This window comes from Triticum urartu, chromosome 5 (genome assembly GCF_003073215.2).
Source record: "Triticum urartu cultivar G1812 chromosome 5, Tu2.1, whole genome shotgun sequence".
NCBI classification, from domain to species: domain Eukaryota; kingdom Viridiplantae; phylum Streptophyta; class Magnoliopsida; order Poales; family Poaceae; genus Triticum; species Triticum urartu.
Window position 1 is genome coordinate 335,466,231 of NC_053026.1, and position 72,089 is coordinate 335,538,319.

The 72,089-nt window shown below is 44.1% G+C and overlaps 2 protein-coding genes across 2 annotated transcripts; both read right to left on the reverse strand.

The window, feature by feature from the left end:
• Positions 1 to 12,755: 12,755 nt before the first annotated feature.
• Positions 12,756 to 15,710, reverse strand: LOC125508892 (GDSL esterase/lipase At2g04570-like). The gene is made up of 2 exons (XM_048673689.1): positions 15,015 to 15,710; positions 12,756 to 13,715 (listed from the first exon to the last, which is right to left on the reverse strand). The coding sequence occupies exons 1-2, from the start codon at positions 15,402 to 15,404 to the stop codon at positions 13,011 to 13,013; spliced, it is 1,095 nt and encodes a 364-aa protein (XP_048529646.1). The 5' UTR covers positions 15,405 to 15,710; the 3' UTR covers positions 12,756 to 13,010.
• A 138-nt stretch (positions 15,711 to 15,848) lies between these two features.
• LOC125508891 (auxin transport protein BIG-like) lies at positions 15,849 to 39,212 on the reverse strand. Its single transcript, XM_048673687.1, has 14 exons — positions 38,829 to 39,212; positions 34,946 to 35,052; positions 34,547 to 34,712; positions 28,396 to 34,445; positions 27,641 to 28,255; positions 27,359 to 27,539; positions 25,437 to 25,671; positions 20,791 to 25,329; positions 20,502 to 20,724; positions 19,992 to 20,390; positions 19,336 to 19,479; positions 18,177 to 19,202; positions 17,441 to 17,944; positions 15,849 to 16,820 (listed from the first exon to the last, which is right to left on the reverse strand). Exons 1-14 carry the CDS (start codon positions 39,043 to 39,045, stop codon positions 16,014 to 16,016), a joined length of 15,213 nt encoding a protein of 5,070 aa, XP_048529644.1. The 5' UTR covers positions 39,046 to 39,212; the 3' UTR covers positions 15,849 to 16,013.
• Positions 39,213 to 72,089: the final 32,877 nt, after the last annotated feature.

Genomic DNA, 72,089 nt, shown 5'->3' on the forward strand with positions numbered 1-72,089 from the left:
TGGTCAAGTAGTCTAATCACCCCCCTCTAGACATACTTTCGATCCTACAAGTGGTATCAGAGCCTTGGTCTCCATTTGCTTTGATCTCCATAGCTTTTGGTGGTCATAGCCTTGGTTTCACAACCTAGGAGAGTATGGCGTCTATCGAGGGAAATTATCACCGTAGAGTCCTTACTTTGATGGTACTAATTTTGCTAGTTGGAAGCATAAAATTAAAATGCATATTCTTGGACATAACCCCGCCGTTTGGGCTATTGTGTGTGTTGGTTTGCAAGGTGACTTCTTTGATGGGAAAGAACCAAACCGTGAAGCTACCGTGGATGAGTTGAAGATGTTGCAATACAATGCTCAAGCTTGTCATATTCTCTTCAACGGATTGTGCCCCGAAGAATTCAACAAAATCATCCGCCTTGAGAATGGAAAGGAAATTTGGGACACTTTGATTGATATGCACGAAGGTACCGAGTCCGTCAAGGAATCCAAGTTGGATGTGCTTCAAAGCCAACTTGACAAGTTCAAGATGAAGGATGGTGAAGGTGTCGCTGAAATGTACTCTAGGCTTGCTCTCATCACAAATGAGATTGCCGGCTTAGGAAGTGAAGAGATGACCGATAAATTCATCATCAAGAAGATTCTAAGAGCCTTGGATGGAAAATATGATACCGTGTGCACATTGATCCAAATGATGCCCAATTACAAAGATCTCAAGCCAACGGAGGTGATTGGAAGGATTGTTGCTCATGAGATGTCACTTAAGGATAAAAAGGAACTTCACAACAAATCAAGTGGTGCCTACAAAGCCTCATGTGAAGCCCCTACATCATCAAGTGAGAAACAAGACTTCAATGAAGAATTGAGCTTAATGGTGAAGAACTTCAACAAGTTCTACAAGAGTAGAAGCAAAGATAGAAGCTCCAAGTTAAGGTCCTACAATGACAAAAGATCTTCTAGTCGAGAGCGAAACTGTTACAATTGTGGAAGACCCGGACACTATTCCAATGAGTGTACGGCTCCCTACAAGAGAAGAGAAGATTCTCCAAAAAGACGAAGCAAAGGATCACCACCAAGAGAGAGAAGGAGTAGAGATGATCATTATGAACGAAGATACTCACGGAGAAGCAAGGATTCGGAAAGGAAGGAAAAATCATCAAGGAGCTACACAAGACGAAGACATCAAGCTCATGTTGGTGAATGGGTATCCGGCTCCGACTCCGACAGCCACTCCGAGAGAAGTTATCACTCCGACTCCGAAGAAACTCAAGATGAAGGTGTTGCCAGTCTAGCACTTGTGTCATCCAACTCCTACGACATATTTGACTCACCAAATGAAGGAATTAGAAGATGCTTCATGGCCAAAGGTCCTAAGGTAACACACCCTGAGTATGTTGATTTCAATAGTGATGAAGATGACTTGTTAGGTGATGACTTGCTTGATGACAACTCTAGTGATGAATACTATGATGAAAGACCATTTAATCATGCTAATCAAGATAAAACGAATGACAATGATAAGGAGAAGATTGAGGCTCTAACTAAAGAACTAAAAACTCTTAAGTTAGCTCATGACACTATCTTCGAAGATCATCGAGAACTTTTAAGAGCTCATGAGAAGTTACGCTTTGAAAAGCTCAATCTTGAGCAAGAGCATGAGTTCTTAAAGGCAATCAATGATGATCTCCGCAAGAAAAGTTCTTCTTACATTGCCAAGCGTTTACTCTTATCCACTTACATGCCTCAAGTCAAGTCTAGCAACAAGAAATATTCTTCCTCTAGTAGTAACAATGATCATGCTAAATCCAATATTGTTGCTTCTAGTAGTTCTCTTGATTCCACTAATGATTCTCTTAGCCAAGTTACACTTGAGCAAGAAAATAGCTTATTGAAGGGAATTATAGAGAAAGGAGTGTACAAAAGCCTTGCCGGGAGTAAGCAATTCGAGGAAACTGTGCGCAAGCAAGGAATGCACCGGAAGAATCAAGGTGTTGGTTTTGAACGAAAATTCAATGCCAATGGAGTTGAATGGGAAGAAGATTAATACCCCAAGACGAAGTTTGTCCCTCAACAAGAGAAGTATACTTCTTTCAAGGGGACACAAGCTCAAGATGATCTTCCACCACAAGACTACGAGCAAAAAGGCAAGGACAAGCTTCAAGAGGAAATTGATGCATTTGAAGAAGCTCCAAAGACCTTAGTCAAGTGGATTCCCAAGACTACTTCAAATTCCACTTCATCAAGTACGACTACAACTCCAAGGATTCCCATCAAGATGATGTGGATCCAAAAGAAGAAGAACTAGAGAGTTCTTGAGGGTGACTCCGCCAACATACTTCACTCATATCATTTTGGCAAGAACAAGTGCAATCAACTTCCACATCTTGCACTAGTTCAAGGAGTCACAAACCCTCTTGTTGGTAAGACAAGGGACAAGGTAACCTAAAAAGCTTTCATGGACATCATCTTTTGCGTGCATCACTCTATGTCTATGGATATCCTTGTTTGTTCCTTGTGGGACTAACCCATGTAGGTATTGAAAGTGCAATTCACTCAAAAGGATAGCTCCAAGAGATCTACATCAACATTGAGCATCCACATCTTCAATATCTACATGAAGTCATCATCGAAAAAACCCAAGGTTAGTTCATCCCTCTTAGGGGGGATATCACATCTAGGGGGAGCTTTACTCTAAGACTTGAGCTAAAGCAACTCTAAAGATGTGAACAAAACAATGCTTCATGTAAAAGTGGTAACCCCACTTGAGCCTAAACGATGAGTATGACCTACGATCAAGTGTTCTCACTTGACTCCTAAGTCAATATACTCATATATAGATGACCTAGTCATCGCAAATTGCTTGATAGATGCTAGAATTGGTTGTGCATGCTTTGCCACATATTTCATTTGCTATCTTGTTGTGTGAGCATGCTGATTGCATATTTTACCCATTCAAGGACATCCACTTGTTGCTTTGATTGGTTGCCTTTTTCTTCTTTTGCCAAGTGGATGGACAAGAATGCCTAAGAACCTCCTCTAGCTATATATGCTTTTCTCGTCTCAAACTCTATTCATGCTGCATCACAAAATTTGATCAAGTCAAATTCGAACCACTCTGTGTGAGGAGCGCTCGGAGTCCCCGATTCGTCATAGACTTAAACTTCCAAAACCTCTTTATGAATCTCGGTCTGACCGATACTCCATTCGGTCCTACCGAGTTCATTAAGTTGATCTAGGTTTTCGATCTCGGTGCAACCGATTTGAACTTTTCGGTCACACCGAGTTGCAATAACTGCACACAGTTTTGCATCTCGGTGCCACCGAGTTGTTCCACTCGGTCACACCGACAGGGTCGGGCTATATATAGTGACGGGCAGAATTTTGGAAATTTCTCTGAAACCTCCTCGCCCGCGCGATAGCCTGCTCTGCCCCCGAGGTCTCCGGATCGTCTCCTCACCGCCAGCAGCCTCCAGTCGCTAGTCTTCGCCGCCGTCAACGGATTTCTTCCCCGCCGTTGCCGCCGTAGCAAGTCCACGCCGAACTAGGGTATGGACTTGATCATTGTGCTATTCCTCAATCTGATTCCTAGCACATTGTGATCATCATGTATCTTGCCACGTTTGATAAACTTCTATCCAGTCAAAACGCTCATAGATTAGGTTTAATTCGAAAATTTTAGGGTTAGGTTTCTGCCGAAACCATCTCGGACCCACCGAGTTGAAAAACTCGGTCCCACCGATCTGGCTTTTGCCATTGCACAAGTTAAACTCGGTCTGACCGAGAATAACTTATCGGTGCGACCGATTTTGGAATTCTGTGAAACCCTAGCAGTCTCGGTGCCACCGAACTATGACTTGGTCTGACCGAGTTCACCAGTTCTGGTGCCAAAACTGCTTCGGTGTCACCGAGTTTGAAAATCGGTAGATCCGAGATGCTTTCTGTGGAAAACTAAAACTAAGTTTTTGAATTATTCTTTTGCAAAAATCTCTGCTTTTTGTGATGCTCATCCACTCTATCTCTTCTATAATCTATTCACAGGGTCAGCAGTCAGTTTGCAACATGTCTGATCAAAGTGACAGCCAGAACCTCTCAGAGCAGCAAGTTGTGATGAGTGAGGGCACTAGCCCCTCAAGTTCTTCTGATGATGGCAGCAGGAGCACACCCAGCAATCTGCCTAAGGCTGCCACACGTCAAAGGAAGAAGAGAACGTATGATTCTGAGGATGAAGACTATGTGGCAGAGGAAGAGGCCACTTCCAAAAGGGTTGAGCCAGCTCAAGGCTCAAAGCCAGGCCTGAAAATCAAGAGGCCAGCAGGGAGGCAGCCCATGTCAAAGGCTAGAGCCTCAACTGAGAAGCCTGCACCTGCTCCCATTGAGCCCATTGCTGCTGAGGGCAAAAAGAGGAAAGAGAGAGTAAAGAAGACTGTAGCCAAAGTGCTTGGGAGAGCCTCCATCATGGTAGAAGAGGAGGAGGAAGAAGAGGTTGCTGCACCAGCACCCAAGGCAGCCAAACTTATGGGAGATGCCATAAGGTCAGGGGGAGCTGCATCCAAGCCCAAGGAAGCTCCTAAGGCTGCATCTAAGCCTAAGACAACTCCAAAGAGAAACACAAGGAGTATACCTGCTGCAGAAAAGAACAAGGCCCCAATGCCTGAAGCTATTGAAGAAGAGGAAGAGAGTGTCCTTCGGAAGCTCAAGCCCAAGATCCCAGACCACAACGATGCTCATCCTGTGGCTGAGGACATGAAGCTCAGGAGAGACTCAGGGCTCAGGAAATGGAGAGAAGCAGATTCGTATGCTTCTAGGAGAAGGACTGCCGTGGATTACAGGTTTCATACAAAGGAGCAACAAGACTTTTATGAGACTGTTTTGCTTGACAAGAAGCCAATCGTTTGTGACATGAGATGGGTCGACTGGACATACATCAAGGAGAATGAAGAGCACTACCCAGGAGTTCAGGACAGCTTCAGAGCGTGTGGAGTAGAGGACTTTGTTGGGCAGAAGCTCACAAAGTGGAACGAGGAACTCATCATGCAGTTCTACTCCACAGCACACTTTTATCTGGATGGAAGGATTACTTGGATGTCTAAGGGTACAAGGTACCAATCTACAGTGGCTGAGTGGGCACAGATCATCAATGCCCCAGAAGAGCAAGATGAGGACTTGGATATCTATGCCAAGAAGAAGATGGACCATAACTCCATGTCCAACATGTACAAGGAAATCCCCAATGAAGCTCTTGACACATTCAAGTTTGGCTCAGTGCACTATCTGCTCTCAGGATTGCCTACAATAAATTGGATACTAAGGCACACTTTACTGCCCAAGTCTGGAGATCACAAGATGATCAGAGGCCACGCGATCAACCTGCTTCATGTTTTTGACGTGCCTCAGAAGTTCAAGGTGATGAGCCTCATAGTGGAAACCATTAAGAGGACAGCTGCAGATCAAAAGAGGAGCTGTGGATATGCCCCTCAGATTCAGGAGCTCATCAACTCCAAGATGGGCACGGGCATATATTTGTTGGATAAGGAACACCTGCCCATCCGTCCAGATTTTGAGAACAATGAAGTTGTGATGACAGAGAATGAGCCATCGTCTGCACAAGCATATGCAAAGAAGGAGAAGGCGAAGAAGGAAAAAGCTGCAAGGATGCCTACTCAAGAGGAGGCATCTGACTATTTCTTGAAGACCAAGCAAGAGCAGCTCAGTTACTTGATTGCATCCTCACTGAGAATTGAGCAAAGTCTAGCCAACCTCACTAAAAATCAGCAAAGCCTAGAGAGGATCATGGAACAGAAGTTCTATGACTTGGATGTCAAGGTAACAGAAGTCCAGTCTGTAGTGGAGCAGCTCCAGGAGGACATGAATGAGAGGAGAGGCAGGACCACAACTCATGCTTTTTCTAGAGTGCCACGAAGCCCGAGGTCGCCTGCACTGCCAGTTGCTGACACCAGAGCTACTACTTCAGCACCAGCCACAGCCTCAGCTCCAGCGTCTACCTCAGCTCCAACTCCAGCGACTACTTCAGCATCTACAGAAGCCTTCGTTCTTGGAGTGATCCGGACTCCACCACCACCTGAAGATCAAGCCTGAGCGACGACTTAGCGCTATGCATTTTCTAGGAACTTTTTGGTAACTTGTTGCCAAAGGGGGAGAAGATGTATAGATCATAGGCTTCGAGAGAGAGTGTGTTGCTTTTCTCTCTTGCTTTATTTGGTGGTTTTTCGAAACCTTTTTGCTTTTTGAGTGCTTGATACTATGTCATTATTTGTGAGACATCGATGATCATGTGTTTGATCATAATCTACACTTAATGTTTGCTTAATGTTTGCTTAAATATTATCATGCTATCTATCGTTTGTGATCATTCACTATTCTTGGTGATGAGTGCATGTATTTCAATCTTATCATTTTTGAGCGCTCCACCAAGATGTATGTGACATGGAAAAGTAACCCATGATTCTAACTCGTTGTGCATTTGTAGTCCAAAGCAAATTTTAAATATGCACAAATTTAGGGGGAGCTCTTACTTATCACATACTTCTCAAAGCGACGATATACTTCATGCTTATTATCATTTGTCGAAGCTTTGATCTATATGTTGTCATCAATTACCAAAAAGGGGGAGATTGAAAGTGCAACTATCCCTAGGTGGTTTTGGTAATTCATAACAACATATAGCTCATTGAGCTAATGCTATTCCAAGATGATTATTTCAGGAAAGCTCAATGATTGGCATGGCATGGATGTGAAAGTGGAACCCTCAAAATGCTAAGGACAAAGGATTGGCTCAAGCTCAAAAGCTCAAGACTCTTCATTTTATATTTTAGTGATCCAAGATCACATTGAGTCCATAGGAAAAGCCAATACTATCAAGGAGGGATGAGGTGTTGCTTAATGAGCCTCTTGCTTCATGTGCTTAATGATATGCTCCAAAACCCTCAACTACTTTCCCATATCCACATATGACCTAAACTCTAAGCCAAACTCGGTCCTACCGATTCTTCCTATCCGGCGCCACCGAGTTTCAATTGTCATTAGCCACTGCCAAACCCTAGCAATTCGGTCCTACCGATAAGGATCTCGGTCACCGAGATGGGGTTGCAAACTCTCTGTTTCCCTTTCGTAACTTTTCGGTCCCACCGAAAGAGCGAATCGGTCCCACCGAGATTGCAATGTAAACTCAGTGTTTCCCCTTTGTAACTTTTCGGTCTCACCGAGTTCCACTCGGTCTCACCGAAAGAGCAAATCGGTCCCACCGAGTTTGCCTGACCAACTCTCTGGTTAGCTAATTACCAAATTCGGTCTCACGAGTTTGTGTAATCGGTCTCACCGAGATTACGTTATGCCCAAACCCTAACCATATCGGTCCTACCGAGTTGCATGTCAGTCCCACCGAAAATCTCTAACGGTCACTAGGTTTACATTTTCGGTCCGACCGAGTTTATTGATTCGGTCCCACCGAGATTGGAAAACTGTGTAACGGTTGGATTTTGTGTGGAGGCTATATATACCCCTCCACCTCCTTCTCATTCAGTGAGAGAGCCATCAGAACACACACATTTCCAACTTATTGTTCTGAGAGAGAACCACCTACTCATGTGTTGAGACCAAGACATTCCATTCCTACCATATGAATCTTGATCTCTAGCCTTCCCAAGTTGCTTTCCACTCAAATCTTCTTTCCACCAAATCCAAATCATATGAGAGAGAGTTGAGTGTTGGGGAGACTATCATTTGAAGCACAAGAGCAAGGAGTTCATTACCTACACACCATTTGTTACTTCTTGGAGAGTGGTGTCTCCTAGATTGGCTAGGTGTCACTTGGGAGCCTCCGACAAGATTGTGGAGTTGAACCAAGGAGTTTGTAAGGGCAAGGAGATCGCCTACTTCGTGAAGATCTACCGCTAGTGAGGCAAGTCCTTCGTGGGCGATGGCCATGGTGGGATAGACAAGGTTGCTTCTTCGTGGACCCTTTGTGGGTGGTTGCTTCTTCGTGGACCCTTCGTGGGTGGAGCCCTCCGCTCGACTCGCGCAACCGTTGCCCTTGGGTGGAGCCCTGTGTGGACTCGCGCAACCGTTACCCTTCGTGGGTTGAAGTCTCCATCAACGTGGATGTAGGATAGCACCACCTATCCGAACCACGGGAAAAACATCCGTGTCTCCAATTGCGTTTGAATTCTCCAAACCCTTCCCTTTATATTCTTGCAAGTTTCATGCTTTACTTTCCGCTGCCAATATACTCTTTGCATGCTTGCTTGAATTATGTGATGATTGCTTGACTTGTCCTAAAATAGCTAAAATCTGCCAAGAACTAAAATTGGGAAAAGGTTAAGTTTTTATTTGGTCAAGTAGTCTAATCACCCCCCTCTAGACATACTTTCGATCCTACATATGGCCCGAAGGGGCGACGCGGCGGCGACGCACGAGTCGATGCAGTCGCGAGGAGAACCACGGGGTGGCGGCCCGACGGCGCGACGCAGCGGCAGCTCGATGCTCGATCGGCAGAGAGGTGTGCGGTACTCGGGACGATCTTCACGGGACCTGCGGAGGCGCGCGTAACCGACGGGCCAGGTCGGTCGCGTGGTGTTGATGAGGCGGATCGCGGCGGCGAGTGGGTGATCAAGCCGATCGCGCGCGAGGTCGGGATGCCGCTCGGTGGAGGCGGGGTGGTGGCGGAGTCCGAGATGAAGCCGGCGACGCCGGACGGCATGGCGACTATGATTAGCCGCCGCATGGCGCAAGGCCGCTGGTTCGGGATGATGCAGGAGTCCCGGTCAGAGTAGAGCGGTGACAGCCGGCGTAGATCGACGGGCGAGCCAGCGCGTGAACGGCGGCGGTGAAGGGCCACCGCATGACGCGAGGCCGCCAGGTTGGGGTGACCGGCGGGCAAACGCGCGGACGACGCGCGAGGCCGTCGGGTCGGGGCGACGGGCGAGCAGAGACGCGGACGATGCGCGAGGTCGTCGGGTCGGGGCGACCGGCTGACAGACGCGCGAGGCCGTCGGGTCGGTGAAGAAGCCGATCGATCGCGTCGGTGTTGGAGTAGAGGCGGGGCGAGCCAGCGCGCGAACGGCGGCGGTGAAGGGCCACCGCATGATGCGAGGCCGCCGGGTCGGGGCGATCGGCTGGCAGACGCGCGGACGACGCACGAGGCCGTCGGGTCGGGGCGACGGGCGGACAGACGCGCAAGGCCGTCGGGTTGGGGCGACAGGCAGGCAGACGCGCAGACGATGTGCAAGGCCGCAGGGTCAGGGCGACCGGCGGGCAGACGCGCGGGGCCGGGTCGGTGAAGAAGCCGGCCGATTGCGTAGGTGTTAAACTAGAGGCGCATGGTGTTGGCGGTGGCGATGGGTGACGCAAACCGATCAAGATTTGATCGAAAAATATAAAAAAACCGCCGATCAAGATGACTGGTGGGAGAGAGAAAACCCCGGAGGACAGTGAATATACACGATGAACATGTTCTTATACACAGTGAATATTTTTTCCAATGCATGGTGAACATTTTTCTTCAATATGGAAAACTTTTTTTAACATGATAATTTTATTTGGAAAGTGAACAAAATTAGAATTTCAAATTTTTATTGGTTCTAGCATCGAGTAACCCGACCAACTCAGGCACCCGTCGGTTCTGGCATTTTATTACGTTTTCATTTTACTCATTCAATGCATGCCATGGTTGATGCATTTCCTCTTGACTAGCACCCTCCTAGTCTTCTTTATATACTAGAGCTCCACCAACTAGACGCTAGAGCAAACCCCTAAAACACGGGGCAGACGTGAAAACCCCTAAAACACAGGGTAGACGTGACGCAACGTGCGTTTGGTGTCCGAATTCATTCTTGCATGGGAAACTACCATTTGATGTCATTACGTGCATGGCAACAAATACACCCTGTTCGACCGTGACCGTTCGGGTCTGCCGATAGTGCAAGTCTTGAAGCACTTTTTTCACCTACACCAAATGTACCTAAAATTTTCCCACATAATGGCATCACCTTGGCCAACATGCATAGCAAGTTTCATTCATTTATGGCATTCTATGCATTTTCTATGGTTTTCCAGGTGAAAAAACCCTAAAATACAGGCCTGGCATGCGGAACATGTTTGTTGTCAGAATTTATTCATTTTTGTGTGGGACCAGAGCTGCTCCAATGTTGTGTCGGGCCCCAATTTCGCGTATCCATTGGCGGTGATGTGCCACTCCTTCGGCAGCCGTGTCGGCGATGGAATGAGTAGTCCGAAGCGGCTCAACTCTGCATGCGGCCACGAGAGAGTTGACGGCCAAGATCGACCGTCTCGCTGTCAGATCCAAAGCTCGCCATCGAGAAGAGTAAGGGCGACGGGGGTCTGAGCACGTTGTTTCTTGACATCCTTGAAATGGCCCCAATTTTTTTTCATGGTCATGTATGACCAATTCAAGGCACCATACCAAGTTGTTTGGATTTTCGACATGTTTTGCATTTTCTAGAGTTTTTCGGTGAAAGAGACCGATAAATGACCAGACGTGTCGCAACTTGCATACGGTGTCAAAAATCGTTCAGACCTGGCACTGATGCCTACCATGGGAAATGTCCACATTCCAAAGTTGGGGTCAGTTGAAGGATGTCCAAAATTAGACCATGTTCAACAAAGGGTGTCCGATAGGCCAGAAGGCTCCGCCTGAGAGCCTTTTTTTCTCGACATCCTTAAAATAAATTCATCAATTTGAAAAAAGAATCATGAATTTAAGAAAATGAAAGAGAAGAAGAAACAAATAAAAATAGAAAGAATAAAACTGAAAAAAGGCCAAACAAAAGAAAAAAAATAACAGACCGAGAAGATGCACAACAAAAAGAATGAAAAAAGTAATTAGACACAACAAGTTAGTTGTCCTAATTGGTTAAAGTTGGTGAAGTAATCCAAGAGGTCCATAATTTGATTCCTACTTTGTGTATCTTTTTTTGAAGGTTAAAAAAGAAAAGAAAAATGGACCAGACCCAGGACAGAGGGGTGTGTGCGCCAGTTTGTGTGACGCTACTCCCTGTAGAGCGGGTGCGCCTAGTCACCACTTGCTGCACTAGTTAGCGGATGCAGCACTCACACACCACCTTTTATGGTCCGGCCCAACTACATGAGCGATCAGTTGTCACTCGTCAAGAGCATACGCCTGATCGCTTCTTTGTGGTTTGACCAAAAAAACTTCTTTATGGTTGACCTAGACAAAAGGTTGACCATTAACATTAAAAATAGTTCATCTTTTTGGAAAAGTTCATGGATTTGAAAATTTTAGTAGATTTGCAAAATGTTCACAAATTAAAAATACCATCAATTAAAAAATGACGGATTTTGGAAAAAATCATAGATTTGAAAAAAGTTAATTTTTTAAAAAAAAAGTTGACAAATTTAAAAAAAAAAGTTCAACGATTTTGCAAAAAAGTTTAACAATTTTTTAAAAAGTCCATCGATTTTCAAGAAGGAAAAATCATCAACTTTGAAAAATTCAATCATTTTGAAAAAGGTTCATCAATTCAGAAAAAAAAAGGCTCATCGATTTTGAATAAAGTTCAACGACTTTAAAAAAAAGCTCATTGATTTGTTTTAAAAAATAAAACTAAAGAGGTTTGCACACTGCAAAAGAAAAAGAAGAAGAAAATGGAACAGAAAAAAGAAAAAAAGGAACATAAAAACGGAACAAAAGCATTTGAAAAGAAAGAGAAAAATGGAAACAAGAAAAAGGGGAAAAAGAAAAAAAAGAGGAAAGACGACGGAAGAAAAGAACGAGAATGATGCCATAAATATAACAGTTGTTGGTGGCTGCTTGGTTATTGCGTCTACATCTGTACTAGGACTAGGAAGTCCCTCGTTCGAGTCCTTCCAGCCTTTAAAATTGTACTACTGTATAAGAATGAAGGAAGGAACAAATATATACCTCTGAATTGATGAACTGGGCATCCTTCCTTTCACGATCGAACAGAAAGACACATTTGTAATCAACCTCATGTCCTCCTCCCTGGCAATAACTCTGCCATAAACCTCGACTTGGTATGTGTGCTCAGGGCCAGCTTTAACAAACCTCAAGGAGATGACATTGATGGATGAACCCGCCATATCAGCCGCATCAGATTCATATGGTGGCCCAAGTGGAACTTTTGCTGTAAATTAATAAAGATCAAAGAAACAAATCAGAACAAACAAGAGCATGAACGCTTCCGGTTATAATAGCTAGAGCTAGAAGGAAGTCTACGGTTGTGACTTGTTAAGATGGAAGTATATATCATGGTCGAAGCTGGCCAGGTGGAAGCTGCAGAAGCGGCTGGGGACAAGAGCTTTCCTCTTAGGATCGCAAATCAAGAGTGCCTTAACTTTTTCCTTGTGCATATCAGCCAGCTTACACCGGTCAGTGCCACGCACCAGCTCAACGAACGTGGGCTGCTTATCGATTTGCTGCTGGGTCTGGCTGAAATTGCTAGCAACCATCGCCGCAGAGAGAAGATTTCTGGGCTGCATCTAGAAAGCCCGGTTGCCCGCTACACTGTTTCGTTCGATCGTGTGTTGGCACGGTCCCGACGCCGAGTACTTTCCAACGACAACAACTACCGACAACGACGTACCAACTCACTGACTGAACTCGACGAGGTGCTTGTGCGTCCAGGTGCACCGTAGTACAAAGCTGGCCACCTGATCCCTAATTGATCCTTTGCTGGACGTGAAGAGTACCAGTTATGCTGCACTAGCACTTCTAGCAGGACAGCAACACGCAGCACTCGGTTATTTGAATAGCCAGCAGGCTTGCGTCGAGCCGGTGTTCTTCTTTATTGCTTTTCAACTCGCGGTTTGGTTTACAGGGGACTTGCACGGGTACAAATGGCAGCTAGCCTGCCTAGTTACATGATGAATCGGTATAGGGTTTACTTCCAACATCGTGGTGCAGTTGTTGGTCACTAGACTTTTTACTTGTTTCTTTTACATGTATGGAATCTGCTTCCATCATTCTTGGAGCTGTGTATCTGACGTCCGAATTCGGAGAAGCGTCAGCGGAAGCGGTGCGAGCGCGGGTGGGACGTGGCATTCAGGATGGCGCCGGCTATCATCCTGTACGCCCTCTCCGACGGATGGACGGCGTCAAAGAAGACGTATTTGCCGGCGTCGTCGCACGCCAGCGCGCTCTCCAAGCTCCACAGCGCGCCCCCCGTCTCCACATACCCCGTGCCACTGCCGCAGCATCCTTGGGCCGAGTTCTCAAACCCATACTCCCACGGCCTGGCGATCATGGCCGACAGGAGGCCGTACTGGTCGACGTACGCCACCCGCGCCCCGGGCAGCTCCCGGCCGAGCCTGCCCAGCATCCCCTCGAGCCTGCGGTTGAAGCTGACGGCCGCCATGTTGTACGCACCGTTGCAGTCCCCGGGGCTGTGGAGGTTGACGGCCCTCTCCAGCGGCAGGCACCCCAGCGGCGGCAGGCCGGCGAAGGTGACCGCGCGCGCGCCGAGCCCGTGCACGGCCCGCACGGCCGCCTCCGCGGCGCCGACGAGGTACGCCTCGTACTCCGGCGGGGTGAAGCTGTAGCCCCTCACGGGGAACACCAGGTAGTTCTGCAGGAAGTCGCTGGCGCCGATGCTGAAGATGTAGAGGGCGCCGGCGATGATGCGGCGCGCCGCCGCCTCGCCTCTCGCCCGCCTCAGCCGCTCCGTGTACTGCCTGAAGTGGTCGATCTGCTCGCCCAGGGTCATCGCCGACTGCGTCCATCCAATTCAACTTAGTTTTTTTATTTTAAAAAAAGTCCATTTTACTACCCTGAACAAAATTGGTGGTAACCCTGATCTTTATTTCGGTTCTTTTTACCCCTGAACAATCTCATACCGGACAAAATCAGTCCCTGGGTGATTTAATGATTGCTGATGTGGCAATGGTCAATGGGCGATTTTGACCTGCAGGCGAGTCTCCCTTGTCACGCTGGGTTGAGGCAGAGGAGCTCCTCCCGAGCCTCCTATCGCAGCTGCCTCCATCCCGAGCACCGTGCGCGACCCCACCGCATCTGGATGACGCCGGCGACCGTCACAGTTCCAAGCTACTGCCCTGACGCCCTGCTTCTCCTTTCTCCCTTCTCTTCCCTCTCCCTTCCCGCACAACTGAACTCACTGAGATCCACCTGCCCCCCGGCATCCATGGCCGTGCCGTCCGCCGCGCCCACCCCGCGTTCCCCTCGCCCGGACTCATCCGCGGCGGCCAACGCGTCTGCCAACGACGCCCGTCTCTGGACTTCGGCGACCCGGCCTCCCTCGCCGCCCTCCACGACCTCACCGACGTCGGCGCCGCAACCCGCCTGCTCCACGAGTGCGTCGCCTACCAGCGCGCCCTCGACGCCCGCCTCAACGCGCTCCCCGCCCACCGCCCCGACCTCGACCGTGCGGCCGCCTCCCTGCTCCGCTCTGCCCCGCCGTTTCTCCCGCTCGCCGCCTCCGACGCCACCGCGCTCAGGGAGTTATCCTCCTCCACCGCCGCGCTCACCGAGGTCCTCTCCTCCCGCATCCGCCACCTCGATGCGGCGCACTCGCGCGCCGAGTCCGCCCTGGCCCGTGTCGAGGCCACACTCGACTGTTCCCGCGCGCTCGACACTGCGCGCCGCGCCCTGGCAGCCAACGACCTCGCGGCCGCCGCCACCGCAGCCCATGAGTTCCTGACCATCGACGCGCGGTTCCCCACTGACGACAACCTCCGCTTGAGTCACTGCCAAGCGGGTCCCATTTCCTAATTAACCATGGCCTAATTTCCTGTTTCACTTAAGTTAATCCTCGTGGCCTCACCCGCAGGTCAAAACCACCATTGACCAGCGCTACATCAGCTGCATGTTGAGACAAACCATCCAAGGGGGTCTTTTGTCCGGTTTGGGATTGTTCAGGGGGTGAAGGGAACCGAAATAAAGATCAGGGGGTAATGTGAACCACCAACTTTGTTCAGGGTAGTAAAATGGACTTTTTTTTCTTTTATTTTTTATTTTTTGAGCTGAGAACAACTGGAGTAGTATGCATGGTTACCGGGATTTGCGCGGTTATGTTGTCCAGCCCGGAGCCTGCGGAGGCGAAGCTGACGCCCGAGGCGAGATGGTGGATGGTGTGGGACGGGTCGAGGTACGCCGGCACGGAGGGCGGCAGGCCCAGCGCCTCGGAGACCAAGTCGGCGGGGAGGAGGCCATTGGAGAACCGGCCGGTGGCGACGCCGCCGGCGTAGTCCCGCCCGTACGGAGCGTAGTTGCCCCTGGCTACGGTCTGGATGAAGTTGTTGTTGCCGGTGTCAGCGGTGGAGTCGCCGAACACAATCACCGCCGGGACCTCGCCTGAACCAGCGGCGGCGCCCTGGAGTGCCAGCGCCAGGACGGCATGCGCCAGGACCAAGACGACGGGCATGGCATGTCGCAGAGAGGACATGTTTCTCTAGCTCAAATTCTCGGGTGCTCACTGGCTGCGTGCACATGTACACCGAGCGTAAGATTTATAGTGCTGCTGCACTGTGCGCGCCGCTAGGCATGGTGATCGGTGAAGGATGAGCCGAGCTTCTTGCTCATCCATCTCTGAGGCGGCGGCTTCTTGCAGCCGCCAATCTTGGCACTTCAGAGATTCGTTACATGGAACGTACTAAGGACCGAGCTCGCACTACAAGCCAACAACTAGTAGTTAATCAAATTTCGGTGGCGCTTTCAATACGTGCAACCCGGGCCGCCAATTTCATTCGACTCAGCCACTTATAACAGCTAAACATGCCAGACTCGTATATTATACAGTTCCGAGCCACAGCAGAAAACCAGCGCAAGCGAAAAGGGAGAGAAAAGAAAAAGCGGCAACTGTAACAGTTGACAGCAGGAGCAAAGCATGTTGAGAATGAAGGCCGGCAATGCCACGACATAATATTATACAAGTTCAACCAGCTGATCTCCAAGTGCTAGACTGTTTACACACATAAGCTGCCTATCTCATCATACAAAACAAAAAGGGTCGTGCCTTATATCAACACAAACAGTGGAGTGGAGTTCTGGCCGCTCAGCTCCTCCCAGCCTGTATGGCAGCCCGGACAAAATCATCACATTTCGTGTACCCGCTGGAGAACACGTCTGGCAGCGCCCCCATGACGTCGAAGGCCTCCTGCAAATCTTCAGACGAGGTCATGTCGTCGAGCCATGAGAGCAGGTCCTTTGATAGTCCCACCATCTCCTTCATGTTGCTCAGCCTTTCTTTCATCGTGGATTCCCACTTGCTGCTTGCTTCGTCTTTCTGGCTTGACTTGCTAGTCCCAGATGATTTGCCCTTCTTGAAGAATTGCTGCAGCTGCTCGACCAACCCAGTGTACACCAGCATCGACTGGACAATGGCAAAGAGCCTCTTGCCGTCGTCGTTTGGATCAGCGGACGAACCTTCGTCTGACCGGGCCGCGGAGGAAGTCGACTCGGCGGAAAGCTTGAGGGCGGATCGCCCATGCTTGTGTTGCATGTAAGCATGGTAGATGCCCCTCTGCAGGAAAGCGGGGCGGTGCTGTGTCCAGCTCTCGTAAGACTCAGACAGCAGAGAGTTGACCATCATAAACTGCACAGTTTCCTCCGGAGACCCTGGACTACCCCGAGCTCCAGGGGGAGAAGCTGAAACCCGACTGGGAGATTCTGAAGTTGAGAGAGAACTGGACAGGTAAGTAGAGATGGCCTTGGCCATCGAATGGCGTTGCTGGTTGGCACTTCCATCTACAAGATGAGAAGCCATCTGGATCATGAAAGGAAGAAACAGTGAATTGCTCTCCTTCCCCCCACCCTTGCAGTCGGTGCTGAAAGAAGCGCCTGTGGCAAACCTGGCCAGCATCTAGTAAAAACAACACAACAATTATCTGCAATTAGTCGTTTGTAAGATGTGAAAGAACAGAAAATCTATCCATGGAAATGTTAACAACAATTCAGTGAATTGCTAGGCCAAATTTTACGTTCCCTGAAGTCCCAAACCCAGTGTTTGCCTCTCCCCTTAGGTAACAATAGGGGAGACTAACTAGACAAGAATAATATTCACCAGATTTTCCATCCTTACAATAGCCATGTGGCCATGGATTTCAGTGTCATATTGCCATCAGATCACAAAATTACACGCTGTACAGGGTGTTTGGCAAAATAAAAAACAAAGAGTGTAGATTACACTAGATGTTTCAACTTTTCATTCAAGTAAAATAAACCAACATTTGTTAAAGAATATTTTCTCTTCAGTTTGGAATTGTTTTTGGAGTTCATCACCTATTCCATTTGTAGATGGTTTTCATTACTTGGTTTTGTTGACTCTGCACAGAATTTTGTAACCTTGCTGCTTTTTGTTAATATAACCAGTAGGGCTCTACCCAACTGTTATCGTACAAAAGAAATGGTGATAGTGCAAACCCTTAGATTCATTTCTTATATTGTTTTAAAAAGGAGATCAAGATAGCAACAGCCACGTACCAGAACAATGTCGTATGTCAACAACCGGAGACGACTTCCATCTGCCCGTCCTTGAGAATTCAGTTGGTCCCAATACTGATCGACACATCGGTTGTACTGCCCATGTGGAACAGATGGCCCCCTCAGCGGAAAGATACAATTACACAATGTCTCGTTGTTTCTCAGGGTAGCCCCATCCCATTCCTTTTTAGGAGTCTTCAGTGCAGCATCAGCTCGTTTGGCTTCCTGATGACATTGGTAGTGTATGATGTTGAAGTGGCTAACAGTAGTGAATACACAATCCCCACGGCCACTGCCAGAACTTGTTGCACCCAGGTTCACCCGTTTACTGAAAGCATAGACTCCTAACATGTCTGTTGGTCTTAAAGTATACCCTTCTCTACAGACCATACAGGCCAGCCCTTCTTCCTCTTCTTCCACATCATCAAAACCTTCGATTATAGGCTGAGAGACAACGATACGTCTACCTCCATCCGAACCAAATTCTTGCCGCATTCCTAGCCCCTAGAGAGAAAGAAAGCAGCAAAATATGTTACTTTGTGGTGCAAATGTAGACATTGAGATCAAACAACAAAGCATAAACTACACAAATAAAAACAAGGAATAATCAATAGCCTATAATTTCAGTTCAAGATTCAACATGATTTTGCGCATTTGCAGAATAATCTTTGAAAAACAGGGTTAAAACAATCGGTTGAAACATAACAGCTGATGAAACTATATCTGTAGCGGTTACCTTAAGTAGTATTTCTCTTTTCTGGAGAGCACGGCGTCGCATCTCATCCCTCGTAGCATGCCGCAGTTCTTGAATCTTCCCCCACAGGAAGCCATCGCCATTATTTTCTTTGTTCGCTAGGGTGTCCAAAAGATTTTCTGCTCGTGCACCAATTTCGTTTTCACCAGGCACCCCTTCTAAAGCATGGAGAAGTGGTAAAATGCCTTCTTCATCGACACACTTCTGTGTAGGCAAATGACCCTTTGCAAGCCCTTTCAGCATTGATAGGATGAATGGAATAGATGGCAGCTTTAATCCAGCTGCCCATTCTGCACTAGTTCTAGAGCTAGCCAGCCCTGCAGAAGCAAATCTTTCCTTCAGATGCCCTAAAGCAGCTTTTGTAATGCCCTTCTCTAGAATGATCTCCTTCAGCCTCTCACCACATGAACTCGTCTTGAGTGATTCCGACACTCGAACAAAGTTTTCAACAGCAGATCTCTGCATTGATGCCTTTTGGCTTAAATTGTCATCTTTTTTATTCTCTTCATGCTGCTTCTGCAACCGGTCAAACTCACTCCAGTCCCTAAGGTAGGGCTCAAAATGTTCGACCAGAACTTCCATAGCTGCTGGCTCTCCATAGGTCAGGTAAGGCAAGATTCTGGCAACCATCTCCTCATTCCTTTGTTGCTTGTTTGATTTTTTGGTGCCTACAGGATGACATAACCTCTCCAAAAACATGAGAACAATTTTTTTGGCCTGCTCACACGCACCAGTCTCCTCAACACTAGTTGTAAATACACTTTGCGAGATACTTATGTCACTCTCATTAGCTTCCAATGTAAGGCTTTCTACAATTAATAGAATACCCTCGGCTGGTTCCATTGCATCTACTGAGAACGCGCGCCTGGCTGTCTCAAGTAGCAAACCAAGGGCACCCAGACGTAGTAAGGCACATCTATTTTCACGGATTTTGCAACAATACTTGAGAAGGTTAAGAACTGAAGCCAACTCCTCCTGGTTAGATCTTAACTCGTCATCACGTAGGCTCTGGCAAAAAGAAAACTGGGATTCAATAAAAATAACAGAACTGAAGCATAACAGTTGAATAAATGTAAACTTTTTCAACTTCATGACACTGCACTTGAGGGACAAGAAAACCAAAAGTATTGACACAACATACCTGAATCATGCTTAATATAATTTCCAGACCTCCACATTCCCTAACAGCACCTGATATGGCAAATTCAATTTCAGGATCTTGTGATTCCTCCCTTTCTTCTTCTAGCTCTTTAATCATGGGCTCAGTTGCTTCACCATCTAAACCCTGATCAGGGAAAAAAAATCGACACAACAGCGAATGATGTGAATAAATCTGGATGTATATTAATCCAAGAGGAGGCAGAAAATCAAACCATGCACAATCCTTAACTAGTTTCAGACCAAATAGACTATCCTCAAATTACTGAATTACTCAATACATGTACAGCAATATGATTTACCAATAAAAGGTAAAAGCTATGATGGAACACTAGGCATGTATATAATTGTAATGTGCACACAATACGGTTCAAAGGTTTCGCGCTTCACAGTTTTTAAAAGAGAGATTTGGTGCTTCACAGAGGACACGATTAAACATTTTCCATAGTAATGAAAATGCTCTTGGCTCGACATAGCCTCAATGCAGGGGTAAAGGTTAACGCAAACTTGTATATGGCCAAGGAGCAGCGCATGGAAACAAGCATCAAGATATCAAAAAACTGCTACAACTAGCAAGGTGCTACATACGCGGTAAAGAATTTAAGGCAACAAAAAATAAGTTAAACCCTCGTAATGTACCTGTAGTCTGTAGGTTACCGTCATTGGTGGGCAATCTCTGACAGATGACATAGCAGAGAGTGTACTGGCACTCGACAAAGAATGCTGAGTTTGGCCGTGGTGCTTTCTCCACACTTGCTCATAGACCTGGGAGATGCTAAGATCAAGTGAAATTATATTCCCAGCAACCAGTAATTCCATACCATAGTCATCCTCTATAAGTCCAATCAAATCAAGTTGCCGACATATTTTGTTTTTCACATCTCTCATTAGTGGGCCAATCTCCACACTGGAGTATGGACTCTTTGTCATGGAACCCCTGATGAACTCTTCTTGAGTATGTGACTTGTTTAAAATCAAAAGGTAAACAGGCTCTGGTTTCACTGGGCAAATCAAATCACAGAGTTGCTCCAAAATAAACTGCAAAAGAGCATGATCACAATTAAGTTGCATTTTATTATGAGTGTTGATAGGAACAGGAAAAGAAGTTAAGCACAATATCCAAACAAAAATAAATGTGTGTGCTTGTACCAGAGATGTCCGTCTCTTTTTCTCCTTCACATGCTTCTGCAATCCAGAGATGCAAGCACGAATAAATTGGCGTTTGTTTGCAGTACTCTCTATAAGTAAACTATCAAGAAGGTCTTTCAAAAGCCGATTGCAGTCATTGATTAACTTCGTCTTCTGCACAACTAGCCCACGAATAACCAAGAAGGCCTCAAGCACCTCAGACAGTAACTTGTCACTCATAAATCTGCAACATGGAGGAAATGTAAATACAAGATGGTGGGATTCCAAATGAGAATATATTGAGATTTACCTTGCTCTAATATTGGGAATTTCGAGAAATTTATTCAGGAGCTCCACAAGTTTATGAAGAATGAATCCTTGTGAGATGTCAATGCTAAGGCTTCTCTCCTGCGATTCAACATTGTACACTTCTTTTGTTATCAGGGAACACAGTGTGGCTAAGCAACCACGAACAGTTAAGAACAGACGTGAAGCCTCTGAATCAATCATTGTCCCCAGTAACTCAAAGTACTCTGCTGCACTCTCACCAGCTGACAGTGTCCGAGGAAGTAAAGACATGAGCAAGTTCAGTAACTGAAACTGTCTGGAAGAGTTTGACGGGCATAGCAAGCTTATAAGAGTGCATATCTCAGATCTTATCGACTGAGAACAGGAACTTAAAATCAAGTCTGAAACCCAGGAGCCCAAGGCAAATTTTGAGAAATCGCTTTTAGATGACTTCCGACATGCACGACGCTTCCATCTGAGTCCATATTTCAGAACAAGGTAATCTGATTTCTGCGAATCATGACGTGCTTTCTGTACTCCTTTCACTGCCTGTGATACTTTGTATTGCCTCCTCACAAAATCCAGATATGACGCACCACTCTCCCATTCTGAATAGCTCAGCAGTGGCATATCCTGACCTCTTCGACTACCATCAGGACTTTTTCCAGATATATCAGACTGAACCTTGGAAGAGGATACATTAGTTGCCAAGTGACCTGTGGTATCATCATTCTTCGATTGCAACATCAAGCCAGATTTTCCCGCACCTGACTCCTTGTCCCCAGCATCAGATTTTGGAGGTGTGCAAGCCTGAGAAATTATTCTCAGACAAGGAAGAATAATATGCTCTGAAATTGCAGGGTGCTTTGCTCCAACTTTAATAGAAGAGAACAAAAGCTGAAAGGCAACACGTAACCTCGCTTCCCAAAACTCATCTACAAGGGCACATGTCTCTGAAAGTAGCTGTAACTCTTCTCGTGTTGATTGTGCAATATCCATGGAGCGATGGTGCTCAAGACAATACATTACCTTCTTCTGAATCAACTTGTCCAGTTCCTGGACTGCATCTGCATCACCTTCAGAGAATGAAGATAGCACAGCCCTGGCAAGAGTGCGTGAAGTTCTAGGGCCTTGATGAATGTTGTTTTCAAATAACTCAGATAAAATGCCAGTGCTGACAAGTTGCTTCCTGCAGTTTGTGTGTTTGGATAGCACTTGTAATAGCTCTAGGCATTGCGTAACAAACGTAGTACTACATCCATAGCAACTACTTGGAGACCTTGGTATTGAAAAGGCTGGCAATGCATTGGCATCATTAGAACTTTTCTGGTGCAGATATGCCATTAGAACACGGCGCAGTCCTTGTAGCGTCTGAACACTTTTGCTGACTGAGTCGAAAGCTGCTTTGCATTTTTCACCATACAGAACACCAAGAAGTGCAATCTTGCGATTTACCTTGCAAGTGGGACCAGGCAAGGACACCATCATCTGCTGGACAGCATCTTTCTGTTGTGAATCTATCTCCTGTTCACCTATGCTGGATACAAGTTTGATGAGAGGCTTCTTAAATCCCATCAGTTGCTGGTATCGCCTATGAGCGTTTTCTGACTCTGACTCAATTGCTGCCAATCCTTTTCTCATATCATCATCGTTTTCCATGTTATCAAACGAGAAGCTTGGTTTTGCCATGAAATGGAATTCAAAACGGCCATATTTACTATATCCACACTCGTTGCAGAGAAAAGAGTCAAGGTTTTCATAGTTAATATTTCTACATTGCCTGCACTGATATGCATTTTCATGGCAGTTGCTACAGATTCCATGCTTATCAGTGACAGACCTGCTGCACCGTGGGCACTGCAATGACTCGAGTGAAGAAGCTTGGAGATTTTCATAAAATGAATCGAGCTCAATCATGAAATTGCATGCTGTTATTGGAATGGGGAATTCAACCTTCAATTCAGTCTGATTAAAAGTAAGATGGCAGCTTTTGGCCCGTTTCCACAAAGACCAATTATTCTTCAGCTCAGACAAATCTGTTACAGGCCTGTTGTTGTAATACAGGTTCAGCACTTTCACTGACTTGGACTTACGTGCATCATAAACATTCATGGTCACTGACTGTATAGTAAAGCTTCCAGTACATTTTACTATTATCCTGTTGTCAGTAAATTTGGTCTCAGACTTGAGGCTTTCAAGCTTCATTCTTGAATACGGAACATCTGGACAGCTACAGGTCACACAAGGCTCACTCTCCAAATAATAGCCATCAAACTCCACTAAGCAACTCAGCGTATTGTATATACGGGAATTTGGATGGTTTGCTAACAGCTCATTCTGCGAATGGAGGGTGTCAAAAATGCAGCTTATTACATCAGATGTTAAACACTTATTCAGAAGTTCAGCTTCATTCTGCTTTGCACTAGAGTCATTTGCTTTTCCTAGTAAACAGGTCATGAGGTCAGTGTACTCAATGATGTTCTGGCCATACATGGGAAGATATTGCACCTTCTGCAGTAGAACTTTCAACATTGTTTCCTTAAACAGGTTCTTTGCATGGTACCATAGTCCAAATAAAACACATTTGGCCTCATGGCGGACACTTCCTGAGTTCCATTCTAGCAAGAATGTGTCAACAAAACGCTTCAACACATCCCCTTCCTTGTCATTGAACCCTTCCACAGCCTGATCCATGTCCATGCATGATTTCTCCGAAGTGCCTTCCGAAGCATCATCACCTTTCCGCTTCTTCTTTGAATCTGAAGATTGTGAACCAGTTCTTGTAGAACCTCCAAGATCCCCACTTTCTGTTTTTTGTACAGTTTGATTGACATCTTTCCCTGAGTGGAAGGCCAAATTCAGGAGCTTGAGAGTCTGAATAATACACTCTTCACTGAAATAATAAATGTTGTCCATCAGAAAAGGAAGAAGATCCATGTGCTTCAAGCAGAACTTCTGCCAATTTCTGGGCCTTGCTGAAGCCACATCACAAAGAGTAGACAAACATTTTATAAGCTTAACACTTCTCTCATATGGCACAGGATTTCGAAAACCTCCAGACTTGTTAATGATTTTATGAAGTTTCTTGACTTCATGGGAATATTGCCACGAATCCCTAACACTGTAATAGTGAGTCTTGCTGCCACACAAATGAAGGAATAGCCTCCTTGCGTATCTACGAACAAATGTAGTATGTGGGTTGCTAATATAACTGCAGAGAACATCCTGGTACCCGTCCAACTTGAGATCCTTAGCGTTGGGAACCTTGTAGCTTCTATCCTTTTCAGCCGATTTCTCCTTCTCCGGCCGAACCATGCTATATACTAGCCGGAAAGTATTCTCCAACAACAATTTGTTGTAGTCCATGAATAGATCAGTCGGATGAGATTTGGCATATGAATCAGAAAAAAAGGGAGAGAAGTTTCCAGCTGGTAGCTCTCTCCGCACTGTCAATAGGGATCCACATCCTGAACCAGAACCACCTTCTCCATTTGTGGATGATGACTTGAAAATATGAACAAGCTGTTGCAGTATGTCCATTAAATAATTCAGAAATGATTGTTGCCTGAGGGCAGAGCAAGCACGAATTAACTGAGAAGCAAATTCATTTTTATCCTTGTCATCACTGGAGGACGAGGGGCCTGTCGTTGACACTGGAACCTGAACATGACCTTTCTCCGTCAAATCAGAGCTTCCACCAGACTTCGAATGAGAGCCATCACTCCCAGGCTGATGCCAGTTACGGAACATGAGTGTGAAAAACATGAAAATAAGGATAGATACTTCTCCAAAAGAACATCGTGTTTTGGCAGGAAATGGTTTACTTATATTGATTTCATCCATGAGCCACTTGACAAATTTTTCCAAATCAAAATATTCTGGCTTTGAGCTATCCATGAAAGGTCCACCAACTGCAGATGAAAGTCTATAGAACAACTGCATTATAGGTATGGCTTGAGTGCCAGCTGTGGTCCCCATCCAGCCTCTGAGCTCTTCAATTAGACAACTGAGTAGTAGGGAGTTAACGGCACGTTTGGATGCAGAAATTGAAACCGTCCTTTGGTCTGTCATGGACCCAGGGAAATCTGCAGATCCACTTGCATCCAGTACATGAATTGGTGACTGTGAGGTCTGGACACTTCTATCAGCAGCAGGAGGAACACTGGTATCTGCTAGCTCATCAATAGAGAAATGAATATCACTGCCCTCACCTCCAAATGTATCAAGTTCAATTGTTACTGCTGACATAGGATGATCTTTTGAATGCGGTGCAGGTAGACGATCTGCATCAAGTATCTCATAGCATGTTTCACACAAGTCAAAGTCTGGACATATGTTGCAGTGCCACCTTTGCCTAAGTATTGGAACTGTGGAACAACCATCACAACAGTACTGCACTGACGATGTGGCAGGATCTTCTTCAATCATAACCTGGGCATTTCCACTAGCGGGATTCATAGCAGAAGCACTTGCTTTTGCATGATTATCAGAGCCGTCATCATTAGCTATCATTGTCTGCTTTGGGAAAGGAACTTGTAGAAATCGTGATGAAATAGCCAAACTGAAAATAAGAAACAAAATTTAAGCTATCGGGAAGACTACAAGAGCTGATAGCAATAAAACAAAAACTGGGAAATGTCAATGGACATGCAAATACAGAAAGATCACCTGCTAGAAGTCTGAACAGCCTCGTATGGAGCAAATAGTAGCTTCTTCAATAGAGCAACTGCAGGTGCCACTGAAACACCAGACTTTTCATTTGTATGCAGAGACAAGCATTCAGCATAGCTATAAATAAATTCCACACAAGGTATAACAAGATTATTTATCATTTGAGTATCTGGCCTGTCTAAATCCAAAATGTCCCAGAAAACTTGCATTAGACCGTCAACTAATTCTGTACCTGCAGAAGGCAAAGATAAGCTATTAATCTCCACAATGTATAAAATATGCCAAATTTACAGGCCATAGTTTAATTAAAATATGATTCACATTCCTAATACCAGGCTGTCACTTTTAATCAAAGACAACATCAGCAACAGTTACTACCAAAACATCATTGCAATTACACATAATTCAAACGGCATGTCTACTCATATTATCGATAAGAATATTCTTCCGTGACATTTAGCAGAGCACGTCTTATTCTTAGAACAGAAGTGAAGAAGGTAGAAGAATCAACACAAAGAAAGATGTGTTGTCGCATTAGAAAAGTGCCTTTCATATTATTTAGTGCATCCTGCACCAGATGAACAGCAACCTCGCTTTACGTTAACTGGCAGCCAATAGGTTAATTAGCAAAAGAACCAAGGGCATTGCCTTGGCTGTTTAAGTACTATCATTTGAACATGTATAACTAACCAATAAAAAATAGCTAATATCTTTTAGAACTGCCCCCCCCCCTGGTTGGTAAATACTCCATAACCAACTTGAGTATGCGGTCCACACCACAACACAGCAGAAGCGAACTGGCCCTTCCTTCACATACATAGTGTCTGAGTCTAAATTGCCAACTTCATGCCATAAGAATGTTTATGTAACGTACCTAAGTATAACAACCATAAGAACATAGTAGTTACAGGAATATCTTTCTGGTTTAGGAACAAATCCTGGAACCCACCGGGAGTAACCAGCCAGTCTCCCAACTGTAAGAGAGATTTTCCTTTCATGTTTTCACAAATTATGTTGTTTCAGCTGGATCATATGAGCGCCAATGGGAACAAAAAGGTTATTGCTGCAATGACCAATGATGGACCTCATCATGGCCAAGGCTGGCCACTGGAGGATTAGCCCTGGTGTGTGTTGTATATGTTAATTGAATTTACGTCCCCTTGGCTTGTTGCCTCGAGGGGGTGATCTCATATTATGAATGTGATTTTCACCTTGATGACAAGATGTGCAAAGCTTTTGCATGCTCTTTAAAGAAACAATCCATCAAAATGGCATCAATTTTTGTTAACCAAGTTACCTATTTAAACCCCAGTAATCACAGGGATCTCCAATTTGTTGCCATCAACTTTTGGAACACTAAAATTTACTTTTACTTTTTTTTAATCACAAGGATCTCCGATTTATTGCCATCAACTTTTGGAACACTACAGATCACTTTTACTTTCTTTTAAACACGACAGATCACTTCTACTAGCATCAAAAGTAACCAAGTATTTTATGCATCAGGCTTTTAAAGAGAAACACTTTAGCATCACAATCACAACAATACAACAAAGTGGCTATTTGAGAATGTTAACATACAATAGGTAAGAATTTTAGAATTTGTTGCATAACCTAATCCCAACAGTAGGAATGACGTGTTTTTTTGGTGCAGCCTTGTACAACTTTGGATCTAAGTTTATTGATATACACTAGCAAATTATAAGTATCATATTACCAAAATAACCTTTTGTGACAAGTATGGCAATGCCAATTTTCATGTGTTATATTGATCCTTATAAGTAATAAATGGTTCACGCACTGGAATGGATAAGGAAAATAAACTTCTTTTTTTCACTAGTTGGGGCCATAAGAATTCACAAACATCAGACACGGAAGGAGTCCTCTGTATTAATTAAGTGCAGAGTAAGAATCCCTACCATGATTCTCAAGAAAAGATGCGAAGTTTAATTTCCTGTGCAAAGCAACTTTGGAGACTGTATGGATCTGGGCAATAAATTCTTTTATCACCCAGCTAGATGCAGCTCCTCCAACTCCTATTCTTGAAGTAATTGCTGGAAGTGACTTTATCACTCCCAAAAGGCGCATAGTGTCCTTAACCTGTGCAAAAATTAAGAATAAAATCAAAAGAGTGACAGCAGAGTAAGAGGGAACGAAAGCCCGTAATATTAGGATTTTGCATAAAGATAATCAAAACTTACATGATAGTACACTTCCTTCTTTGGGAATACAGCCTGAAGGACACGGCATGCAGCAGAATGCAGCAGAGGCTCCCTGTCGCTTTGAAATATGGTTTCCAACAAAGCTCTGCATTTTAGATTATCAAGTTCCATGTCTGCATCAACCGTGTCAGTGCAGCAGCTTGTTTGGCAAAGCAGATAGATCCGTGAGAGGATCCTGAGAGCATCTGCCAAAATCTGCTCCTGCATAGGAGCAGTTGGCATCGTTTGGGGTCTCTTTCCAGATTTCCCACCGGCAGTATTACCCATGACATGGGCTTCCATATCAAGTACAGCATCCATTTTCTCTTTCCACCCAAACTCATCTTTAGCTCGACCATAAACTTCAATAGAATCTACCCTAGGCATAGATGAACCATCGAATGTTCGGCCAACTGTAATTGTGAATTCTTCATCAGCCAGAAGTGATTCTGCAGTAGTAAATGGAATATCATACCATGATCGCATGCCTTCATCAAGCTTAACAACTCTGTGAAACATTGTGATTTCAGACGGGATATTGCTAGCCGATGTGTTACCCACATGGATTCGACAACCAACCATTACAAGATCAGGATTCAGATTTGAAATAGATACCTACAGCCAAATAATAGAATGCAGATAAGTAACTGAAACGTCTGTTACAGGGTAGCAGAAAAATATAAGCAGTTGGGCAATAGCATGGGTGAAAAATTCACAGTAGTCACCACTTGGATTAACAGGTCAGTAATTCCTACCTTGAAGCCAGCAGATGTCAGGCTCTCTAAATACCCATCATCTGAGGTCAGTCTCTGCTTGATGCTTTCAGAATCACCACTTTTGGTTGTATCACTACTAAATTTGACATCAGACGTGATGCAAGTTGTCTTCTCAAAAAAGTCAAGAGGAAATTCTGGTTTGGTGCCAGCATAAGCTCTACTGGTGAGGATACTGCTGCCTAACTTCTTTGTTTGTTCTGCAGTAAGGCTCACTGAACTATCACCTCCACTAGGTGTATGCGAGTAAATATGAAGGCTTCCATCATCATATAAAAGAAGACAATGTGTTTTATCTTTGGATAAAGGCTTATATGCCGCAACACCCACCACTGGAGAATTTGAACCAGTACCATATCGCATGTTTTGTGCACACAGCTCATGAGGACCCAAAGACACAGCAAGAGGAGAATTTGATTTAAATTTTGATAGACAGGTAAGAGTTCCACTGCCAGCTATAAGCTCTCTCCAACGGTAAAGCCCAGCTGGTTTGGATTTACCATCTTGATCTTCTTCGCATACATATGATAGCTCAGTAACTGATGAAGAATCAGCATCTAAGCGCCCCATGAAAGTAGTGCCATCTTGATGAGACACGAATATAAGCCTGTAGGTTGATGAGAAGTACAATGATAATCCCTTGTGCATAGATACTGCATCTTTAACCAAGACTGTGTCAGTCAATGTTTTGGCACCAACATCGCCTGCCAATACAATATTGAGCCTATACAGAAGACCCCCTTCAGAAAGAACAAGTAGCACCAATTTGCCCATTGAAGAGGGAACAAGGGTAGCATCAACAATAACATCATCAGCCACAGTAAAATAATGCAATGGGCTGATGTTATCCTGCGAGAGATCATATATTTTCACAAACATGTTTGTTACCACCATGAGCTGTACCTGAGAACCTGAAACCCATTCCACACGACGAATGTAAGCTCCTTGCAGAGCAAGTTCTATGGCAAGGCGATCGGTTACTTCACCACGACTATTTAGTGTCAGTACTTGGCAATCCCCATATCCAGCAACAGCAAGGTAATGATCCTGTAATGGATTGAAGATCAGATGAACAATTTCAAAGCGGACAATGTTTCTGGAGAGTGGCTTCACATTTGTTTTGTCCGCTGTAATAGGGGCTGCAGTAGGCTGTCCAATGATTTGTCCCACATCAAATATAGCTACTTTATCCCCTTCTCCAACAGCAAGCTTGCCTCGACTGCTGGCAGTCAGCAATGATTTAGTAAGAGAACCATTAGCAAGATGTGACTTGAGTTCCCTTGAATTCGGATAATCAGCCTTTATCTTCAGATCCAGTGATCCGCTTTTGAAAGCTTTCTTTAGTTGGAATACATCAGAAGCTTGTGACACCAGCATATCACCTCCTAACAAGACTTTCCTATCTTTCAAAAGATTCAACTCTCTCTGGCTGAGTATTGTTGGAAGCAACTTCTTGCATAGTTCAAGCATTCGAACTTCAATAGCAAGATTTTTCAGAAATACAGGGAGCCCATCACTAAAGCCTTTTGGCACAGATAACTTGAGGGAAGTATCAGCATCAGTTGAAATGTCATCTTCAAAATCAGAGCCACTATCTGCGACCTGTTCCAGATCATCGTGATAAGGCAACAATGGCTGGAAGCTGCAATCGGCAGGTGCTGGTGCAGTGGATGTTCCAGTAAATTTCCGAGGTTTCAAGCACTGGCAGTTGCTTCCTCTCACACCACCAGCGCCACAATCACAGAAGAAACGGCTTGAGCGGGAATAAACAACACGGTGACCCCGATGGCACACCTTGGCACATACAGAACAGCAACCTTTGGAAACAGTCAAATCACATGTATAGCAGAAGTACCAATGCTGTTCCATAAAATTACTACCACTGGATGTAAATGTGCACACTTTGGATGCTAGTGCCCTTTCACTGTTTCCATCCTCTTCATCATCTCTATCCATGCTCCCCAATTCCCCATCAGATGTTCCATCATCTTCATCTTCCTCACCAGAACTAGCATCACAATCAACAGCAGAATTACTTTCTTGATTGGTGCGAAGAACTAGGTTCTCTGGATTCTTCAACTGCTTTGGTATGAGAGATCCTGAACCACAATCGTTGCCAGAATTTTTAGATGAAAGCCTCTTAAGGGCAGTCCTATTTAATCCAGCCTCGCCAAACACTGACTCCACAAAAGTAAACAGAAACTTCAAAGTATGAAGCAAACCCTCATTACCAACCATCGTCTCCATCAGCATCAGTGTCTTATCAAATAGCTGTTTGAAATGTGATTCCTCACTCGACAGCTGGACAAGAAAATGGAAATACGCTTTGGCAGTTTGGAGATCACATGACAAAAATGCTCTATCAAGTAACAGTAGCATTGCACCAAAGAGATGATGTTGAAGTTCTTTGGCCAATGTCTCAGACGAAGGGCAGATAAGACGCATAAGAAAATCCACTGATGATTCTCTTAGGGTTGTTGAACCCACTGTAGTACCACTCTCACTTTCAGGTTTCAAAGGATGACCCAAAATTCTAAATTCTAACCAAGATGAAAATGAGGACACCTCCAATCCAACAAATTTATTTTGCAACTCCACCTTAAGGGCGGGACAAATGCCAGCACCTAAAATATCCGTGAACAAGTGAAGGATTTTTAAATTAACCTGCTCAGACTGGCATCTGTCCAACATATCAATAAAGACTGATATTTCAGCATGCTCGGGAGCAAAGAGACTGCTTGCTCCTTCAGGCGCACCTTCTGCATCACCAAGGAAGAATTTAAATACATCTGTTTTTGAACGAATGTCCTCCACTAGATCAATAATGGTAGAAACCAGAATTTCTTCTGCCCCATGGTCGATGCTTTCCTTTGAGTTGATGTCAGCCAGGAACCCTTCTAACTGCTTCAGGGTAAACAGGTCAATGTATCCAGCTAGATCATCCCTGTAGTTGATTAGACTCATAAATATAGAATCACACTGTCCATAAATGGATTTGAATATTCGATCAGATCTAACAGTCATCACCATTCCAAGTAGTTTGGAAATAACACTCACATCAACTTGATCTCTGTCTCCTGGTTGCATGATCTTTATGTATCCATCAAAGGTGTGTATGATGTCATGTATTACGAGAATGCAAGAAAGGAGAGCACTGTTGCTAGAAGCGTAATCTGATGGAAATCCATGTAACAGGCACTTCAAGGGAAAACAATTTTTCTGTACTTCACCTAGCTTTGTAGCAACTCCATCTATCCTTGATGGAAGATCACATATACGTTCCAGCACTGCCATGTCAGAACCAATTTTATCAAAAAGGAGATGATGCTTGGATTTGTCAAAGGCAGAATGCTTAAGCAGCAAAGAAGGATAACAATGATCCTTAGAAGGCCTTTCTCTATCAACAAGTGAGAGATATGCTTCCCTGAAAGTACGAAGATAGGTCTCCAAAAGAGATGATAAAATATTTAAACAATGTCCACTATTTTCACTTATGTATGTCACCAAACTCTTTCCAAGAACAGATTGCTCTCCATAAAAAACCACCTGCTTTCCATATGAGTCCACATCAGTTTTTTCACTTGCTTGGTTCCTCCAAACACCAATATTGATGAGAGAGAGAATAAAAGAAAGCCATGCTCCTTTCCTGGAAAAATCCCAAGTTTCCAGCATGCTTGAAGCATTGAGAATCTCAGAATTCAACAACTGCAGGAATCCAAATACTACAGACGGCAGGTTGGCACCCACAAGAGACGAAGCATCATCACTTACACTGAGAGCAAATGTGAGGAAGAAATTGACATTTACAAAATCAGGTTTGGACAGATCAACATTCTGAAGGAGGGTATCATTGCCATGATAACCTATATCAGCAAGAGTGCTCCAGCAAATCAGAAATACATATCTTTCAACGATGAGATCATCAGCCAGTTCGGGTTTCATATCCCTCCAACTACCAAGTATTTCTGAAATGGTTGCACTTAAATCAGCCAAGTTCAAGCCTAAAGCTCCAACAGCGGACTTATCAAAATAGAACTCAGCATGAGCAGGAGTCACATCAATCAATTGCGAGAACAGACTACTAGCTGTAGCATACTCCTTGACAGTGTCCATGAGTAAACCCTCCACAATAGCAGTTGCAAAGGATGGCAAGCAATCATTCATGGAACGTGGCTGCTCTTCCTTCACTTGGATATCCCGCATCCTGGATCTTAATCTCATAAACAACCATGTTGGGCGTGTCTGCGGATATAACAGAATATGTCGCAGCACGAGCAGAAGTCTTGAAAGGACTAAAGCCCATCTTGTGAGTCCAGGTGCATTTTTCCCAGGTGGATAATGTTTCATTTTTTCTAAGGAAGAAAGCACAATGCTAACCAAATCAGACTTTTCTGACCCAGTGGTTGAATGAAACGCCACCAACAGAATTTCCAGATGAAAGGCACAAGGCAGAGTTTCACAGAACTCATTAAAATTCAATGAGCTGGATGACTTGTCATCTGCCTTCTCCAAAAGATAACCAACATATTGAACAAAAACTTTTCTTCCCAGAATATATGCCGAGTTTGTCCCAGAGATAATTGCACGGGCAACTAGAGCAAGTGTATAGTTGTTATAAGTGTACTTCCCGTTCTCAACATTAAACACTTTCTCCACAAGGTCTTCTCTTAAAGAAGCAGGACACTCATCAGAAGCAAGGAACATTTGTAGAAATTCAAAACAGGCCATGTTGATGTGCAGTAGGCTAGTCTCCATATGGTGAGATGATGTGTTTTCAGCACTGCTTTCGTCAGGAAGACAAGCTTGGCACTTAAGTATTGACATAAATTGTTCCAAATGATCTGTATGAAACTTCCCGCAAGCATCCATATATGTAGCATTGCACCATTCAGGAGAGAAGATGCATGTTTTCATAAAGCATATCAAATCAGCAGCTAGCTGAATAGGCCCATGCTGGCTGCTTGATGAAACACTCCCAAGAGAAGTCGGCTGTTCAACACTATCAGCTACTCCAGTAGAGCGGGCTTCAGCAAAGAGATTCCCAAATAGTGCGTCTTCCTCGTGACTGGCCACAGACTCCACCTCTGACACACCGGCTTGTTTAGTGCAACTTATCTGCGGCTTCTCAAGTGCAGTCATTGATTTTACTCCTTCTTCATGGAGGAAAAAGATGAGATGCACCAAATCATCCAACCATTGCTCTTCTGAAGGGAAGATAAACTTCAGATACTCCTCACATGTGTATTTCTTCAGCAATGGCACCACCACAGAACGAGCTCGACAAGACAAACCATCAATCTCAGAATTGCATGAAGAATCTAGAACATTTTTGCAAGATTCGTCCCTGTCAACACGACTTGTCCATCTTTTGGTGCTTTCAAGAAGCTTTAGCACATATTGCACGGTATGAGGAGAGTAAGCTAATGGGGGTACTAAGCAAGAACCAGATTTTTCATATCTCCATGTCTTTGTACTAAATATGCCCAGAAGGGAAGCAAGTATGCATACTTGTACAGTACAACAAATATCACTATTGCAGAAGACAATTTGAATCAGCTGTAGGAATTCTTCAAGTATTTGCAGCAACATAATTCCGACACCATCTCCAGAAAATACTCTGTCATGGTTAGAGAACTTGAACTTCAGCCCAAACAAGACCGGCAGACTATTAGCACACCTTGCTACTGAGCATAACATCATGGTATCAGAAACGTCACAGGGGAATTCCATTGCGAGACCATGGGCTAACTTCAAGATTCTTTGGGTAAAAGACAATCTCATGTTAAAATTGATATCTTCTATAACTTCCAAAGCTGGAGATTGACATAGCTTCTGAATCAATGTTAGAAGGCGGGGTATGCAGTGTAGATGCACAACTGCAAAATGTTGTGCTATTGACACCATGGCACTAGGAGATGCAGCATGCAGTGATTCAGAGGTCTCTGGAATAGCATAATTTTGCTGTAAACACTCTGGTGATAAGGTCAAACGAAACCGTTGCAGATCATCTCCACTATTTGAGCAGTTGAAGCCTGATAATCAATCGTCAAGAATATACAAACATCAGCAAATGAAGCATCAAAAGCGTATAGAACCTTGAACCGCATTTTCACAGACAAGATCTGAAACTCACCTTTTAAATAGCAGAAATATTTGTCCTGTGGGCTCACGCGCTCAGATTCGACTGGGACAGATGACCACTGCTCGATAACGTCGTGTATATTGCTGGGCTCCAACGAGTAAACCTTGCTAGGAGACCCGCTAAGCAGCACAGATTCCATGAAAAAGGCAACTTCATTCTGAAAAGATGTGAAACATAATGAACACAAATGGTTGCTACTGAGAATGCGCGATAACACAATCCAAGAAAGTGCAAGTTAAGGGAACTCTGCACATTTGACAAAATACTGAATCAACTCTGCACAATACAAAATGCTGCCACCATCTCACAATAATAAGATCACAGCAAGGTGAACTTTGTGTGGCCAGAATAAACATCCCCTTCAATTAAAATCAAGACGAAAGAACTTACCAGTAAGCCAAAGTCATCACATGCATATGATGATTTTTCGAGATATAGGAGACAAAACTCCAAGGACCTCTCCGCAATCTCCACAACTGTTGACTCCACTTGCTCCACTGATAACAAGATTAGAAAGAAAACAAAGTGAGAAGCAGATCAAATATTTGCTAGACAAAGTGAGAAGCCGATCAAATATTTGCTAGACAAAGTGAGAAGCCGATCAAATATTTAAGCAAAATCAGAGGGAATGGTAAAAAGGAGGAATAACATTGGAGAAAGAAAATGCATTAATCAAAATCAGGTAAATGAAAAGCAACATTCGATTACAACAGTGCATGAACTGCAAGACACATTAGTACAACCACAATCATATTTACTCCCTAATCCCTACTGGCATCAGAAATAAGTTGAAGCCACACTAAGATCTGCTAAACCGGCGCCTTACAACCTAGGGATGAAAATGGAGTGGAAAGTTTCCGTTTTTCCGGAGCAAAAATGGAAACGGAGAGGAAATATGAAAACGGAAATGAAAATTTGTAAAACGGAAATGGATATGGTATTTTTTTTATGCAGAAACAGAAACAAAAACGGAATGGTGTTTTCCGGTGGAACACACGTGGAAACGGAACTTTCTGTTTCTGTTAATATGGAATTTCCGTTTCTATTATAGGCCCATGGCTGCTTTGTAGCCCAACTGCCAAACAACACACAATGACACAATGAGTAGAATGAACAAACTGTATCATTTGAGTACCAACTTTTACTACCACACACATGCTCAACTAGACCCTATACGGAATTGTCATGTACTACTACAATACTACCCTATGTTAACAACACAACCATATTATTTTGTAGCCATGTTAACAATTCCATCAATTTGTTTGTTTTTTGTTTGTATTTCTCCATGATTCAAGGGGGTTTTGTTTCCGTGTCCGCTCTGTATTCGCTCCGTGTTTGTTTCCGGTAGTATCTGTTTCTGTATTCGCTTCCTGGGTTTCTGTATCCGTTTCGCCTTCTGCAAAAAAATATGAAAACAAATATGGTAGCACCCAGTTCCGTCCGTTTCCGCGCCGTTTTCATCCGTATTACAACCTAGTCGGAGTAAAAGTAAATTCCAAATACAATACAAGTAAAGAAACAATAATTGCAAAGTAACATCAGAAGCAGCAGCATACTCCTAACTTACAAGAGCACTCACAACTTACTGGACAGCATCAAATTCATAAGGCAGGCACCAAGATGCTCAAAAGGGTAATGAAATGTATCAAAGCAGAATCCATCCATATGAGAGAAATAAGTATATAATACACACCTATCTCTTTAAGTACAACAGTAAACTCCACAAACAAAGAACAAAACAATATACTCCCTCTGTAAAGAAATATAAGAGCGTCTAGATCACTAAAGTAGTGATATAAACGCTCTTATATTTGTTTACAGAGGGAGTAGTAAACAAGGTACTATGAAACATCAAATCAGCAACAAGCTGGTCCAGAACCAAAGAAGAGTCTAAAAAGGTGCATCAAAAGCAAGTAAATTAAGATCTACAGGGATGTCTTCACATTTCATAAGTTTTCAGATGAGATGGATGAATGAATAGGAAGTCCAGTATGACTGAAATTGTTATTCCCTCCATCCGTTTTTAGAGGGTCTAATTTTCAAATCTCCCATACCAAGGCAAAAGCATGGAAGTTGGGAGTAATTTCAGGGAGTAGATTTTGGCCAACAGGATCACAACAAATAGCTGGCTAGCCGACGTTAAACTCTCGCATGCATAACTCATTAATGCATTAATCCTCTCGCCTCCTCACTGGATGCGGTTGCTAAGAGTTAACGTGGCTGCTAACAATTGGTTGATGCATGCAGAAAATTGATGGGAGAGGCCACACACAACACGCGAGAGAACTTTATTAATGGCTACATGCATGGGACAGCTAATTAGGACGAGTAATTATGGGAAAACGAAATTTGGGGTTATGCCCTGTATAAAGGGATGGAGGGAGTAGCAAATATTTGCACATTTGTGGAAGCCTCAGCATATCAAAAAACATGAAACCTGGTATTGGAAGTAGTGTTCACAGACGTAACAACAAGACAATTACAACTGTTAACCAAGACTAACCTAATTTGCTAATTTAGGCTTAGTAGAACTAAAACTGAGTACAGGAGGTGCGGTTTCAGTACAACTAGGCATGAGGAGGTTAGCCTTGGCGGGCAGGTGGTACCTCAGAAAGACACCTTTCGATATTTGGGGTAAATGTTGCAGAAGGATGGTGATATCAATGAATATGTGAGCCATCGAATCAAAGCTGGATGGATGAAGTGGCACCAAGCTTCTGGCGACCTCTATGACAAGAGAGTGCCACAAAAGCTAAAAGGCAGGTTCTATAGGATAGCGATTCGACATGCGATGTTGTATGGCACTGAATGTTGGCCAACTAAAAGGCGACATGTCCAGCAGTTCGGTGTAGCAGAGATGCACATGTTGAGATGGATATGTGGCCACACAAGAAAGGATCGGGTTTGGAATGAGGATCATACGTGAGAGAGTTGGGGCAGCACCGATCGAAGAAAAGCCTGTCCAACATCGTCTGAGATGATTTGGACATATACATCGCAGGCCTCCAGAAGCGGCAGTGCACAGCGGACAGTTAAAGCATGTTAATAACCAAACCTGACATGGGAGGAGTCCATTAAGAGAGATCTGAAGGATTGGAACACCACCAAAGAACTAGCCATGGACAGGGGTGCATGGAAGTTAGCTATCCACGTGCCAGAACCATGAGTTGGTTTCGAGATCTTATGGGTTTCAAACTCTAGCCTAACCCAACTTGTTTGGGACTAAAAGGCTTTGTTGCTGTTGCTGTTGTTGTTGTTTAGGAAACAGACATTCAGGCTTTACACCACAAGTTACTAGACGCAGATGATTCTTGCATAAGCTTGCAAATCTTTGGCCAAATACAGATACCTTGCTTGAAAAATAAACGGGACCCAAAAATAGCAAAACATAAGTTTCTACCAAATCAGTGAACAGTCACTATCTAGCCTATTTGCGCTGCCCTGCCAAATGTCAACCATCCTATCAGTCAATCAGAATCAGTTTGCTCTAAGAAGCACCTTTACCCGCCAAGCGCCTGAGCAATGCAAATAAGAAAAGCAGATCCGATACTACATCACTAGGCTATGAGGTCAGAATACGAGCCTGGCGCATGCATGCATCTGCGATTAGCTCATATATGAATCAGTTCATGGGAACTCATATATGAATCAATTCATGGTAGCCCACAGATATAAGCATCCATGACCTCACAGCACAAATAGTACTACCCAAGCTAAAACAAAAACATAAACCCAGACAAGCGTGGAATCCTCTCATGACACAGAAACAAGGTAATTGAAACAGAACAAGGCGAGTGAGGCTCGATGCATGAAACAGGAAGTGTGATGCAAGCAACAAGGCAGAAAAATCAGACTCGTACCCTACGATCGTGCAAAAAGGAAAAGGCAAAACAGCAAACTACCGCTGGAAAGTTTCCCAGCTGTGTAAAGCGACGAAACATGGAAGCTCTAGATCGATCAGCAGGAGAAAACCCGCTATGATTTGAGCAGACCAGTCCAAAGCGTGGCCCCAAGTCATCCAACCATTTTGCTCTAACGAGGCGAATCCTGCTCCCGAAAAGGGATTAAACAAGCGGAGGTTCGTAATTCGCAAGCCAATGCAGTCTGGGAGCAGCTGCAGCGCATCTCGCACCCGCGAAGCTCACCACTGCGAGATCGCACAGCCTACTGAGCAAATCCAAAACCCTCGACAGTAGCAAAGTAGGTAGCCGCCTCGGAGAAGGCCGAAACGCTAGCCGCCCAAGGGTTTCGGGGGATCGGGGTAGCTCACCGGAGGAGGAGAGGACGGTGGAGACGACGGCGCGGGCGGCAGCGAGGACGGCGCCGGCGCGGGCGGGCTCGGGCGGCGGGCCGGCGGCGAGGGCCCCCGCGAGCGCCTCGAGGCCCGCGCGGGCCGCGCTGGTGCGGAGGCGGCGGGCCGGCGGGTCCCGGTCGCCGGCGGCGGCGGGGCGCAGGAGGTCGAGGAGCGCCGAGATCTCCGCCGCCATCTCTGAGGGATCTCCGATCGGCGGCGGAGCCCTAGAGAGACGAGCTGGCGCAGGGTCGGATCGATCGCCCGGAGACGGCCAGGGTTTTTGCACTGCGTGTGTGTGCTCTAGAGAGAGAAAGGGAGGGGGGAGAAAGGGGGGAGATGGGGAGGAAGAAGACGACGCGATGGGCCGAGTGGCTTTCTCTTCTTTATTTTACACGGGTGGGGTTGGGGTTTTGGTTCGATTTCTTCATGAGTAAGGAGGGGCTGGATTCGTTTCATTAGACTCTGCTTAGCTGTGTGGTTAGTGGCCGCTCCTGGTTAAGTCGGTTCACGGTGATATTTTTATGGAGCTTTTTTGTTGTATGACCCCTGCGGAAAGGATGATAATATTTCTGGAACGGATGGTATTTCTATATTGCCCTCGGTGTGTTGTGTTCATATCTCCTCCTATTTTGTTACTTTTTTTTTAGGAGATCTCTTATTTTTGTTACTGCTCCCTCCATTCCTGAATATAAGCCTTTTTTGAATTCCAGTAGATACGGAGTAAAATGAGTGAATGTTTACTCTAGAATGTGTCTATATACATCCGTATGTAGTCTGTACTAAAAACTCTAAAAGGTCTGATATTTAGAAACGGAGGAAGTAGATCGTTGATGACAAGCTTTGTAGCGTCCATCTATTTTTGCAAGAGAGTAATATGATTTTTCATATATCTGTGCATAAATAAAGTGTTGAATGATGTATATAGTTTTTTTGTTAAAATTTAGATGCTGCAAATAGTTGAAGAGCATTGCACTACTCATTCTAACATATTGTCCATCAACTGAATAGTATACAGTGCATAGCAACACTAACCTCGATCCCTCAATAAAAAGTAGCAACACCTTAGTATGCCATGCCATATAAAAATGTAGCAATATGTATAAACCTGGTGAAAAAAGTCATACAACTTTAATTTGCAAGCTATACATGAACTCTAGCATGTACACTGACCGAGCCTAGCTAACTAAGGAGTAATAAGTTGTGCGTAAGCATGGAATTACATAATTATCTGGCATTGTCTATTGTTCTGAATATGCATCAACTCTAGCATAAAGTATATGGACTGGCGCTAGGTAACTGAGGAATAATAAATTATGCGTAAGCATGGAGTCACATAACTATTTGGCATTGTGTAGTGTTCTGAAAGAACCACAAGAAAGATCTTGAATGCCTCGTCCAATCCATTTGTCAAATAAAAAGAGAGAAATGTGTATGAATACTTTTAAGCATTAAACACTAAAGATAAAAAAATTATAGCAGATTATAAACTAATGGTTCTATTCACAAAATAAAATAAAATAAAATAAAAAAGCTCAAAAGAAAAAACACAGATGATTCAAAACATGTAAAGTGTAGCATTGCTGGAAACACTAGACCAAAGACTACCTTTAAACTTGAGTTTACAACAAAGATTAAATATGATAATTAAAATGAAAACATAAGGTGGAAAATAACAAGTACGTACTTTGTTTATTGGTACCTGATTATAGATGTGGTCTCTATTATGATGGGCAAGACTTCCATGAAAGACAAAAAACACATCCAAGTACTAACATCTTGGATAATATAGGTCTAGTATTGACTGCTGGACAACATGAATCATTCCATGGTTGAGTGCATATATCAATAATCATCTTTCTCTTTTTTAGTAACATTCAGAAGTCCCCTCAATTGCATTTGCAAAAGATCACACCTTTCCTGATATGCTGAAGTCAATGTTGGAATTGGGAAGCTATGATGATATGGAATCAATACACTACTTGTTGGACCAGTGTAGCATGCAAGAAGCCCGGAAAAAAAGGCAGCATTGTTAGAACGTATATAAGCTAACTCAAACAATTTTAGGGATAGCCAATTGGAAATCCAAGTCAAATCACTCGCACTTACACATCTGCATATACCAATCTTTCGCCCCGAGAGTGTCATACCAGATAAGCTAAAAATGGAAATAAAACTAATCCTTGCTATGAAGCAAATCAACCAGAGGTATGGAAGGCACATGTGTTATTCTTGCACTTGTAACTAAACGTGACAAAAATGCATAACAAAAAATGAAGACCTTTTATATAAAAGAGTCAAAATTACCACCAAATATGAATGACAAAAAAGTAAAAGAGAAAAGGGTAAATCATACTTCAAGAACCCTCATGAATGCTACACATTAATTTATAGGGGTGATCCATGTGGTTTTGGGTCGGAAAGCACAGTAGGCAGGAGCACATTAATCTTGACCTTGAAGATGCTGATGTACACGATCCACTTTCTTCGAGACTGCATCTTCCTGGGCGGAGGAGCCATGACAGCCCCATCTCCTCCTTCCCCTCCTCGAACCCTAGTGCATCTCCCCCCGTCATCTGCACGAATTCAAATCAAGAACTACCACCGATGAAGGGGACACTTGAGAGGGTGCCAAGGTGGAGGAGGGAGTGGTTGACCTAGTGGTGTTGGCCAAGAAAGGGGGCTAGAGAGGAGCAGATGATAGTTGTCACCTGATCTGGATAGGATTCGTTGTTGTAGCGAATCCCCCTTTGACCATGGCGAATCCCCTCGAGCGGCGGATCCCCTCGCGCGCCTCGCCTCCCTCCCATGTTGGATCCCCTCGCACACCTCGCCTCCCTCCTGTGTTGGTTCCCCTCGCGCTCCTCACCTCCCTCCTGCGCCGGATCGATCCCCACCTGCGCATTGGCTAGATCGACGTAGACCGTCCGCGCCGTCGCATCCTCTTTGTATCGAGTGCCTCACCTAGATCCCTCGAGTGAACAATTTTTCTTATGAATGTAGCAAGCCAACACTAGAAGATTTGACATAAATGGGCCTGCATGGCATCCAAAAAAAGCCCAGTCAACCACATGTATTGAAAAAAGTCATGAGAATAGTGACCCATTTAGGACAGGTGGGCTAAGTTGCGGTAAACTAGAGCTGAAACAAATATCTGACAGACAAAATGATCTAAATGCGAAATTCGACGACCGGAATCACTCGTGGTTTGAGAGAGCTTGGTAGTGTATGCATATTTTTTCTTGGGTATCTTGGAAAAAATCTAAGTATCACACATACGCATTATTGTCTTATGGTGATGAAGCACAATGGACATTTTATCCTCAAGAGAGGGGTTGCATGCATATACCAACATGTCCAACGTCTCAATAAAAGGATTCAAAACAAAATCTCACATGTTTCGACAAAAAATCGTCGCTATAAGTTGGTAGGTTATAGCATCATGCTTGGCTTACTATATTAGCATCGAATAGTTATCACGGCAATAATGAATATATCTACCTCGTAAGACTATAACAAGTTAATTACTAATGAAAAAGTTGTCGAAGCATGTCAACGTTGGATCTAGTTTTGAAAATCTTGCCGCAAAACCTAACTGGTGAAAACAGATTGCCAATCAGATTGACAGATCGAGAGAGAAAACTAATTTCACGAACAAGAACAATACGGGTGATGCCATACTGTTTCTCACATTGGTGTTTTTGTTGCATGCATGTGTGAGATAGGATATTGTGCCACGTGATAGACTTAGGTTACGATACTATGGTCCTTCTGTGTGGAAAATACCACTAAAGGCGTCATATGGATAAAAAACTTTTTATTCGATGGCAAAATGAAATCTATCTAGTTACTAAGCTCCCACGATTTCATGGCCTCCTGTGGCTCGGGAGTTGTGGAGGGCATTTCTAGGCCCGTTTGTCATTGTGTACCTTCTTTTTTTCGCTTGACACTAACGACACGACATGCAGCAGCCTTGCAACACCCCTTGCCACTACACCATGATAATCCCCAAATGCAGGGAATCATCGTAGCAATTCCCAATGGTGGAAGTGATAAGTATGGAGTGTCGAACCCACAAGGAGCTAAAGGTAAGATCAATATTCTCTCAAGTCCTATCTGCCACTAATACGACTCTACTGACACCGAAAGTTTGCTTCCAACTAGAAACGAGAAATAAAACTACGTTGTGGGTATGAAGAGGATAACTTTGCATGGTATCAGAGAGATAAAATATATAAAAGTAGGGGCTGTTATCATAAAGTTAGAATATATTACTAAATATTATAAATAGCGAGTGTGGAATAATGATGGGCCGGTGTGCGGAATTATCCTAGGCAATCATTAACAAGACCGGTAGTCGTCATTGCAATCTCATATGAGAGAGAGGCATAAGCTAACATACTTTCTATTCTTGGATCATATGCACTTATGATTGGAACTCTAGTAAGCATCCGCAACTACTAAAGATCATTAAGGTAAAACCCAACCATATCATTAAAGCATCAAGTCCCCTTTATCCCATACGCAACAACCCCCTTACTCGGGTTTATGCTTCTGTCACTCAAGCAACCCACTATAAGCGAATCATGAACGTATTGCAACACCCTACATCGGGAATCCCTCACGCTTGCACGACACGTAGGGCACAATAGGATAGCACCAAAAAACATACAACTCATACCAATCTAGATCATCAATCAACCCAAAGACAAAAGGATATCTACTCAAAACATCATAGGATGGCAACACATCATTGGATCATAATATGTGGCATAAAGCACCATGTTCAAGTAGGGATTTGAAGGAAATATGCCCTAGAGGCAATAATAAAGTTATTATTTATTTCCTTATATCATGATAAATGTTTATTATTCATGCTAGAATTGTATTAACCGGAAACACAATACATGTGTGAATACATAGACAAACAGAGTGTCACTAGTATGCCTCTACTTGACTAGCTCGTTGATCAAAGATGGTTATGTTTCCTAACCATAGACATGAGTTGTCATTTGATGATGTGATTGACTTGACCCATTCCGTTAGCTTAGCACTTGATCGTTTAGTTTGTTGCTATTGCTTTCTTCACGACTTATACATGTTCCTATGACTATGAGATTATGCAACTCCCGTTTACCGGAGGAACACTTTGTGTGCTACCAAACATCACAACGTAACTGGGTGATTATAAAGGTGCTCTACAGGTGTCTCCAAAGGTACTTGTTGGGTTGGCGTATTTCGAGATTAGGATTTGCCACTCCGATTGTCGGAGAGGTATCTCTGGGCCCTCTCGGTAATGCACATCACATAAGCCTTGCAAGCATTGCAACTAATGAGTTAGTTGCGGGATGATGTATTACGGAATGAGTAAAGAGACTTGCAGTAACGAGATTGAACTAGGTATTGAGATACCGACGATCGAATCTCGGGCAAGTAACATACCGATGACAAAGGGAACAACGTATGTTGTTATGCGGTTTGATCGATAAAGATCTTCATAGAATATGTAGGAGCCAATATGAGCATCCAGGTTCCGCTATTTGTTATTGACCGGAAACGTGTCTTCATCATGTCTACATAGTTCTCGAACCCATAGGGTCCGCACGCTTAACGTTACGATGACAGTTATATTATGAGTTTATATGTTTTGATGTACCGAAGGTTGTTCGGAGTCCCGGATGTGATCAAGGACATGACGAGGAGTCTCGAAATGGTCGAGACATAAAGATTGATATATTGGAAGCCTATATTTGGATGTCAGAAGTGTTCCGGGTGAAATCGGGATTTTACCGGAGTACCGGGAGGTTACCGAACCCCCCCAGGGGCTTAATGGGCCTACATGGGCCTTAGTGGAGATAGAGGGCAGCAAGGGAAGTGTGGGGCGCGCCCCCCAAGGCCCAAACCGAATTGGTTTAGGGCAAGGGGGGCCGGCCCCCTCTTTCCTTCTCCCCCTCTTTCTTTCCTTCTCCCGAATCCTATTCCAACTAGGAAAGGGGGGAGTCCTACTCCCGGTGGGAGTAGGACTCCTCCTGGCGCGCCCTCTCCCTGGCCGGCCGCAACCCCCCTGCTCCTTTATATACGGGGGCAGGGGCACCCTATAGACAACAGTTGATCTCTTGATCTCTTAGCCGTGTGCGGTGCCCCCTCCACCATAGTCCACCTCGATAACACTGTAGCGGTGCTTAGGCGAAGCCCTGCGTCAGTAGTACATCAACATCGTCACCACACCGTCGTGCTGACGAAACTCTCCCTGAACACTCGGCTGGATCGGAGTTCGAGGGACGTCATCGGGCTGAACGTGTGCTGAACTCGAAGGTGCCGTACATTCCGTACTTGATCGGTCGGATCGTGAAGACGTACGACTACATCAACCGCGTTGTGCTAACGCTTCCACTTTCGGTCTACAAGGGTACGTAGACAACACTCTCCCTTCTCGTTGTTATGCATCACCATGATCTTGCGTGTGCATAGGAATTTTTTTGAAATTACTACGTTCCCCAACAGTGGTATCAGAGCCAGGTTTTATGCGCTGATGTAATATGCACGAGTAGAACACAAGTGAGTTGTGGGCGATATAAGTCATACTGCTTACCAACATGTCACACTTTGGTTCGGTGGTATTGTTGGATGAAGCTGTTGGAAATATGCCCTAGAGGCAATAATAAATTGGTTATTATTGTATTTCCTTGTTCATGATAATCGTTTATTATCCATGCTATAATTGTATTGATAGGAAACTCAGATACATGTGTGGATACATAGACAACACCATGTCCCTAGTAAGCCTTTAGTTGACTAGCTCGTTGATCAATTAATGGTTACGGTTTCCTGACCATGGACATTGGATGTCGTTGATAACGGGATCACATCATTAGGAGAATGATGTGATGGACAAGACCCAATCCTAAGCCTAGCACAAAGATCGTGTAGTTCGTATGCTAAAGCTTTTCTAATGTCAAGTATCATTTCCTTAGACCATGAGATTGTGCAACTCCCGGATACCGTAGGAATACTTTGGGTGTGCCAAACGTCACAACGTAACTGGGTGTCTATAAAGGTACACTACAGGTACCTCCAAAAGTGTCTGTTGGGTTGGCACGAATCGAGACTGGGATTTGTCACTCCGTGTAAACGGAGAGGTATCTCTGGGCCCACTCGGTAGGACACCATCATAATGTGCACAAAGTGACCAAGGAGTTGATCACGGGATGATGTGTTACAGAACGAGTAAAGAGACTTGCCAGTAACGAGATTGAACAAGGTATCGGGATACCGACGATCGAATCTCGGGCAAGTACAATACCGCTAGACAAAGGGAATTGAATACGGGATTGATCGAATCCTCGACATCGTGGTTCATCCGATGAGATCATCGTGGAACATGTGGGAACCAACATGGGTATCCAGATCCCGCTGTTGGTTATTGACCGGAGAACGTCTCGGTCATGTCTGCATGGTTCTCGAACCCATAGGGTCTACACACTTAAGGTTCAATGACACTAGGGTTATAAAGGAAGTTTGTATGTGGTTACCGGATGTTGTTCGGAGTCCCGGATGAGATCCCGGACGTCACGAGGAGTTCCGGAATGGTCCGGAGGTAAAGATTTATATATGGGAAGTCCTGTTTTGGTCACCGGAAAAGTTTCGGGTTTTATCGGTAACGTACCGGGACCACCGGGAGGGTCCCGGGGGTCCACCAAGTGGGGCCACCAGCCCCGGAGGCTTGCATGGGCCAAGAGTGGGAAGGGACCAGCCCCTGAGTAGGCTGGTACGCCTCCCACAAGGCCCAAGGCGCAGCTAGGAGGAGAAAGGGGAAACCCTAGGCGCAGATGGGCCTAAGGCCCACCCTAGGGCGCGCCCCCTCTCTCCCCCTCTTGGCCGCCCCCCTCCACCCATCTAGGGCTGCCCCCCCCTAGGGGTGGGAACCCTAGAGGGGGCGCACCCTCCTCCCCTTTCCCTATATATACTTGAGGTTAGGGGGCTGCAACACACACGATTTGATCTCTCCCTGGCGCAGCCTTACCTCTCTCCTCCTCGTCTCTTGCGGTGCTTGGCGAAGCCCTGCTGGAGTACCACGCTCCTCCACCACCACCACGCCGTTGTGCTGCTGCTGGATGGAGTCTTCCTCAACCTCTCCCTCTCTCCTTGCTGGATCAAGGCATGGGAGACGTCACCGGGCTGTACGTGTGTTGAACGCGGAGGTGCCGTCCGTTCGGCACTAGGATCTCCGGTGATTTGGATCACGACGAGTACGACTCCTTCAACCCGTTCTCTTGAACGCTTCCGCATAGCGATCTACAAGGGTATGTAGATGCACTCTCCTTCCCCTCGTTGCTGGTTTCTCCATAGATAGATCTTGGTGACACGTAGGAAAATTTTGAATTTCTGCTACGTTCCCCAACAGTGGCATCATGAGCTAGGTCTATTGCGTAGATTCTATGCACGAGTAGAATACAAAGTAGTTGTGGGCGTTGATTTTGTTCAATATGCTTACCGTTACTAGTCCAATCTTGTTTCGACGGTATTGTGGGATGAAGCGTCCCGGACCGACCTTACACGTACTCTTACGTGAGACTGGTTCCACCGACTGACATGCACTAGTTGCATAAGGTGGCTAGCGGGTGTCTGTCTCTCCCACTTTAGTCGGATCGGATTCGATGAAAAGGGTCCTTATGAAGGGTAAATAGCAATTGGCATATCACGTTGTGGTTTTTGCGTAGGTAAGAAACGTTCTTGCTAGAAACCCATAGCAGCCACGTAAAACATGCAAACAACAATTAGAGGACGTCTAACTTGTTTTTGCAGGGTATGCTATGTGATGTGATATGGCCAAGAAGAATGTGATGAATGATATGTGATGTATGAGATTGATCATGTTCTTGTAATAGGAATCACGACTTGCATGTCGATGAGTATGACAACTGGCAGGAGCCATAGGAGTTGTCTTTATTTATTGTATGACCTGCGTGTCATTGAACAACACCATGTAATTACTTTACTTTATTGCTAACCAGTAGCCACAGTAGTAGAAGTAATAGTTGGCGAGCAACTTCATGGAGACACGATGATGGAGATCATGGTGTCATGCCGGTGACAAGATGATCATGGAGCCCCAAGATGGAGATCAAAGGAGCTATATGATATTGGCCATATCATGTCACTATTATTTGATTGCATGTGATGTTTATCATGTTTTTGCATCTTGTTTACTTAGAACGACGGTAGTAAATAAGATGATCCCTCATAATAATTTCAAGAAAGTGTTCCCCCTAACTGTGCACCGTTGCGACAGTTCGTTGTTTCGAAGCACCACGTGATGATCGGGTGTGATAGATTCTAACGTTCACATACAACGGGTGTAAGACAGATTTACACACGCGAAACACTTAGGTTGACTTGACGAGCCTAGCATGTACAGACATGGCCTCGGAACACAAGAGACCGAAAGGTCGAGCATGAGTCATATGGTAGATACGATCAACATGAAGATGTTCACCGATGTTGACTAGTCCGTCTCACGTGATGATCGGACACGGCCTAGTTGACTCGGATCATGTAATCACTTAGATGACTAGAGGGATGTCTATCTGAGTGGGAGTTCATAAGATGAACTTAATTATCCTGAACATAGTCAAAAGGTCTTCGCAAATTATGTCGTAGCTCGCGCTTTAGTTCTACTGTTTAGATATGTTCCTAGAGAAAATTTAGTTGAAAGTTGATAGTAGCAATTATGCGGACTAGGTCCGTAAACTGAGGATTGTCCTCATTGCTTCATAGAAGGCTTATGTCCTTAATGCACTGCTCAGTGTGCTGAACCTCGAACGTCGTCTATGGATGTTGCGAACATCTGACATACACATTTTGATAACTACGTGATAGTTCAGTTAAACGGTTTAGAGTTGAGGCACCGAAGACGTTTTGAAACGTCGCGAAACATATGAGATGTTTCGAGGGCTGAAATTGGGATTTCAGGCTCGTGCCCACGTCAAGAGGTATAAGACCTCCGACGATTTTCTTAGCCTACAAACTAAGGAGAAAAGCTCAATTGTTGAGCTTGTGCTCAGATTGTCTGAGTACAACAATCATTTGAATCGAGTGGGAGTTGATCTTCTAGATGAGATATTGATGTTTCTCCGAAGTCATTACCACCAAGATGCTAGAGCTTCATGATGAAGTATAATGTATCGGGGACATATATGATGATCCTTGAGATATTCGCGATGTTTGACACCACAAAAGTAGAAATCAAGAAGGAGCATCAATTGTTGATGGTTGGTGAAAACACTAGTTTCAAGAAGGGCAAGGGCAAAAAGGGATGCTTCATGAAACGGCAAATCAGCTGCTGCTCTAGTGAAGAAACCCAAGGTTGAACCCAAACCCGAGACTAAGTGCTTCTGTAATAAGGGGAACAGCCACTGGAGCAGAATTACCCTAGATACTTGGTAGATGAGAAGGCTGTCGATAGAAGTATATTGGATATACATTATGTTAATGTGTACTTTAGTAGTACTCCTAGTAGCACCAGGGTATTAGATACCGGTTCGGTTACTAAGTGTTAGTAACTCGAAACAAAAGCTACGAAATAAACGGAGACTAGCTAAAAGGTGAGATGACGATATGTGTTGGAAGTATTTCCAAGGTTGATCAAATATCGTACGCTCCCTCTACCATCAAGATTGGTGTTTGCGTTGAGCATAGACATGATTGGATTATGTCTATCGCAATACGGTTATTCATTTAAGGAGAATAATGGTTACTCTGTTTATTTGAATAATACCTTCAATGGTCTTGCACCTAAAATGAATGGTTTATTGAATCTCGATTGTAGTGATACACATGTTCATGCCAAAAGATATAAGATAGTAATGATAGTACCACCTACTTGTGGCACTGCCACGTAAGTCATATCAGTATAAAATGCATGAAGAAGCTCCATGTTGATGGATCTTTGGGCTCACTTGTTTTTGAAAAGTTTGAGACATGCAAACCATGTCTATTGGTGTATATGCATGAAGAAACTCCATGCAAATGGACCGTTTGGACTCACTTGATTTTTGAATCACTTGAGACATGCAAATCATACCACATGGGCAAGATGACTGAAAGCCTCGTTTTCAGTAAAATGGAACTAGAAAGCAACTTGTTGGAAGTAATACATTTTGATGTGTGCAGTCCAATGAGTGCTGAGGCATGTAGTGGATATCGTTATGTTCTTACTTCACAGATGATTTGAGTAGATGTTGAGTATATTTACTTGATGAATCATGAGTCTGAATTATTGAAAGGTTCAAGTAATTTCAGGGTGAAGTTGAAAGATCGTCGTGACAAGAGGATAAAAGATCTATGATATGATCATAGAGATGAATATCTGAATTACGAGTTTGGCACAGAATTAAGACATTGTGGAAATTGTTTCACAACTAATACAGCCTGGAACACCGTAGTGTGATGGTGTGTCCGAACATCATAACTGCACCCTATTGGATATGATGCATACCATGATGTCTCTTATCGAATTACCACGATAGTTTATGGGTTAGGCATTAGAGACAACCGCATTCACTTTAAATAGGGCACCACGTAATTCTGATGAGATGACACCGTATGAACTATGGTTTAGAGAAACCTAAGCTGTCATTTCTTAAAAGTTTGGGGCTGCGACGCTTATGTGAAAAAAGTTTCAGGCTGATAAGCTCGAACCCAAAGCGGATAAATGCATCTTCATAAGACACCCAAAACAGTTGGGTATACCTCCTGTCTCAGATCCGAAAGCAATAAGGGATTGTTTCTAGAATCGGGTCCTTTCTCGAGGAAAAGTTTCTCTCGAAAGAATTGAGTGGGAGGATGGTGGAGACTTGATGAGGTTATTGAACCGTCACTTCAACTAGTGTATAACAGGGCACAAAGAGTTGTTCCTGTGGCACCTACACCAATTGAAGTGGAAGCTTATGATATTGTTCATGAGACTTCGGATCAAGTCACTCCCAAACCTCGTAGGATGACAAGGATGCGTACTACTTCAGAGTGGTACGTAATCCTGTCTTGGAAGTCATGTTGCTAGACAACAATGAACCTACGAGCTATGGAGAAGCGATGGTGGGCCCGGATTCCGATAAATGGCTCGAGGCCACAAAATTCGAGAGAGGATCCATGTATGAAAACAAAGTGTAGACTTTGGAAGAACGGCTCGATGGTCATAAGGCTATTGAGTACAGATGGATTTTAAAAGGAAGACGGACAATGATGGTAAGTATCACCATTAAGAAAGCTCGACTTGTCGTTAAGATTTTTTTTCTCCGACAAGTTCAAGGAGTTGACTATGATGAGACTTTCTCACTCGTAGCAATGCTAAGAGTCTGTTGGAATTATATTAGCGATTACTGCATTATTTATGAAATCTTGCAGATAGGATGTCAAAACATTGTTTTCTCGACGATTTTCTTGAGGAAAGGTTGTATGTGATACAACCGGAAGGTTTTGTCAATCCTGAAAGATGCTAATAAGTATGCAAAGCTCCAGCAATCCTTCTAAGTACTGGAGTAAGCATCTCGGAGTTGGAATGTATGCTTTGATGAGATGATCAAAGATTTTGGGTGTATACAAAGTTTATGAGAAACTTGTATTTCCAAAGAAGTGAGTGGGAGCACTATAGAATTTCTGGTGAGTATATGTTGTTGACATATTGTGGATCAGAAATGACGTAGAATTTCTGGAAAGCATATAGGGTCATTTGAAAGGTGTTTTTCAATGGAAAACCTGGATTAAGCTACTTGAACATTAAGCATCAAGATCTATAAGGATAGATCAAAAACGCTTAATGGTACTTTCAAATGAGCACATACCTTGACATGATCTTGAAGGTGTTCAAGATGGATCAGCCAAAGAAGGAGTTCTTGCCTGAGTTGTAAGGTATGAAGTTAAGACTTAAAGCTCGACCACGGCAGAAGAAAGAGGAAGGACGAAGGTCGTCCCCTATGTTTTTGTCATAGGCTCTATACGGTATGCCATGCTAAGTACCGCACCTGATGTGTGCCTTGCCACATGTCTGGTAAGAGGGTACAAAGGTGATCCAGGAGTGGATCACTAGATAGCGGTCAAAAATTGTCCTTGGAGTAATAAGGACATGTTTCTCGATTATGGAGGTGATAAAGAGTTCGGCGTAAAGGGTTACATCGATGCAAGCTTTAACACCTATCCGAATGACTCTGAGTAGCAAACCGGATACGTATAGTGGAGCAACCATTTGGAATAGCTCCAAGTGGAGCGTGGAAGTAGCATTTATAATATGACCTAGAGATTTGCAAAGTCCATATGGATCTGATTGTTGCAGACCCGTTGACTAAAACCTCTCTCACAAGCAAAACATGATCAAACCCCAGAACTCTTTGGGTGTTAGTCACATGTGGATGTGACCTTGAGTGTTAATCACATATCGATGTGAACTGGATTATTGACTCTAGTGCAAGTGGGAGACTGTTGGAAATATGCCCTAGAGGCAATAATAAATTGGTTATTATTGTATTTTATTTCCTTGTTCATGATAATCGTTTATTATCCATGCTATAATTGTATTGATAGGAAACTCAGATACATGTGTGGATACATAGACAACACCATGTCCCTAGTAAGCCTCTAGTTGACTAGCTCGTTGATCAATAGATGGTTACGGTTTCCTGACCATGGACATTGGATGTCGTTGATAACGGTATCACATCATTAGGAGAATGATGTGATGGACAAGACCCAATCCTATGCCTAGCACAAAGATCGTGTAGTTCGTATGCTAAAGCTTTTCTAATGTCAAGTATCATTTCCTTAGACCATGAGATTGTGCAACTCCCGGATACCGTAGGAATACTTTGGGTGTGCCAAACGTCACAACGTAACTGGGTGTCTATAAAGGTACACTACAGGTACCTCCAAAAGTGTCTGTTGGGTTGGCACGAATCGAGACTGGGATTTGTCACTCCGTGTAAACGGAGAGGTATCTCTGGGCCCACTCGGTGGACATCATCATAATGTGCACAAGTGACCAAGGAGTTGATCACGGGATGATGTGTTACGGAACGAGTAAAGAGACTTGCCAGTAACGAGATTGAACAAGGTATCGGGATACCGACGATCGAATCTCGGGCAAGTACAATACCGCTAGACAAAGGGAATTGAATACGGGATTGATCGAATCCTCGACATCGTGGTTCATCCGATGAGATCATCGTGGAACATGTGGGAACCAACATGGGTATCCAGATCCCGCTGTTGGTTATTGACCGGAGAACGTCTCGGTCATGTCTGCATGGTTCCCGAACCCGTAGGGTCTACACACTTAAGGTTCGATGACGCTAGGGTTATAAAGGAAGTTTGTATGTGGTTACCGAATGTTGTTCGGAGTCCCGGATGAGATCCCGGACGTCACGAGGAGTTCCGGAATGGTCCGGAGGTAAAGATTTATATATGGGAAGTCCTGTTTTGGTCACCGGAAAAGTTTCGGGTTTTATCGGTAACGTACCGGGACCACCGGGAGGGTCCCGGGGGTCCACCAAGTGGGGCCACCAGCCCCGGAGGCTTGCATGGGCCAAGAGTGGGAAGGGACCAGCCCCTGAGTGGGCTGGTGCGCCTCCCACAAGGCCCAAGGCGCAGCTAGGAGGAGAAAGGGGAAACCCTAGGCGCAGATGGGCCTAAGGCCCACCCTAGGGCGCGCCCCCCTCTCCCCCTCTTGGCCGCCCCCCTCCATCCCATCTAGGGCTGCCGCCCCCCTAGGGGTGGGAACCCTAGAGGGGGCGCACCCTCCTCCCCTTCCTATATACTTGAGGTTGGGGCTGCAACAGCACACGATTTGATCTCTCCCTGGCGCAGCCCTACCTCTCTCCTCCTCGTCTCTTGCGGTGCTTGGCGAAGCCCTGCTGGAGTACCACGCTCCTCCACCACCACCACGCCGTTGTGCTGCTGCTGGATGGAGTCTGGAGTCTTCCTCAACCTCTCCCTCTCTCCTTGCTGGATCAAGGCATGGGAGACGTCACCGGGTTGTACGTGTGTTGAACGTGGAGGTGCCGTCCGTTCGACACTAGGATCTCCGGTGATTTGGATCACGACGAGTATGAATCCTTCAACCCGTTCTCTTGAACGCTTCCGCATAGCGATCTACAAGGGTATGTAGATGAACTCTCCTTCCCCTCATTGCTGGTTTCTCCATAGATAGATCTTGGTGACACGTAGGAAAATTTTGAATTTCTGCTACGTTCCCCAACATAAGCGGCCCGGACCGACATTACGCGTACGCTTACACGAGACTGGTTTTACCGCCGTGCTATGCACACAGGTGACTAGCGGATGTTAGTTTCTCCAACTTTAGTTGAACTGAGTGTGGCTATGCCCGGTCCTTGAGAAGGTTAAAACAGCACTAACTTGACAAACTATCGTTGTTGTTTTGATGCGTAGGTAAGAACGATTCTTGCTAGAAGCCCGTAGCAGCCACGTAAAACTTGCAACAACAAAGTAGAGGACGTCTAACTTGTTTTTGCAAGGCATGTTGTGATGTGATATGGTCAATACATGATGAGATATAAGTTGTTGTGTAAGATGATCATGTTTTGTTGAAGTTATCGGCAACTGGCAGAAGCCTTATGGTTGTCTCTTTATTGCATAAGATGCAAGCGCCAAATAATTGCTTTACTTTATCGCTATGCGATAGCAATAGTTGCAAGAGCAATAGTTGGCGAGACGACCATGTGACGACACATTGATATAGATCAAGATGATGGAGATCATGGTGTCATGCCGGTGACGATGGAAATCATGACGATGCTTTGGAGATGGAGATCAAAGGCACAAGATGATGATGGCCATATCATGTCACATATTTTTGATTGCATGTGATGTTTATCTTTTATACATCTTATTTTGCTTAGTTCGACGGTAGCTTTATAAGATGATCTCTCACTAATTATCAAGGTACAAGTGTTCTCCCCGAGTATGCACCGTTGCGAAAGTTCTTCGTGCTGAGACACCACGTGATGATCGGGTGTGATAGGCTCTACATTCAAATACAACGGGTGCAAAATAGTTGCACATGCGGAATACTCAGGTTAAACTTGACGAGCCTAGCATATAACAGATATGGCCTCGGAACACTGAGACCGAAAGGTCGAGCGTGAATCATATAGTAGATATGATCAACATAGTGATGTTCACCATTGAAACTACTCCATCTCACGTGATGATCAGACATGGTTTAGTTGATATGGATCACATGATCACTTAGAGGATTAGAGGGATGTCTATCTAAGTGGGAGTTCTTAAGTAATATGATTAATTGAACTTAAATTTATCATGAACTTAGTCCTGGTAGTATTAGCATATCTATGTTGTAGATCAATAGCTCGCGTTTAGCCCCCCTGTTTTATTTTTGATATGTTCCTAGAGAAAAACTAAGTTGAAAGATGTTAGTAGCAATGATGCGGATTGGATCTGTGATCTGAGGTTTATCCTCATTGCTGCACAAAAGAATTATGTCCTTGATGCACCGCTAGGTGACAAACCTATTGCAGGAGCAAATGCAGATGTTATGAACGTTTGGCTAGCTCAATATGATGACTACTTGATAGTTTAGTGCACCATGCTTAAACAGCTTAGAATCGGGACTTCAAAGACGTTTTGAACGTCATGGACCATATGAGATGTTCCAGGAGTTGAAGTTAATATTTCAAGTAAATACCCGAGTTGAGAGATATGAAGTCTCCAACAAGTTCTATAGCTAAAAGATGGAGGAGAATAGCTCAAGCAGTGAGCATGTGCTCAGATTGTCTAGGTACTACAATCGCTTGAATCAAGTGGGAGTTAATCTTCCAGATAAAATAGTGATTGACAGAATTCTCTAGTCACCATCACCAAGTTAGTAGAACTTCGTGATGAACTATAATATGCAAGGGATAACGGAAACGATTCCCAAGCTCTTCGTGATGCTGAAATCGACGAAGGTAGAAATCAAGAAAAGCATCAAGTGTTGATGGTAAACAAAACCACTAGTTTCAAGTAAAGGGACAAAGGGAAGAAAGGGGAACTTCAAGAAGAACGGCAAGCAACTTGCTGCTCAAGTGAAAAAACCCAAGTCTGGACCTAAGCCTGAAACTGAGTGCTTCTATTGCAAAGGGACTGGTCACTGGAAGCGGAACTACCACAAGTAATTGGCGGATAAGAAGGATGTCAAAGTGAACATAGGTATATTTGATATACATGGTATTGATGTATACTTTACTAGTGTTTATAGCAACCCCTCAGTATTTGATACTAGTTCGGTTGCTAAGAATAGTAACTCGAAATAGGAGTTGCAGAATGAACAGAGACTAGTTAAGGGTGAAGTGATGATGTGTATTGGAAATGGTTCCAAAATTGATATGATCATCATCGCACACTCCCTATACTTTCGGGATTAGTGTTAAACCTAAAATAAATGTCATTTAGTGTTTGCGTTGAGCATGAATATGATTGGATCGTGTTCATTGCAATACGGTTATTCATGTAAGTTAGAGAATAATTGTTGTTCTGTTTACATAAATAAAACCTTCTATGGTCATACACCCAATGAAAATGGTTTGTTGGATCTCGATCGTGGTGATACACATTTTCATAATATTGAAGCCAAAAGATGCAAAGTTAATAATGATAGTGCAACTTATTTGTGGCACTGCCGTTTAGGTCATATTGGTGTAAAGCGCATGAAGAAACTCCATGCTGATGGGATTTTGGAATCACTTGATTATGAATCACTTGATACTTGCGAACCATGCCTCATGGGCAAGATGACTAAAACTCCGTTCTCTGGAACAATGGAGCGAGCAATTGACTTATTGGAAATAATACATACTGATGTATGCTCCGATGAGTGTTGAGGCTCGCGGTGGATATCATTATTTTCTGACCTTCACAGATGATTTGAGCAGATATGGGTATATCTACTTGATGAAACATAAGTCTAAAACATTTGAAAAAGTTCAAAGTATTTCAGAGTAAAGTGGAGAATTATCGTAACAAGAAAATAAAAGTTTCTACGATATGATCGTAGAAGTTAAATATTTGAGTTAACGAGTTTGGCCTTCAGTTAAAACAATGTGAAATAGTTTCACTACTCACGCCACCTGGAACACCACAGTGTAATGGTGTGTCCGAATGTCATAACCGTACTTTATTAGATATAGTGCGATCTATGATGTCTCTTACCGATCTACCACTATCGTTTTGGGGTTATGCATTAGAGACATCTACATTCACGTTAAATAGGGCACCATCTAAATCTGTGGAGATGACACCGTATGAACTGTGGTTTGGCGAGAAACCTAAGCTGTCGTTTCTTAAAGTTTGGGACTGCGATGCTTATGTGAAAAGGTTTCAACATGATAAGCTCGAACCCAAATCGGATAAGTAAATCTTCATAGGATACCCAAAAGAAACTGTTGGGTACACCTTCTATCACAGATCCGAAGGCAAGATATTCGTTGCTGAGAATGGATCCTTTCTAGAGAAGGAGTTTCTCTCGAAAGAAGTGAGTGGGAGGAAAGTAGAACTTGATGAGGTAACTGTACCTGCTCCCTTATTGGAAAGTAGTTCATCATAGAAATCTGTTCCTGTGACTACTACACCAATTAGTGAGGAAGCTAATGATGATGATCATGTAACTTCAAATCAAGTTACTACCGAACCTCATAGGTAAACCAGAGTGAGATCCGCACCAGAGTGGTACGGTAGTCCTGTTCTGGAGGTCATGTTACTTGACCATGACGAGCCTACGAACTATGAGGAAGCGATGATGAGCCCAGATTCCGCAAAATGGCTTGAGGCCATGAAATCTGAGATGAGATCCATGTATGAGAACAAAGTATGGACTTTGATTGACTTGCCCATTGATCGGCGAGCCATTGAGATTAAATGGATCTTCAAGAGGAAGACGGGCGCTGATAATAGTGTTACTATCTACAAAGCTAGAATTTTCGCAAAAGGTTTTTGACAAGTTCAAGGTGTTGACTATGATGAGAGTTTCTCACTCGTATCTATGCTTAAGTCTGTCCGAATCATGTTAGCAATTGCCACATTTTATGAAATCTGGCAAATGGATAAACAAAACTACCTTCCTTAATGTATTTATTAAAGAAGAGTTGTATATGATGCAACAAGAATGTAGCGACCCGACCCGAATGGGTCAAGTCTCTGTGCTTATGTGTCATCCCTGGATCAGTATGCTGACACACACAGTACTCGAAGGATTTATAACAGAGGTAAATCACATGTATAAAGTAACGTAAAATACTATTACCTCAATCCAATAGCGGAAGCAACAAGGTTGTGGTTTCCCATCAACACCAACGGCAAAGTTGAGTGTAGAAATCGTAACCCTAACGTATCACTTACTCGTCGTAAGAAACCTGCAACATAAGACGTTGCAGCCCGAAACGGGTCAGTACATTGATTATACTGGCAAATTCACACCATAGAGAATAATGATGAACAAAGGCTATCACTACATGCATATTTGGCTGGTGGAAAAGCTCTATGGTTATAAGGTTTTTGCGTAAAGCCAATTTTTCCCTACTGCAAAGGAATAAGTTTATTTAACTATCATGGTGGTTGTTGAACATTGAGAATGGTTGACAACATTCTCAATCCCAATTAAAAATAATTAAAACCCAACAATATTCATTTAAAGTAACGTGATGAGATTCACATGATATTCAAGTACTAGATACTCAAGTTGTCCATAACCAGGGACACGGCTAATCATGATTAGTTTGTACACTCTGCAGAGGTTTGCGCACTTTTCCCCACATGACTCGATCGCCTCCGTTTGTTTTCTCGCACTACATGGTGTTTGAGAAACGGATGACCGAGACATAGTCTTTCAGAAGCGCTAGCACCTTACATGTGGGGTAGACCGTACCACCTATAACCCCTACATCTGCTAGTCCACCCCGTAAGAGTTCGCACAACTTAGTCAACTATGCCAGAGCCCATAGTAGCATGTGGCTGCACATGGAAGTTTCTAGCATGAAAGATCTTATGATCCCTTTGAGCCTGGGTGGCGGTCCGGAAAAAAACAGGCAAGTCTTGATAGACATCAGGTGCCTCAATCCACCCAGATGTGTTTTTAAGTTGCCACCTTAGTTAAACCATTAAAATTATCAATCTCACATCTGTCATGGATATCACTCACCCAATCCACGTCTACTAGCATAGCATGGCATAATAAGCAAACGTAGAAGTAACTCCCAAAGGTTTCATAATAATACAGGTAATAGGTACTACCTCATCTACTTCCCATCCCACAATTTAATTAGATTCTAATCATGCAATGTGTGAGGATTGATCTAATGCAATAAAACTGGGTTGTAGAAAAGGTATGATCAAAGTGTGAACTTTCCTGCAATGTTGATGAAGATGATTCGCACTTAAAACTCTTGATAGATCTACTCGTCACACTCCGGTCAATCTATCGTAAGCAAGCAATAGTAACCACACAATAAGTACTCATCTAATGCACAAGTAAAACTCGAACGAGAGAACGAACCAGAAAGTTCAACTTAAGAACTCCGGTTGCAAAGAAAGAACGAACCGAACAAACGACGGAAAACAAACGGCGGAAGAAAACAACTCGGTTCTAGCAAGTTGAAACTAGGTCAAAATTTTACCATAGCAAAACTTGTTCAAGTTGATTAGACGGAACGGCGGTTTCAAGACGAAACTCTAGGCGCTTGAATCACCTGATTCCGATAAACGGGCGAGAAGATAAACTAGAACGAAGATCGGATCTGAGATCGCGATCGCGGAATAAATCTGACGAAAAGAAAGAGACGAACGGTTAAACGAACGGGCGTCGTTAACCGGGAGTAATCGGTGATCACATTCGTTGAGACGAACGGTCCGAAAGAAGAACGAAAACCGATCTAGGGTTTTCGGAAAAAGAAACCGAAAAGAAAACGGAAAACCGATCTAGGGTTTCGGAAAAGAAACCGAAACGAAGAATCGGAGAGAAAAACCGGAACGGTTTCTTTTAAAAGAACCGAACCGCGGGGAAGAAAAAGAGAGGCGCGGGGCTACCTCCGGCGGGGCGGGGCGAACGGTGGCGACGGCGGCGTGGCTTAGGGCGCCGGCGTGGGCAAGGTGCGGCGGCGGCGGGTGAGAGGCCCGGGGTGGGGCGCGGCTTGGGGAGGAGAGGGGGTTTGGGTTTTTTTGGTGTGAGGAGAGGGGGGGTCTATGGGGGTATTTATATTGGTGAGGGGAGAGGTTTACTTGGGGTAGGGGACAAGAATTAGAGTAGGAATAGGAATAACGAAATAAGGAAAAAGGGGCAAGGGGCTACCCTAGAATCCTTTTAGGATTCGTAGAGCAAGAGGCGAGGCGGCGGCCGGCTCCTGCCTTGCCTGGCGTGCGTGAGGCTGGGGCGCAGCGGCCTGGCCTGGGCCTTGGCCCGGCTGGGCCTTGGTCCAGTTGTTTTTTTTACTGATTTCGCGCGCACAAAAACAAAAGAAAACTAAACTAAACGGACTCCAAAATTCTAAAAGTAAATTTTCCCCGACTCCTAAAAATGAGTCGAACAAAATGAACTTTTCTCCGGACCTAAAATAAATTTTTTGAAAACGTGCATTTTTCCCTATCCAGTAAAATGCAAATAAACTCCGGAAAAACCAAAATTGATCTATTTATTAAATCTTCATTTTTCCTAAATTTTGGGAAAGTCATGTTATTCCCTCTCTCATATATTTTGACACCGGAAAAATAATTGAAGATGAAATAAATAAATCAAAAGATCTTCTTTTCAAATTCGAGAAAACTCTCAAATATGAAAATAACGAAATCTCCAACTCTCTCCGAAGGTCCTTGAGTTGCGTGAAATTTCTAGGATCGACCAAAATGCAAGAAAATAAGATATGCATGATGATCTAATGTATAACATTCCAAATTGAAAATAAATTCAAAAGAGCTTTGAATTTAATTCTTTGAAACTCCCAACTCATATTTCATATAATTTGAAGAAGTCGTTTTATCTTCTCTCGTGAAAATCATTGAGTCGCATAAAGTTTCAGAATTGGAATATTTCCAAATGAAATTCAATTATTTTTCAAACACCCTTTTCATTTTTAAATGGAAGAAGTCATGTCATCTTCTCTCTAGGGTTTTGTGTTTGAAAAGAATTGAATTCATGGAGATCAGAAAGCAAATATGTAAGTTTGGGAAAGTCCTTTTATTCCCTCTCATTTAACTTTCAAAAGTTTCGAATTCACTCACTTTCAGACAATCAATCAAGCAATCAGTCAAATCTATCTATTTATTATAACATTCCAAAATTTAGAATTTTGGGATGTTACAAAGAAAGTTTTGTCAATCCTAAAGGTGCTAACAAAATATGCAAGCTCCAGCGATCCATCTATGGACTGGTGCAAGCATCTCGGAGTTGGAATATACGCTTTGATAAGTTGATCAAAGCATATAGTTTTATATATACTTGCGGTGAAGCCTGTATTTACAAGAAAGTGAGTGGGAGCACTACAACATTTCTGATAAGTATATGTGAATGACATATTGTTGATCAGAGATAATGTAGAATTATTCTGCAAATCATAAATGAGTGTTTGAAAGGATTTTTTTCAAAGAAACACCTCAGTGAAGCTGCTTACATATTGAGCATCAAGATCTATAGAGATAGATCAAGACGCTTGATAAGTTTTTCAATGAGTACATACCTTGACAAGATTTTGAAGTAGTTCAAAATGGAACAATCAAAGATAGAGTTCTTGCTTGTGTTACAAGGTGTGAAACTGAGTAAGACTCAAAGCCGGACCATGACAAAAAATAGAAAGAGAATGAAAGTCATTCCCTATGCCTTGGCCATAGGTTCTATAAAATATGCCATGCTGTGTACCAGATCTATTGTATACCCTACACTGTTTTTGGAAAGGGAGTACAATAGTGATCTAGGAGTAGATCACTAGACAGCGGTCAAAATTATCCTTAGTGGAATAAGGATATGTTTCTCGATTATGGAGGTGCCAAAAAGGTTCGTCGTAAAGGATTACGTCGATGCAAATTTTGACACAGATCCAGATGACTCTAAATCTCAATCTGGATACATATTGAAAGTGGGAGCAATTATCTAGAGTAGCTCCGTGCAGAGCATTGTTGACATAGAATTTTGCAAAATACTTACGGAGCTAAATGTGGCAGACCCGTTGACTAAACTTCTCTCACAAGCAAAACATGATCACACGTTAGTACTCTTTGGGTGTTAATCACACAACGATGTGAACTAGATTATTGACTCTAGTAAACCCTTTGGGTGTTGGTCACATGTCGATGTGAACTATGGGTGTTGATCACATGGTGATGTGAACTATTGGTATTAAATCACATGGCGATGTGAACTAGATCATTGACTCTAGTGCAAGTGGGAGACTGAAGGAAATATGCCCTAGAGGCAATAATAAAGTTATTATTTATTTCCTTATATCATGATAAATGTTTATTATTCATGCTAGAATTGTATTAACCGGAAACATAATACATGTGTGAATACATAGACAAACAGAGTGTCACTAGTATGCCTCTACTTGACTAGCTTGTTGATCAAAGATGGTTATGTTTCCTAACCATAGACATGAGTTGTCATTTGATTAACGGGATCACATCATTAGGAGAATGATGTGATTGAATTGACCCATTCCATTAGCTTAGCACTTGATCGTTTTTGTTGCTATTGCTTTCTTCACGACTTATACATGTTCCTATGACTATGAGATTATGCAAATCCCGTTTACCGGAGGAACACTTTGTGTGCTACCAAACATCACAACGTAACTGGGTGATTATAAAGGTGCTCTACAGGTGTCTCCAAAGGTACTTGTTGGGTTGGCGTATTTCGAGATTAGGATTTGTCACTCCGATTGTCGGAGAGGTATCTCTGGGCCCTCTCGGTAATGCACATCACATAAGCCTTGCAAGCATTGCAACTAATGAGTTAGTTGCGGGATGATGTATTACGGAACGAGTAAAGAGACTTGCCGGTAACGAGATTGAACTAGGTATTGAGATACCGACGATCGAATCTCGGGCAAGTAACATACCGATGACAAAGGGAACAACGTATGTTGTTATGCGATTTGACCGATAAAGATCTTCGTAGAATATGTAGGAGCCAATATGAGCATCCTGGTTCCGCTATTGGTTATTGACCGGAAACGTGTTTCGGTCATGTCTACATAGTTCTCGAACCCGTAGGGTCCGCACGCTTAACGTTACGATGACAGTTATATTATGAGTTTATATGTTTTGATGTACCGAAGGTTGTTCGGAGTCCCGGATGTGATCAAGGACATGACGAGGAGTCTCGAAATGGTCGAGACGTAAAGATTGATATATTGGAAGCCTATATTTGGATGTCGGAAGTGTTCCGGGTGAAATCAGGATTTTACCGGAGTACCGGGAGGTAACCGGAACCCCCTGGGGGCTTAATGGGCCTACATGGGCCTTGGTGGAGATAGAGGGAAGCAAGGGAAGTGTGGGGCGCGCCCCCCAAGGCCCAAACCGAACTGGTTTAGGGAAAGGGGGGCCGGCCCCCTCTTTCCTTCTTCCCCTCTTTCTTTCCTTTTCCCGAATCCTATTCCAACTAGGAAAGGGGGGAGTCCTACTCCCGGTGGGAGTAGGACTCCTCCTGGCGCGCCCTCTCCCTGGCCGGCCGCACCCCCCCTCTTGCTCCTTTATATACGGGGGCAGGGGGCACCCCATAGGCAACAGTTGATCTCTTGATCTCTTAGCCATGTGCGGTGCCCCCCTCCACCATAGTCCACCTCGATAATACTATAGCGGTGCTTAGGCGAAGCCCTGCGTCGGTAGTACATCAACATCGTCACCACGTCGTCGTGCTGACGAAACTCTCCCTCAACACTCCGCTGGATCGGAGTTCGAGGGACGTCATCGGGCTGAACCTGTGCTGAACTCGGAGGTGCCGTACGTTTGGTACTTGATCGGTCGGATCGTGAAGACGTACGACTACATCAACCACGTTGTGCTAATGCTTCCGCTTTTGGTCTACAAGGGTACATAAACAACACTCTCCCTTCTCGTTGCTATGCATCACCATGATCTTGCGTGTGCGTAGGAATTTTTTTGAAATTACTGCGTTCCCCAACAAGATTACAGCGGGGTGCGGGAGAGTGGACCGCATAAAAGAGATGAGGATGGTGATGATGATGGTGATGTTGATGAAGACGATCACCGCGGCGATGATTCCCCTCCCGATGGCACTCTGGTGCCACCGAGAGAGAGGAGGAGAGGTTCTCTCCCTTGTGCTTCCTCCTCCATGGCCCCCCCCCTGGATGGGGAGAGTTTCTCCCTCTGGTCCTTGGCCTTCATGGTGATGATGGCCTGTAACACCCTCGATGCGACTATATCTCCCACGTGTCGAGGCACGACTTAGAGGCATAATCGCATTGAAGGCATATGTTGCAAATTAGGCAATCTTCACAACATCCCATGTAATATAAATAATAAAGGGGAGATAACATAGTTGGCTTACACTCTCCACGTCAATCAAGTACATAAATAACATTACATCATCCAAACACTCATGGCCCGACTACGGCGCCAAAATAAAAGAGAACCCAACATGCAACAACGGTCCCGTTCACCCCCAACTGGCACCACTACTGATCATCGGGAAAGGAAACATAGTAACGTTGAGAGTCTTCGTCGAACTCCCACTTGAGCTCGTACGCGTCTCCTGGAGCGGAATCATCAGGCCTTGCATCTGGTGTAATAGTAATCTGTGAGTCACAGGGACTCAGCAATCTCGCACCCTCGCGATCAAGACTATTTAAGCTTATAGGTAAGGCAAGGTAAATATAGGTGGAGCTGCAGCAAGTGACTAGCATATATGGTGGCTAACTTATTTGCAAAAGAGAGCGAGAAGAGGAGGCAAAGCGCGAGCAAGAAACTAGAGAACAACCCGCGCAAACATTACTCCAACACCGTGTCCACTTCCCGGACTCCGCCGAGAAGAGGCCATCACGGTAACACACTCAGTTGATTCATTTTAATTAAGTTAAGGTTCAAGTTATCTACAACCGGACATTAACAAATTCCCATGTGCCCATAACCGCGGGCACGACTTTTGAAAGTTCAAATCCCTGCAGGGGAGTCCCAACTTAGCCCATGACAAGCTCTCACGGTCAACGAAGGAATAGACCTCCTCCCAAGACGTTCCGATCAGACTCGGTATCTCGGTAATTCAAGACACTTCGACAGGTTAAAACAAGACCAGCAACACCGCCCGAATGTGCCGACAAATCCTGATAAGAGCTGCACATATCTCTTTCTCAGGGCACACTCAGATTGTCCTAGGTACGGGTAGGCCAGCCCAGAGTTGCCCCTGGTGGCCACCGGTAGCTGACAGGTGGACCAACACTCAGAGGAGCACTGGCCCGGGGGGGGGGGTTAAAATAATGATGACCCTTGAGTCTGCAGAACCCAAGGGAAAGAAAAGGCTAGGTGGCAAATGGTAAAACCAAGGTTGGGCATTGCTAGAAAAGCTTTAATCAAGGTGAAATATCAAGGGGTTCCCATTATAACCCAACCGCGTAAGGAACGCAAAAATCCGGGAACGTAACACCGATATGATGGAAACTAGGGCGGCAAGAGTGGAACAAAACACTAGGCGAGAGGCCGAGCCTTCCACCCTTTACCAAGTATATAGATGCATTAAGATAACATAGCAATATAATGATATCCCAACAAGTAAAAAAATGTTCCAACAAGGAACGGCCTTCAATCTTCACCTGCAACTAGCAATGCAAAGAGGGGCTAAGCAAAGCGATAACATAGCCAATCAACGGTTTGCTAGGACAAGGTGGGTTAGAGGTTTGACATGGCAAAATGGGAGGCTTGCAAGCAAGTGGTAGGCATCGTAGCATTGGCATAGCAAAAGAGCGAGCAAACTAGCATAGCAAAGATAGTAGTGATTTCGAGGGTATGATCATCTTGCCTGCACAGTTGTCAGAGTTGACTGGATCCTCAAAAGCAAACTCAACGGGCTCCTCGTTAGCGAACTCGTCTCCCGGATCTACTCAAACAAGACAAACAAGCAACAAGGATACAATCAACCACGTGCAAGGATCAAGCGATATGATGCAATGATGCTATGCTATGCGAGATGCGATGCGGGATGCAAAACGCAAGATATGACAGGAAATACATGGACCTGGCCTCAACTTGGAAATCCAAGTGAGCCACTGGAAAGATGAGATGAAATCGCTTGAAAACGATATAAAGAACGCTGGAATCGGGGTTACGGTTTGGAAATGGCAAGCGATTCAAAAATGACACCGGTTTGCGATTTACAGCAAGTAGGCATCTAAATGCAATGAGATGAACATGCTACAGCACCCAAACATGACAACAAAATACATGGCAGGGATGCACACAAGATGCTTAACAAAAGTCTAGCACTGAGCTACGGCCAATTCATCCATTAACAGGTTCAAACAAGCATGGCAAAAATGCATATGACAAACAGATCTCAGACTTAGTGAAATTAACACTTGTCTGGAATTTCAGATCAGGTAGCCCTCTTTGGAGCATGAAAACTACATGCTACAGGACCTGAACATGGAAAAGTAAAGCATGGCATGGAGCTACTCAAAGAGCTTAACAAAAGTCCCTTAGTGACATTGAGACAAAAGGGATCAGAAAATACAATTGCAAGCACGTGAACATAGCAAAAACATAATCAGTTTTCAGACTTAGTGAAAACTGGCACATGCTGAAATATAACCCAAGTAGGCATGTTTACGAGCTCGATGCACTCACTACAGTGCAAGTCATGGCAAGACAAGCATACACCCATCAAGAAGGCACAAAATGCAAGCTAGACATGGCAAGAACAATGGCATAGCAAGCACGGATCAACTACAACAACATCGGCAAAATTGCAAACAAGTTGACAATTTGCCCAGATTCGCGAAGTAGCAAAAGTAGAGCTCGTTTGACTCAAGTTAGGGTACTCCATAAATGCAAAAAAAGACATGGATGGATAGAGCACTACAATATTAACAAAACATCCTTACTGATCATCCTCAAAAGAGGCACGGATCACTAGGAAACAACAAGAACATATGGCATCATGAGATAAACAGCTCCAGGACTTAGTGAAATCACTAAGTCCCTGAAAACAGAATTATCAAGTGCACCACTTTGCAAGCTTGCACAAGTCACTACACACATCACAAAAATACATGGGTTGCACCTTTGGAAAGATGGCAAAAACCCTTAACAAAACATATGTAGAACTCATGGGCATAGCATGCATACATTAATCATGGCAAAAATGACAAAAGTGCTAAACGGAGTAGCAGATCTGACAATTAACTCAAGTATCCCTCTTCTAACAGCATTTCGGGCATCAAGATGAGCTCAAATGAAAATGATGCAATGGAATGAAATGATGTACTCTCTGAGATGAACATTTTGATATGCTATATGCATGAATCGGAGCTACGGATGCAAAGTTACAGGGCTACGAACATGTGCATATGGACTGAGAATATCAGGGACTTAGTAAAAAAAACAACCCCAGATCTAGGGTTTGACCGGCGCGGAATCCGAGGCGGGGCCGGCGCGCACTGTTCACGCCGGAGTTCGTCGCCGACGTCGCCGGAGTGGAGAGGAGAGGCCGGGCCGGGGCTGGCGGTGGCGGCGGCGGCCGGAGGCGGCGGCGGCGCGAGGCGGCGGCGCGCGGGCCGGGAGGTGGCGGCGCGGCGGCTCGGGCCGCGGGGGCCCTCCCTGGGCCTGGCGGGCCGCGGCGGCGGGGACGGCGGCTGTGGCCACGTGGCGGCGCGGGAGAGGTTGGGCGCGGCGGAGCGGACGCGTCCGGTCTGTCCCGGACACGTCCGGCGGCGGCGGCGGATGGATCTAGGGTTAGGGGGAAGAGTGGAACCGCGAATTTGAAGGAGGGGGTCTATATATAGGCATAGAGGGAGCTAGGAGAGTCCAAATGAGGTGCGGTTTTCGGCCACGCGATCGTGATCGAACGATCTAGATGATGGAGCAGAGTTAGGTGGGTTTTGGGCCAAATTGGAGGGGGTGTTGGGCTGCAACACACACGAGGCCTTTTCGGTCCCTCGGTTAACCGTTGGAGTATCAAATGAAGTCCAAATGATACGAAACTTGACAGGCGGTCTACCGGTAGTAAACCAAGGCCGCTTGGCAAGTCTCGGTCCAATCCGGAAATGTTTAATCCCCACACACGAAAGAAGGCTAGAAATGACCACCGGAGGAGAACGAAGCGCCGGAATGCAAAACGGACAACGGGAAAAATGCTCGAATGCTTGAGACGAGCACGTATGCAAATGCAATGCACATGATGACATGATATGAGATGCATGACAATGATAACAACACACGGAGACAAAACCCGAACCCGAGGAAATAAATATAACTTAACGCCGGAAACGGCAAGAGTTGGAGTACAAATAGGGAAAGTTATATCTGGGGTGTTACATGGCCCCTCCGAGATCCTCCTCCATAGCCTCCGGTGATGATGGCCCCATCCGGCAGGGTGCCAGAGAGGGCCTAGATTGATTTCTCGTGGCTACAAAGGCCTGTGGCAGCGGAACTTCCGATCTAGGTTATTTTCTGGAGGTTTGAGCATTTATAGGAGAGGTTGGCGTCAAGAAGAAGTCAGGGGGCCCCATGGGAAGTCCACGAGGCACAGGGGCGTGCCCCAGCGGGGTGGGCGCGCCCCACCCTCGTGGGGCCCATGGGACTCCCCTTCGGTAGATTTTTGTTCCAGTATTTTTTATATTTTCCAAAAAAATCTCCGTTGATTTTCATCGCATTCCGAGATTTTTTATTTCTTCCGGGGCATCCCCAAGATTAGGCGCTTGAGCCTTCCTTGAATATTACCTTGGGTTGCCTTGGTCATCCCCAAACCTAGGGTCCTTCCACTCCTTATTCTCCTCATATCGATATCTCACCCAAATCTTGAAAACTTCAATGACACAAAACTTAACGTAACTTCATGAGATGAGTTAGTATGATAAAGAGTAAACCATTCACTTTGGTACCGTCAAAGACAAGATTCATAATTGTTCTCACACAATGCCTAATGTACTATATCATTTTTACAATTTATATTGAGAAATATAAGCCATAGAAAATAGAAAACAAGCAAACTATGCAATGAACACAGAATCTGTCAGAAACAGAACAGTCTGTAATGATCTGAACAGCAACCATACTTATGTTACTCCAAAAATTATGAAATAAATTGGTGGACGTGCTGAATTTGTCTATTAATCTTCTGAAAAAGGAATCAACTCAATCGCACTCTTATGTAAAAAATTACAACTAATCTCGTGAGCGCAAAGTTTCTGTTTTTTACAGCAAGATCACATTAAGTTTCACCCAGGTCTTCCCAAAGGTCTTACTTGGCACTTTATTGAAACAAAGTCTATAATACATGATTAATACAGTAGCTTAATCATGAGAACACACAAAAACAGTAAGGATAAATATTGGGTTGTCTCCCAACAAGCGCTTTTCTTTAATGTCTTTTAGTTAGGCATGATGATTTTAATGATGCTCACATAAAAGATAAGAATTGAAACACAAAGAGAGCATCATGAAGAATATGACTAGCACATTTAAACCTAACCCACTTCCTATGCCTAGGGATTTTGTGAGCACACAATTTATGGGAACAAGAATCAACTAGCATAGGAAGGCAAAACAAGTATAACTTCAAAATTTTAAGCACATAGAGAGGAAACTTGATATTATTGCAAATTCTACAAGAATGTATTCCTCCCTCATAATAATTTTCAGTAGCATCATGAACGAGTTCAACAATATAACCGATATGTCTCCAACGTATCTATAATTTTTTATTGTTCCATGCTATTATATTATCTATTTTGGATGTTAATGGGCTTATTTTTACACTTTTATATTATTTTTGGGACTAAACCTATTAACCGGAGGCCCAACCCAAATTGTTGATTTTTCTTGCCTATTTCAGTGTTTCGTAGAAAAGGAATATCAAACGGAGTCTAAACGGAATGAAACCTTCGGGAGCGTGATTTTTGGAACAAACGTGATCCAGAGGACTTGGAGTAGACATCAAGAAATCAACAAGGAGGCCACGAGGCAGGGGGCGCGCCTACCCCCTGGGCGCGCCCTCCACCCTTGTGGGCCCCTCGTTGCTCCACCGACCTACTTCTTCCTCCTACATATATATATGTATATATATAGTGTTACTGTTCATCACCCAGGGTGCAGAATAAGTTATTCTTCACCCGAGGTAATCTTACAATCATTTTCTAATTAAATTATGTTTGGAATTCAAATATTTACATTTCTATTGATTGACTACTTAAAATTTGACATAAGAAAATAAAAAATATAGGTCATAAGACAAGAAAATTTGCAGTTTATGTGTATTTTAGACTATGTTTTTACGTTTGTAATTTTACATAACATGAAATATTTTTTACGGCGATTATACATTTTCTTACGGTCTCTTTTTGCGTCGGAAATAAGACAAAACTTACGGAATGTAAAATTACTGTGCATTGATGGTAAAATAGAGGGGGTGAAGAATAATTATTCCTCACCCAGGGTGACGAATAGCGCGACCCTATATATATCCATATACCCCGCAAACATCCAGGAGCACCACGAAACCCTATTTCAACCGCCACAACCTTCTGTACCCAAGAGATCCCATCTTGGGGCCTTTTCCGAAGCTCCGCCGGAGGGGGCATTGATCACGGAGGGCCTCTACATCAACTCCATGCCCCCTCCGATGATGTGTGAGTAGTTTACTTCAGACCTTCGGGTCCATAGCTAGTAGCTAGATGGCCTCTTCTCTCTCTTTGGATCTCAATACAAAATTCTCCTCGATTCTCTTGGAGATCTATTCAATGTAACTCTTCTTTTGTGGTGTGTTTGTGGAGATCCGATGAATTGTGGGTTTATGATCAAGTTTATCTATGAACAATATTTGAATCTTCTTTGAATTCTTTTATGTATGATTGGTTTATCTTTGCAAGTCTCTTCGAATTATCAGTTTAGTTTGGCCTACTAGATTGATCTTTCTTGCAATGGGAGAAGTGCTTAGCTTTGGGTTCAATCTTGCGGTGCTCGATCCCGGTGACAGAAAGGGAAACGACACATATTGTATTGTTGCCATCGAGGATAAAAAGATGGGGTTTATATCATATTGCATGAGTTTATCCCTCTACATCATGTCATCTTGCTTAAGGCGTTACTCTATTCTTATGAACTTAATACTCTAGTTGCATGCTGGATAGCGGTCGATGTGTGGAGTAATAGTAGTAGATGCAGAATCGTTTCGGTCTACTTGTCTCGGACATGATGCCTATATACATGATCATACCTAGATATTCTCATAATTATCCACTTTTATATCAATTGCTCGATAGTAATTTGTTCACCCACCGTAATACTTATGCTATCTTGAGAGAAGCCACTAGTGAAACATATGGCCCCCGGGTCTATTTTCCATCATACAAGTTTCCAATCTACTTTATTTTGCTATATTTTACTTTCAATCTATATCATAAAAATACCAAAAATACTTATCTTATCATTATCATCTCTATCAGATCTCACTCTTGCAAGTGGCCGAGAAGGGATTGACAACCCCTTTATCACATTGGTTGCGAGGTTCTTATTTGTGTGTGTAGGTACGAGGTGACTCGCACGTGGTCTCCTACTGGATTGATACCTTGGTTCTCAAAAACTAAGGGAAATACTTACGCTGCTCTACTGCATCACCCTTTCCTCTTCAAGGGAAAACCAACACAGTGCTCAAGAGGTAGCAAGAAGGATTTCTGGCGCCGTTGCCGGGGAGGCTTACGCAAAGTCAAGTCAAATTTGATCTCCCGAGAACTAGCCATTTCTGGCACCGTTGCCGGGGAGATCTATGCCAAGTCAAGACATACCAAGTACCCATCACAACTCTTATCCTTCGCATTACATTATTTGCCATTTGCCTCTCGTTTTCCTCTCCCCCACTTCACCCTTACCATTTTATTCGCCCTCTCTTTTCGTCCGCCTCTTTTCCGCTTGCTTCGTCGTTATGGCTCGTCCTTTATCCGCTCCTTTGTCTCCCGAGTTGGAGGTTCTTCACTTCAAACAAAGACAAGGAGAAAACTTAAAAGATGCTTTGTTTAAGATGATGGA

Coding starts and splice junctions, on each gene's coding strand:
- LOC125508892 (XM_048673689.1), bottom strand. CDS start 15,404: ATGTCCTCTCTGCGACATGCCATGCCCGTCGTCTTGGTCCTGGCGCAT. Junction 13,716..15,014: donor ACATAACCGCGCAAATCCCG/GTAACCATGCAT, acceptor GGATGGACGCAG/TCGGCGATGACCCTGGGCGA.
- LOC125508891 (XM_048673687.1), bottom strand. CDS start 39,045: ATGGCGGCGGAGATCTCGGCGCTCCTCGACCTCCTGCGCCCCGCCGCC. Junction 19,203..19,335: donor TTATATTAAGCATGATTCAG/GTATGTTGTGTC, acceptor TCTTTTTGCCAG/AGCCTACGTGATGACGAGTT. Junction 17,945..18,176: donor AAAGAGAAATACTACTTAAG/GTAACCGCTACA, acceptor CTTTCTCTCTAG/GGGCTAGGAATGCGGCAAGA.